Below are 72,089 nucleotides of genomic sequence, written 5' to 3' on the forward strand. Positions count from 1 at the left end.
TTAATATAAAAAATATTATTTTCCAATGTCCAACAATAAATGAGACACGGTCACTTACTGATCCAAAATGTCAGATAATAATGATGACATATATTCTGGCCAGAAAAATAAATAAATAAATAAAGCAAACGAACAAACAAAAGTACCTGTTTAAATTTTGCTGCAGCAATAGTCAATTTAGTTTAGTTGTGCACAACCCAATACCTATTTTGAGCTCAGTAAAAAAAATGAAATCCGATATTATCCTCCAACACCACAAGAGGAAAACAAAAAAAATCCTCATTTGATGAGACAGTAAAGATGAAATTCCAAACTCAGGCCTGAAGTTCAGAGTCCAGCCCGCTGTCCATCACGCTCTCTCTCTCTCTCCTGCTATGAAATGGAAACACACCGCTCCTCCGTCGTACCCACTGTCTCGCTCACAGTCCGCCACTCAATCTCTCAGTAGCCATTAACTATGTTAACAGAAAAAGGTTTTCAGACGCCGCCATCAAAAGAAAGAACAAAATAATTTACTCTTAGGGATATTATTCTCTTCTAACAGAAAAAGGTATGTATGTAATACATACATGTAGAAACATTTTGCAGATACCTTATATAAAACATATTTTCTAAATCACCTTGTAATTATAGTAACCACTGTATTATACTTAGTTGTATACTTTATTTACAGATTGTAAATTGTAGGAATACCCCTTGGGAAGTCCAATTGATACATCCCAGTTCAGTCCAAATCTAATTCATTTTCATATCAAGAGAGCTTATCTAACATATGTCATTTCAAATTTAAAATCACTTAACAATCCAGTGGTACACAGAGAACAACATTACAATATAGAAGTTTACAAAAAGCTGTTGATGGTAAAAAAAAATGGCTTGTACAGAATCTTTTCTTCAGTTTATTTCCATATCCTGAGTTATCCATTTCCATATCCAAGTCAGTTCAGAGTCCAGCCCGCTGTCCATCACGCTCTCTCTCTCTCTCCTGCTATGGCCGCCGGAAATGGAAACACACCGCTCCTCCGTCGTACCCACTGTCTCGCTCACAGTCCGCCACTCAATCTCTCAGTAGCCATTAACTATGTTAACAGAAAAAGGTTTTCAGACGCCGCCATCAAAAGAAAGAACAAAATAATTTACTCTTAGGGATATTATTCTCTTCTTCTTTCAGAGCTACCCTGTCGCTGTTTCTCCCTCCACAACAGGTTCAGAAAAGAAAAAAAAAAAAAAACAAAAAAAAAAAACAGTGCTGCACAGTTTTTTTTTTTACGTTTAGATCAAACTACAACTCTAAAGTCAGCACAACAATGAAATTTAACATTTGGCCACATATGTCTTAACTAATAATTTGTATAAAATGAAACAGTTTTAGCAACTACATTGACATCAACACACGACCGACACTTCTAGAAGTAGTCAGTACAGCAGCCATTAAGATGGTGCCCCTCCTTTCAACTGTACGCGAACAGCAGTCTTTAAAACTTGTACAGGATAAAAGTTAGGAATAACCATGATATATGAGCTTACCTATGTTAACAGAAAAAGGTTTTCAGACGCCGCAATCAAAAGAAAGAACAAAATAATTTACTCTTAGGGATATTATTCTCTTCTTCTTTCAGAGCTAAGCTGTCGCTGTTTCTCCCTCCACAACAGGTTCAGAAAGAACACCAGCGCTGCACAGTGGCCACCTAGTGGGCATTACCGCAAAATGTTTACCACTGCTGAAAAGTGTTGAAAATTAGCATTAATTAACACAAAGTGGCGTAACCTCAACCACAGACATCATATACATAGACGCGTCATAGGGCGCAGGTTCGCACGTCAACGTCACCGCCATATTGTATGTGGCAGAAAAAAGTTCAGTTCTGTTATTGTGAACGTGAATCAGAGAAGATGCCTCATTCCTGTGCTGCAATAAATACAACACACACACACACACACACACACACACACACACACACACACATATATATATATATATATATATATATATATATATATATATATATATATATTTGTGTGTGTATATGTTATGAGGATCGATTTGTTAAATCTAAACATTGTTGTTTTCATTATTTCATAAAACCATGTCACATGTGAACCTTTAGGAACAGACTTTTTGGGTGAGTATTAAAGAGGTAAAATTAATAAAATGAGAGAAAAAAGTCCTAGGTCAATAAAGTAAAAATAAACAAACACAAAAGTGATAATGTTATGATAAAAACATCATATCATGAGAATTAAGGGGGAACATTTCCAGAATACACACAGTTTGCAGAATTATTTTACTCCTGGAGTAATAGGGCCAGGTTAGATTATTTTAAATATTTTATTCTTTAGGAGAATAAATTCAGGAGAATGAAGCTAAAGGGATACGAAAATAAACTTGTAATATTACAAAAAAAAATACTATGAATACAAAGTATATTCAGAGATTAAAGTCCCTCTGATACTGTTTAAGTGACTGAGTAACTGCAGATTTGCCACATTTAAGATGGCGGACGCTCTGACGCATCGCAGCGTAGGCAGAACCCGCCCAACGACGCGTCTACTCTTATATTATGTCTATGACCTCAACTATTGGTGTCTGATTTATAAGGTGAACATAGAAAACTCATACTTTGTGTTGTGACAGTTATTGATCACAATATCATACTATGCCTACTTAAGTTTTTTTTTTTTTCTTTCTTTCTCCAGATTTAGGGTGGGTTACAAGAGCATTATCAAAATAAGTATTTGTTTTAATGAGGAAATATTTATACTCGTGTGTATTTTTAAGTTTATACCCGTTTAATAAATTTTTATCTGAATATGTCATACATTCAATAATTGTGCAATATTCTGTTTTTTTTTTACTTTTAATTTTGCCAATCTGATAAATTCATTCTCTATTGCTTTAGAACTAACTTCAGTTCAAATTATCTTATTTTTTCCTAATTGATTTACTGTGTAACTCTGTGTTTTTGCCACTGCACATGCCTGAATGTCCTAATTGTGGGACAATAAAAGCTATTTCTCATCTTCATAATTATAGTTATTATAATAAATAATATACTATCATGAATAATTATACATTGTATACATTTTTCAACCTGCACCTGTGTGCATTAGCTTGCAGTTTGTCTGGGCAAAAACAAAAACAAAACGAGAAAAAATAAGAAAGCCCATTATATGCTGATAGATATGTGAAACCACATATGGAGAGCACTGGAGTCGGGAATGAGCCAGCAGCACAGCAGGGAGAGTCACAGGCAGGCAGGCAGAAATGGAGGGAGCTGGAGAACAGCAGGCAGGCACGAGGACGGGGATTGCAGCAGACTTGAGGCGGAGGAAGGCAGTGAGGAAGGGAGTGAGGAAGGCGACAAGGGACTAAGGCTGGTGCATGCAGAGAAGCAGCAGGAAGGAGTGTGATGAGAGATGCTCGAAAGCTGTTGAGAGCAGTTGACAGAAGACGAACCGGTGGGGAAGAGCAGACTGGCATTTGGCCAGTACAGTGGAAGCAGTGGTTCAAATTTGTGCAGGATCTGGCATAGTGCCTTTAAATATAAGCAACATCCCGCCTTCTCAGGAGGCTTCCTGGCTCTCAGCGTCTGCCTGGCTCAGCAGCGCAACACCCGCAGTGCTCCAGCTCCCTTCAGTCCGCTTGCTCCTGCCATCTCCATCATCCCTTCCCAGCCTGGTAAAGACTGTTGGTTTTCATCTTTCACTACCCTACGAAGCTCTGTGTGTGGCTGAGTTCGGGTTCATCAATCTCAATTCATGACACATTGCTTTTAGACAGAGTAAGGAAGAGATAGGGAAGCACAAGACATACTTAGCAAAGTGATGCCCTTTTAATGTTGGAGAGACTGACAGTGCTCTAATATGAAAATCAAGTGACATTTTTTCTGGCGAAATAATAGGAGCATCTACTGAACTTCACACTGTTGTACAATCTCTTTGGTATTACAAATAAAACTTTCTTTCACAGAAAAGGAATCTGTCATGTATGGGATCCAGCAGTCACAGCCTTTCACATATGGCAGCCATCGGTCCAGCCCATCAGTAGGCATGTGTGCACAGCCACAGAACATAGAGTTTTCTAAACGTGCCTATACCAAGCCTGCCAGTTCCCCCTTACAAACCTTGGATTTCCAAACAAATCCGCCGGTTAGTACAGACAAACTTATGGTCAAGTTTATTGTCAATTTTGCCTTAAGACTTTCAGTTTTCTCATTTATTCTTTTCTCCTTTTTTCCAAGATGAGGATCATCAGACCTCAAACCCGGTCATCGTGGGATGTCTAGTCACGACATTTACAACATGTGTTTTTGTCTACTTACAAAATTACCTAGATCTAACTTTATTGTATCTGTCTCTGGATATATGTTTAGATGCTAGATTATAGCTGTTAGTTCTGTAGCTTGTTTTGTTTAGGGATCTCTTGAGATAGTTGTTGAAAGCATTACACATTTAACAAACCATGATTGAAATCTAAAAATAATTTAACTTGTACATCACAAAGTTTGATTGAATTGCTTTCCCTTGCAATTAGGCAATTCATATCTTTCCATGAAATGTGAAAATGCAAATGTTATGGTTTGGCCAATATTCTCTCATCTCAGACCATTTCTTGCCTTCAAACAAGGCAAGAAGCAACAGCAACTGATTACACAAAACCAACAAATAAGGTACAATCTTGAAGATTGTTTCTAGTGTGCAAATCCATTCTAATATACATGGCTTGATCCTCCAGAATATTCATTAGCTTACACATTATATCACATAATACATACATGTAGAAACATTTTGCAGATACCTTATATAAAACATATTTTCTAAATCACCTTGTAATTATAGTAACCACTGTATTATACTTAGTTGTATACTTTATTTACAGATTGTAAATTGTAGGAATACCCCTTGGGAAGTCCAATTGATACATCCCAGTTCAGTCCAAATCTAATTCATTTTCATATCAAGAGAGCTTATCTAACATATGTCAATTCAAATTTAAAATCACTTAACAATCCAGTGGTACACAGAGAACAACATTACAATATAGAAGTTTACAAAAAGCTGTTGATGGTAAAAAAATGGCTTGTACAGAATCTTTTCTTCAGTTTATTTCCATATCCTGAGTTATCCATTTCCATATCCAAGTCAGATGATGGGGCACATTATTCAAATTTTAAAGAAAATCTATAAAACTACTCAGCACATAGAATATACTATTATCACTAAATATTCTGTGGTCAGAATAGTTGTAACAAAGGTCTTGCTTCTATTTGGTGTAGATCAGTGACTTGGATTTGGTGATTAGATGTTTTAAGATCAACAAAATAGGAAAAATGTGTTTGTGGACCTATCAAAAGTGTTTAATGCTATATAAAAAGTAAACACACAAAGATTGATGAGTAAATCAAGATTGTAATTTTCAGTTAATGATGATAGCAATGTGAGACAAAATATGGATGAAAGCACAACACGTACAAGTATTAATTTGTAGGATGCTAATGAATAAAGTTCTTGTGATGCACAAATGTATTGTCATCGCTTTAAAATGAGTTCCTGTTGATGTTTAGTTTTCACTGTATTTATAATCTAGGTGTCATATAGGATTTACATTTCACTGTATATGCTTTTGTTATTTAATAGCTATACATCTCCAAGTTGGCAGGGGTCTGTAACCTTTGGCTACAGATTCACAAGTTCATAATTGGTCCTTCCACAAGGGCTCTAAATAATCTTGGCTAAACATAAAAGACAGCCAACTCCTATTCAATCTTAACTTTTCTCTTATTCTGGCATCTCTTAATTGGCTTCCTGTTAAATCAAAAATAGAATTAAAAATTTCACTTGTCACATAATTATCAAGCTTCATCTTACATCAGAGATCTGATTGCTTGGATTTTCCCGCCTTTAACTTTTTTCTCCTTTTTATCTCTAAGCCAAAACTACAGAAATTTGGATTTATCTATTTATTCCCATGTGGACTATTTTAGTTTTCAGCTAAATCACGCAAGATGCCTCTTTAAACTAACCTGACCCTAGTCAGATGGATTTCGCTCCGCCTAGCTTCACTTACATCCATCTGGGACATCTTCCATATAGAGTGATTTCTTCAACCCATTTTATTGTCCAGTCAATCAGGACGCAGGGCTGGAGTTTCATAGATGTGACGTAGTGAAGAAGCGACCGTGAAACTGTTTTCTTTCAGACAACAATGGCGGCTCGCATCGAGAAAGCAAGCGCTAACATTGATGCTGCTATTTCTTTCGTGTTGTACAATCTACCTAATATTGTTTCATTAAAAGAACATCAGAGAACGGCTTTTGTTGGTGGAAACAATGTTTCGCCCTTCTCCTGACCAGATTTGGCAAGTTTTGTTTTCCGTGGCGTGCCCATAGCGGAGCGGTTAGCACGAACCATGTTAGGAGGCCTTTAGTCCTTGATGGGGTCGGCCCGGGATGGACTCCGACCCGTGGCGCTTTGCCGCCTGTTTTCCCCCCTCTCCCACCCTCTTCCCGTCAGCTCCCTGTCAATAAAACGCGTGCCACTAGAGCCGCAAACACATAAAAAAAAAATGTTTAGTTTTTTTTCCTGCGTAGCTCTCATCAGCATCACGGGTTGGCTTCGGTGTGAGTGGTTGAAATAGCACATCGATAAAGATGACAGACAAGTGGCTTATCCAATCATATGCAAGGATTTTTGATAAGGCCCAGCCTTCTGAAATGCCATTCCTATGGATCTGTCACATACGGATGAGTGGAGCAAGGCGGAGCGAAATCCATCTAGGACTGATTAGAAAGACTTATCCCTTCACCACAGAGGACTTTGACAACCTTCTACAGGAAAAAGATGTTATGGAACAGAAAATCTGCCGACTTGAAGTGAGCTTTGATTTAAACGTCATGTATGAAAATATAACAACCCTGCCTGTGATCCTAAACTGTGACCACCAGCGAACAAACTTTTCAATGATTGAAATGAGAATAAACCCACCTGCAGCCCCCTTGGAACACTTTGGGTGCAATGACAAAAGATTTAGGAACCCCACAACTAGACAAAGAAAGCTGGCCGATATTACAGAGAAGTTTGCCAAGAAATGTGAAACAACAATGGGCTGTTCTCACAACAAATGATACAAGTAAACCTGTTGGAAATGTTAAAGATTCACTCCACTTCAACATGAAACTAAGGAAGATTATAGCAACAATCAAAAAAGGTATGTAAATAATCCTTCCTCTAAACTACTGAGAAAAAACAAGCCACAGGGCCAAGAACCCTAATACTGTACAACGGATCTGTAAATAGGATTAAACCCTTAAGACCAGAGGGTTTCCAGAGCAATTTTCACCTGACATTACATATATGATTTAAATAAAGTACAGCCCCAAAGTCATAAAGTGGAAGTATAGATGTTAGCTTTTCTTTGACACAAAAGAATCAAAGAATATTTCTCAGGTGGAACCACTCTTGCAAATATCACCATTTCTGATTTATAGGTGATTAAACAAAGAAAATTTGTTTTTTGAGCCTCGCCTAAATTTCTTCCAAAATAAACAGTCCAAAACACCATGAAAACCCTTTTAAATATAAGACAAGCCTCAGACTTTATAGAGCCACAACTTGGCTATAACTGCAATGAATCTGGACTGAATCAGTTGAAGCATATTTGTTCCATAAAGGTTTTAGTGGGCAATGTGCCAGGTTGACGTGAATTTGGCACAGTTGTGCCAAAATGGGCCAGAACTGTGCCAAATGGGTATTTTCCCACATAAAAGGGAATATGGTCAGATAAAAGTGCAGATTTCCATTGTAGGACACCTTCTATATACAAAAAAATCTTCAGTCATAAGATTACCCTGTGTGGCATCAAAATGTATCGATGTGCACAGCATAATATCAATAAAATGAACAGAAAAGTAGATGAATTGTATAATTTTGTTTCCAAACACAGGTATTTTAATGAAAACAAGAATTATCAATCTCAAACATAAATGTAGGTAAAAGTGGCTCACCTGGATTATGCCATATGTCCTCGCTGTCAGGATGCTGTAGCCTGATTTACCTACTTTGATGCTTTTTTTTCTTTTTGTTGGTTGCTCCTTTTGTCATAATAGGGGAAGCGAGGACCTAGGCGGCAACGAGGCAGAGACAGGCCGAGCGTAGACGCCTAGAAGGTGGCTGATATGAGTCATCTTCTTCACCTTTCTTGCTGTGGAACCACTAAGATATATGTTGAAGAATACATTTTATGTAAAAACCACACTAAATATGAAGTTGTGTCTGACACTGACTTATAATAATTATAGGAACATAATTCTAACACATTTATGACATATACGGTTCATGACTGCAGTTCTTTGCAGAATAGACATCTCACCTTGAATAAGATAAAAGCTCAGATGAAGTGGTGAGGGGCATGGTTTGCTGCGTTGATCCTGCGACATCCTCCTAGCTGTGAATATATAAAAAAGTAGTTTATTTCAAAGTTTTCTGATTATTACAAAATAAATAACAATAAAATGTTGTAATGCTGTGGATAATGTAAAAGCTCTATAAAAATCTTTGAACGAGTGCCACATAAGTATATGTGGTTCTGGAGGTGGGGGTTGGTGGAGGGATTCATTTTTATTACAAGATACTGTTAAGTAGGGCTCGTTCCTATTCCAATTACCACGGCCCGTCTCACCCGGTTCGAAGATTTGGTAGCAAAGGAAGAAACAATTATCTGACACCAAAGACTTATAACATACATGCATTTATTACATTTCAAATTCTAAAAGGAGACAACACTTATAACGTTACCCCGCACAGTCTCCATGAGCCCATCTTCCCCAAACAAAGGAAGTCTGTCCTCTCCTGATAGCTACAAGAACCAGTGTTGATGGATAGCCCAGGTGGTCTCTTAGGGGGCCCCCAAGATGATATTAGGAACCATAAACCATTATGTGTCTTCGTGCCTGGATCATGTTTGAACAGATCTACTGTTTTTCAATTAATCTGCAAAAAAAACCATTCCAAGTCCAAGTCACTATTTAATGATTAGAATTAAGGTAACCTTTATTACTTGAAAAAATACACACATCCTATACCACCTGATCTCCCTCCCATTCTACTTTTAGAAACTCTAGGAACCACCAGCAGACCTGCAGTCTGAGAGCGAAGTGCTCTGTTAGGAACATACGGGGTAATCAGAGCTCTGATATATGATGGAGCTTGATTATTAAGGGCTTTATACGTGAGAAGAAGAATTTTAAATTCTATTCTTGAAGACAATGATGGGAAGACAGGAAGACAATGATGGGAAGCTAAAATTGGAGAAATATGATCTCTCTTGTTGATTTTCATCAGAACTCTTGCTGCAGCATTTTGGATCAGCTGAAGACTTTGAACTGCATTTTGTGGACTTCCTGATAGTAAAGAATTACAATAGTCCAACCTTCAAGTAACAAATGCATGGAGTATTTTTTCAACATCACCCCTGGACAGAATATTTCTAATTTTGGCAATATTCCAGAGGTGAAAAAAGGAAACTCTGGAAACCTGTTAAATTTGGGATTTAATTGGTCAAAAATAACACCAAGAGTTTTTACTTTATTACCAGAGGCCAAGTTAATGCCATCCAGATGTAATGATTTATTAAGAAGTTTATTTTTCGAGGACTCTGGTCCAAAGAATACAACTTCTGTCTTGTCAGAATTTAAATGCAGGAAATTTAAAGTCATCCAGCTTTTAATGTCATCAAGACATGCCTGTAGTCAAAGTAATTGATTGGATTCATCAGGATTTATGGATAACTATAGCTGAGTGTCATCAGCATACATTTTTCATATTCTTGTTTTATCGATAATTTTGTTTGGGTCATGTTATTCATTAGAGTTTTTTATTGGAAAGCCTTTTTTCAACAAAATAGTTGTTTGAGACAATAGGAAATAATTCTGATTATTTTCTCTTCATTTCATTGATATGTTGCTGTGAACAATGGTACATTTTGAAGAAATAGGCGGCGAGTCTCATAAATAAACAACTCACTCTATCGAGTTCTACTGTTCTTCAATTATGCATTACTTGTCATCATTTCTGCTTATAACTTTTTGTTCTCTCTCTTTTTTTTTCTTCATAGTAGGTACATCTGGTCTGGCGTTCTGTTATCTGAGATAATCATCCAGAGAAGACAGCTCACCCGCTATTACCATCTAATATAGAACAGATTACTGGATCAATGTGTGCTTCTGTGCTTGTTTGTCTCTCTTGTTGTGTCTCTGCTCTGTCTTCTCTAAGCCCCAGTTGGTCGAGGCAGATGACCGTTCATACTGAGCCTGGTTCTGCTGGAGGTTTTTCCTTCCCGTTAATGGGGAGTTTTTCTTCCCACTGTCGCTTCATGCTTGCTCAGTATGAGGGATTGCTGCAAAGCCGTGGACAATGCAGACGGCTCTCCCTGTGGCTCTACGCTTCTTCAGGAGTAATGCTGCTTGTCAAGACTTTGATGCAATCAACTGACCCAATCTGTATAATCTGATTGATTTTGACTTTGTAAAGTGCCTTGAGATGACATGTTTCATAAACTGGCACTATATAAATAAAATATTATTGAATTGAAAGTAATGCCTGAAGTGGTTGTGCTCATGTTAACTGCTAGACTGTTTTGCAATGTGAACATTAAAGCTGCGTCGGGTGAGTCTGCTGACTGTGAATTACTGATTAATACAGGATGATCAGTTTCTATCATACCAGAGACTCTGTACAACAGACATTTTGCCAAGAGTGAGTGTCATCTCACTGCACCTCAGCTGAAACTAGTCACTTACTTGAAGGTAGTGATGGGTTGATAAGGCGTCACGAAACGTTTCGACACATTACCAAACTGTATTGATACTGTGCCAATACTGTGTCACTGAATACTGACACCTGCTGGACCTTAAAAATACCTACAGGCAACCTGGTTGACAGACACTGATTTGATGACCAGGCTGGCTGGGTGACAGTTCGTAGGAAGCATAGCTCTAGATTACAGACCCCAGATCACCACCAACCCATCTGCGTTTCTAATAAATTTTCCCCTCTGAGCGACAGTCTCGCCGAGGAGCCGACCTTAATTATTGGCAGCTCCATAATGAGAAATGTGGCACTAAAGAAACCAGGGACCATAGTTAAATGCTTACCAGGGGCCAGAACAGGCGACATAGAATCCTACCTAAAACTACTGGCTAAGGATAAGCGTAAATACCGCAAAATTGTTATTCACGCTGGCGGTAATGACACCCGGTCACGCCGATCAGAGGTCACCAAAGTTGGTGTTGCTTCGGTTTGTGAGTTTGCTAAAACTATGTCGGACTCTGTAATTTTCTCTGGTCCCCTGCCTGATCTGACCAGTGATGGCATGTTTAGCCGCATGTCATCATTCAACCGCTGGTTGTCTAGGTGGTGTCCAGAAAACGACGTGGGCTACATTGATAACTGGAGAACTTTCTGGGGAAAACCTGGTCTGATCCGGAGAGACGGCATCCATCCTACTTTGGAGGGTGCAGCTCTTCTTTCTAGGAATCTGGCCGGATTTATTAGTTCTCCTAAATGCTGACAACCCAGGGTCCAGACCAGGAAGCAGAGCCGTAGTTTAACACACCTCTCTGCAGCTTCTGTACTGTTACCCACCCATTATCCTATTGAGACGGTGTCTTTCCCACGGCCAAAACTTAACAGATCAAAAACTGATCTAAAAGGAACAAATCATAAAAATCTAATACAAATCCATACGGATCACTTTGAGCCAAAAAATAAAATAATTAAATGTGGTCTATTAAATATAAGGTCTCTCCCTCCGAAGACTTTGTTAGTTAATGAATTGATTTCTGATAATCAGATTGATTTGTTTTGTCTCACAGAAACCTGGCTACAAGAGGACTACGTTAGTATAAATGAGTCAACCCCCTCCAGTTATTCAAATTTCCACATTCCCAGATCTGTGGGAAGAGGAGGAGGAGTGGCAACTATCTTTCAGTCTGATTTATTAATTAGTCCCAGGCCAACTAATAATTACAGTTCTTTTGAACATTTAACCCTCAGTTTCCCTCATCCAAACTGCAAAGCAATAAAACCTCTTCTGTTTGTTGTTTTGTATCGTCCACCAGGCCCTTACACTCAGTTTTTGGATGAGTTGTCAGATTTCTTATCTGATTTGGTGTTAAATACTGATAAGGTTATTATAGTGGGTGATTTTAACATCCATGTTGACACTGAATGTGATAACCTTAGTGTAGCCTTTAAACTATCCTACATTCAATTGGTTTTGCTCAAAATGTGCATAAACCGACGCACTCTCGGCTCCATACTTTAGACCTTGTTCTGACATATGGCATTGATTGTGAAGAATTAACAGTATTCTCTCACAACCCTGTCCTGTCTGATCATTTTTTAATAACATTTGAGTTTAATCTAACTGAGTTCTCCACCCCCAAAAGAGGGTTCCATTATAGTAGATTTTTATCGGATAATGCTGTATCAAAACTTAAAGAGTCTGTCCCCTTTTTAATATCCTCAGTATTGCAGAAATGCCCTGTAGATGGCAGCATTTGCTGTTTCTTCCCATTCACAAATCGATACCTTTGCTAACAATCTGACTTCCTCATTGCGTTCTGCATTAGACAATGTAGCTCCCTTGAAAAAGAAGGTGATTATTCACAGGAAGCTGGCTCCTTGGTTTAATTCAGAGCTGCATTCCTTGAAGCACAATGTTAGGAAATTGGAGAGAAAATGGCGCTCTACACACCAAGAGGAATCCTACTTAATCTGGAGGGACAGACTATTGTTGTATAACAAGACCCTCCGCAGAGTTAGAGCAGCATATTTTTCATCATTAATTGAAGAGAATAAAAACAATCCTAGATTTCTCTTTAGTACAGTTGCCAAACTTACCCAGAGCCACAGCTCTGTTGATCCATCCATTCCCTTAGCTCTTAGTAGTAATGATTTTATGGGATTCTGCATAAATAAAATTGATGCCATTAAAAATAAAATAATTGGCATCCCCCCAAACATGATTACCTCGTCCTCAGTAAGTGAGGCAGCATTGGAGGAATCTTTAGAATCTGCGCAGTGTTTGAACTGTTTAGAAGCAGTAGAGCTTTCTGAGCTATCTAAAATTTTAGCTTCATCTAAACCTTCTACCTGTATGTTAGACCCAATCCCAACCAAGTTGTTTAAGGACATATTCCCTTTGATCAGTGGCACTATTTTAGACATGATTAATCTATCCTTAGTAAATGGATATGTACCACAGGTTTTGAAAGTAGCTGGTATTAAACCTTTACTTAAGAAACCTTCTCTTGATCAAGATGAGTTAGTAAATTACAGACCTATATCTAATCTTCTTTTCTTATCTAAAATTCTCGAGAAAGTAGTTGCTAATCAACTTTGTGAACATTTACAAAGTAATGACCTACTTGAGGAGTTTCAGTCAGGCTTCAGAGCTCATCATAGCACTGAAACAGCTCTGGTGAAGGTCACTAATGATATTCTCATGGCCTCAGATAATGGACTTGTGTCTGTACTTGTCCTGTTAGATCTCAGTGCTGCGTTTGATACAGTTGATCACAATATTCTCCTACAAAGACTTGAACATACTGTAGGGATTAAGGGGAAAGCATTAGGCTGGTTTAAATCTTATCTGTCAGACAGATTCCAATTTGTTCATGTTAATAATAAATCTTCCTCAAACTCTAGGGTCACCTGTGGAGTACCACAGGGTTCAGTCCTTGGACCAATTCTCTTTACTATATATATGCTTCCGATAGGCAAAATTATCAGACAGCATGGGATTAATTTCCACTGTTATGCTGATGATACTCAGCTATATTTATCCATAAATCCTGATGAATCCAATCAATTACTTCGACTGCAGTCATGTGTTGATGACATCAAAAGCTGGATGACTTTAAATTTCCTGCATCTAAATTCTGACAAGACCGAAGTTTTAATCTTTGGGCCAGAGTCCTCAAAAAATAAACTTCTTAACCAATCACTTAATCTGGGTGGCATTAACCTGGCATCTGGTAATAAAGTAAAAAATCTTGGTGTTATTTTTGACTAAGACATGTCATTTAAATCCCATATTAAACAGGTTTCCAGAGTTTCCTTTTTTCACCTCCGGAATTGTTGGATTTATTATAGTTATTCTACTTTTAATCTATATTCTAGTTATATTATGTTTCACTTATAACAACTAAATGACTATGCAATCTTGATACATCTATGTGGGATGGCTTTGGAGAAGTGTTTGGAAAATACAAACAGCTAGTGGTATCAATTTTAATGTCTATTGCTGTGTTTGCAGCTATTCTGACCTTATGTGGATGTTGCTGTATTCCGTTTATAAGAGCATTGTGCACTAGAGTGATAACAACAGCCATACAGCCCGTAAAAGAGGAAATGTATGCGCTGCTTGCAACTGAAAAATCACCAGCTGATTCTGAAAATGAAGACGAAGAGACATCTCTTAATTTTCCAGACCTGTATCCTGATCCCGACGACTGTGACGACCTCTGGGTGTAACCTTTAAGTTGTGAATGAATTTATGGTTGAAAATCTGACAAGAAGAGACCAATAAAGGATGAAACATAGCTTAAAGTGAATAAACAGGAGGGTAATGTTGGATTTATTATAGTTATTCTACTTTTAATCTATATTCTAGTTATATTATGTTGCACTTATAACAACTAAATGACTATGCAATCTTATATTTTACTAATAACATTCTTGACCATTTACAATATTATATTATACTTATTACTGAAGTGTTATTTCTCCTTATATCAGAACACAAGCATGCGAGCAGTTGCAGGTTGCACCCAATTGTATCTTGCAGTTGCCTGTGGAAGATAAAGAAGTTACTCCCATAACAATGAATGCTGTTGTTGTGTATTGGTTCCCTGCCTAATAGATTTCAACTGGTTTGTTCCCCTTCCCTCAGCAGTTGAAATCCTGTGTAACTAGGGCGTTCCAATTTTCAATAAAAAGCCTGGCGAGCGGAGACTGCTTCAGAGTGGTTTGGAGGATTGTAAACTGAGCAATCTCCGAGCCCTCTCCTTGCAAGATAAACATAACTGATTCTCTGTGTCTTCTTTGTGCAGGTTGCTGAATAAGATGTTTGGTGTTTAAACCTAACATTAAAATCGCCAAAATTAGAAACATTCTGTCCAGGAGTGATGCTGAAAAACTGGTCCATGCATTTGTTACTTCAAGGCTGGACTATTGTAATTCTTTACTATCAGGAAGTCCACAAAATGCAGTTCAAAGCCTTCAGCTGATCCAAAATGCTGCAGCAAGAGTTCTGATGAAAATCAACAAGAGGGATCATATTTCTCCAATTTTAGCTTCCCTTCATTGGCTTCCTGTTAAATCAAGAATAGAATTTAAAATTCTTCTTCTAACGTATAAAGCCCTTAATAATCAAACTCCATCATATATCAGAGCTCTGATTACCCCGTATGCTCCTAACAGAGCACTTCGCTCTCAGACTGCAGGTCTGCTGGTGGTTCCTAGAGTCTCTAAAAGTAGAATGGGAGGCAGATCCTTTAGCTATCAGGCTCCTCTCCTGTGGAACCAACTCCCAGTTTTGGTCCGTGAGGCAGACACCCTGTCTACTTTTAAGACTAGGCTTAAAACTTTTCTTTTTGACAAAAATTATAACTAGTGGCTCATGTTACTCTCAGCTACCTTTATAGTTTTACTGCTATAGGCTTAGGCTACTGGAGTATATCAGGATCTAATTTTCTCACTCTATTGAGTTCTACTGTTCTTCAATTATGCATTATGTGTTGTCATTTCTGCTTTAACTTTCTGTTCTCTCTCTTTTCTCTTCATAGTAGGTACACCTGGTCTGGCGTTCTGTTAACTGTGACATCATCCAGAGAAGACGGCTCACCCGCTACTACCATCTAATGTAGAACAGATTACTAGATCAATGTGTGCTTCTGTGCTTTTTTGTTTGTCTTGTTGTGTCTCTGTTCTGTCTTCTGTAACCCCAGTCGGTCGAGGCAGATGACCGTTCATACTGAGCCCGGTTCTGCCGGAGGTTTTTCCTTCCCGTTAATGGGTGGTTTTTCTTCCCACTGTCGCTTCATGCTTGCTCAGTATGAGGGATTGCAGCAAAGCCATGTACAATGCAGATGACTCTTCCTGTGGCTCTACGCTTCCCCAGGAGTGAATGCTGCTTGTCGGGACTTTGATGTAATCAACTGGTTTCCTTATATAGGACATTTCTGACCAATCTGTATAATCTGACCCAATCTGTATAATATGATTGAACTTGACTTTGTAAAGTGCCTTGAGATGACATGTTTCATGATTTGGCGCTATATAAATAAAATTTAATTGAATTGAATTGAATGACCAAGTATACACAATACAATTTAAATCATTGTATGTTACATTGTATTATTTTATATTTTCAATTGAATTAAACATATATTTGTTTTGTTTTTTAGATATAGTCAATAAGTAATGTGAACTTGTATCATAATATAATAACCTGTAAGTGAACATGTTAAGAACGAGGATGCTTGTGGACTGGCTTTTTTTATTTATTTATTTTTACAAATTCAACCCATCCATCAGTGGTGCACTCCGATCAGCACCTGGCGCTCACAGAGCGAGACTGTGGTACACCATCTCACCAGAGTTGCAAAATGGTTAAAAATTAACCATTATTAACCGTTATTTTGTTTACAGTTCAGCTTGGATTGTATTTACTGCGCAGCATAGCTTTGCTGTGCGCGCTGCTGTGCGCGAATGCACACGCGTGCACCTTAGAGGGAACAGAAACAGTTTGGCGCGTCAGTCAGTTCGAAATAGTTCCTGTATCGGTCACGTGACTTTCCTGTGTCGATACGCGCATCGACACGGGTTTTGCTCTATGAGCTCGACACATGCGCCGACGCATCGGTGTTGCCGGACCCATCACTACTTGAAGGAGGATATTCCTGTAATAGGATGTTTGGAAGCAACAGTTACCCTTCACAACAACGCTGCTTCTGCTTCTTTGTATGTAGTTAAAGGGGGATCTGCATTACTCGGCATGGATCTGATAAAAGCACTGAAAAGGACATTTCAGTGCTTCACACTACAGTTCAGTTATTCACCCATTCACACCCTGATGGTGGTGAGCTATGTTAGTAGCTACAGCTGCCCTGTGGCAGACTGACGTGAGGTGAGGCTGCCATGCACCAGCGCCACGGGGCCCTCTGACCACCACCAGCAGGCAATGCGGGTGAAGTGTCTTGCCCAAGGACACAAAAACAGAGACAGTCAGTGCGGGGGATCGAACCGGCAACCCACCAATTGCAAGACAAACTCCCTAACCTCTGTGCCACGTCGCCCCTACATATACATGATATTACTGGTCTGCTGAAGGAGTTATTTGCCTACGTGAGCTTCTACCTCGTCCTGGCTTCCAAACATAACAGCTACTTCTCTAAATAATTCACCCAAATTGGACTGATTTATTTTAGGATCCACACCTGTGTGTTTGATCCATTCTTCTCCTGCCTGATCTATGTATTTTTTCGGTTGCTATTGTGAATCCCAGTCAAACTTAGGAAGCTCTGCTGAAGTGGATAAGGGAAAATGCTGTATAACTGCATCTTATGGGGTAAGATAGCTTCCTAAATAGACTTGTACATAAAAGGATAGTTGTGTCCATATCAGTCAGAAGTTGTGCATAACAAACATTTGTAAACTCATAATAATTTAAATCGCATTCAAAAGCTACAACATACAGTTTAAATAGTTACAACTTCAATAACTAATAAATACAAATTTCAAGTTTAAATTTGTGCTTTACTCTTTATGAACACAAACAGCAGCGGCTGCTTGAGAATACGGATTTTTTCTTTGAGAATACAAATTCTCAACAGTGGTCTGACGTCACGGTTTCCAAGGCTGGTTAATGGAGCACAGAGTGCGAAGATAGGAGCCGCGCATGCGTTCTTCAGACTGACCGTCTCAGAATGCAACGCGGCCGCAGCTTGATTCCAGACAGCGCAAACAGAGCTCACAGTGGTAAGTTAAACACTCCCTTTTCTGCTGCTGTTCTTCAAAAGTACGTTTTTCAGATAGTTTGAGGCGAGAAGATTAAGACATATCAGCATATTACCTAAATTACAAGTTAATTTTATATTTGGTACAGTCCAGGTGGAGGCACGCTACAACAGGCACCACGCCAAGGCGAGAAACATCATTTCTTGCCTTTGCCTTTGGTGATCTTGCCTTTGGTGATCTGAAGACACGGTGGCGTTCCATCTTCTTAAGGGCGCTGGAGGTCTGCCTGACGTTTTCCCCAAAAGTAATCGCCCTCTGCTGCATCCTCCACAATATTAGTATAGAGGCAGGTAACCAGCTAGATGAGAAGGTCGACCCAGAAGAGGATGACCATCCGGCGGCTGAAGACAGGGAGTTGCTGCAGCTGGCTGCATGTTTAAGTGAACATGACTACATCTAACCTAATGTAGATCAGTTCTAGTCATGTCCACATGCTGCTTCATTTCATTTTTTTTTCACCACCTGTAAAAATACACAAAATAATTAGTGAATTAATTTCCATTCCAACTATTTTTAATTGTATGTTTGTAGGTGTTGTCTATTTGTATAAGATGTTAATAGAAGTTATTTCTTTGTTTTAAACCACGTTAGTAACTGTTAATTTGTTGAATATGTTACACCTTCATTCTGTTCCAAAGTTAAAACATTTGTCTAAAATAAATATGTTTTTTTTCATATATTGTTACTATTGTTTTCTTTCCCTCTTTCTCTTCTCAATTCTTTGTGTCCTCACTCAGAGGAAACTCACTTAGGAAAAACATTTATAGAATTTATTTATTTATAGATTTTATATTAGGGCTGGACAATATAGAAAAAAACATATTGATAAAAAAATGCATATTGATGGATAGATAATTATCAAAAAGATTTAAAACCTGGCTCTTATAATATTGCTAAATTACTTAATTTTAATATATCACACACAAACACTCAATCCCAAATAAATTCTTATTTACCCAACATTTTTAACCATAGTTGTTGAGTTTCTGTTTGCTTTGGGTTTAATTTCTTTCAGCTCAGTTCTATTGTTCTAGGTTTGCCTTTAGTCTTTGCGTTGTGCTTCTAAATTCTAGTTTTTTTCCCTTAGATTTTCTGTTGTTTGTGTTCTATTTGCTGGCTTAGGTTATCTAGTTTTTCGTTAGTTTAGCTGCACCTGCCCTCGTCTCCTTGTTTTGCTTTGTTTTATAGTTTAGCTCTAGGTTTCGGCTCCCCTCCTTGTTTTCTGGTTTTGTTTCGAATTCCCTGTCTAGCCCCTGTAGTTCCTCTCGAGTTCTGTCTTAGTCTAGTAGTCCCTGTCCTAGTCCTCTTAGTCTTGTCTTCCTCTGTGTTTAGGCGCTGCCAGAGCCCTCCGGTGCTCCTAGTCGCCGGCTGAGCCCTCTGGTGCGCCAGCCTGTCGTTGCCCAGCGCATGCAAGCCGCTGTCAGAGCCCTCCGGCGCTCCCATGTCGCCGGCTGAGCCCTCTGGCGCGCTCGGCCAGTTGCTGCTCGGTGCATTCCCTGTTCCTTGGCGTGTGAGGACGCCCTCCGTTTGTGTTCCCTGGCGTGTTAGGACGCCCTCCGTTCGTGTTCCCTGGCGTGTTAGGACGCCTTCTGTTCGTGTTCCCTGGCGTGTTAGGACGCCTTCTTTTCGTGTTCCCTGGCGTGTTAGGACGCTCTCCGTTCGTGCTCCCTGGCGTGTTAGGACGCCCCCCGTTCGTGCTCCCTGGCGTGTTAGGACGCCCCCCGTTCGTGTTCCGGCGTGTTAGGACGCCCTCCGTTCCCATACGCCAGTTCTTTCCCCAGGCGTTACCATACACCAGTTGTGCTCCAGCGTTTCTACACGCTGTTGAGCCCTAGCATATCAGTACGCCTGTCTTGTCTCTCTAGTGTTCCCGTACGTCTGTCTTCCTCCTTTAAGCGCTGTTGCGCGCCCGTTCCTTCCCCTGGCACTGTGAAGCACCCGTTCTTTCCCTCTTGGCGTTTTCGTACGCCTGTACTTACCCCTTGGCGCTGCCGTGCGCCCGTTCTGCCTCGGCGTTTCCCTCATGCCCCGGCAATCTCTCCCTTGCCTCTCGGCGTTTACCACACGCCCCGGCAATCTCCTCCCTTGCGCCCCGGCGTTTCCCTCACGCCCCGGCGACCCCTTCTCTTGCGTCTCGCCGTTTACCTCACGCCCCGGCAATCTTACCCTTGCACCCCGGCGTTTCCCTCACGCCCCGGCGATCTCTTCCCTGGCACCCTGGCGTTTCCCTCACGCCCCGGTGGATTCCTGGCGTCTCATTTCACTAGTTGTGCCCCAGCGTTTCCATACGCTGTCGAGCCCTAGCGAATCAGTCCGCCCGTCCTTCCTCTGGCGTTTCCATACGCCCGTTCCTTCCCTTTGGCGTTTCCATATGCCCGTTCCTTCCCTTTGGCGTTTCCATATGCCCGTTCCTTCCCTTTGGCGTTGTGTACGCCCGTTCCTTCCCTTTGGCGTTGTGTACGCCCGTTCCTTCCCTTTGGCGTTTCCATACGCCCGTTCCTTCCCTTTTGGCGTTGTCGTGCGCCCGTTCCTTCCCTTTGGCGCTGTGTTGCGCCCTTTCCTTCCCTTTGGTGCTGTCAAGCGATCGCTCTTTCCCCCGGCGCTGTCAAGCGCTCGTGCCTTTCACTGATGTGCTGCGCCCTGGTTGTGCTCTGGCACGTCAGTGTTCTCTAGTTCCTTGGTTCCCCAGTGTTCTCTAGCTCCTTGGTTACCTAGTGTTCTCTAGCTCCTTGGTTCCCCAGTATTCTCTGGCCCCTTTGGTTCCCCGTGTTCTCTGGCCCCTTTGGTTCTCCGTGTTCTCTGGCCCCTTTGGTTCCCCATGTTCTCTGGCCCCTTTGGTTCCCCGTGTTCTCTGGTCCCTTTGGTTCCCTGTGTTCTCTGGTCCCTTTGGTTCCCTGTGTTCTCTGGCTCTTTGGTCCCTCAATATTCAGTTTTGACTCAGCTCCACGCTCCCAAGTTCTGCAACTCAGCTCCACGCTCCCAAGTCCTGCAACTCAGCTCCACGCTCTCAAGTTCTGCAACAGTTCCACGCTCTCCGGTTCCGCAGCTGTTTCACGGTCTGAAGTCCTCCGCTCCAGAGTCTCCTCCCGGTCAGTCTCCTGTCAGCCAGCTTCCCCACCCTTCATCTCCGTCCATAAAGACTCTGGTTCTTCTCGTCATTAACCCTTCATTCTGTACAATAAAACTCACTTCAAGAACAAGCTCTGTGCGTGCGTGCTGTGTCCGGGTTCATCCAAAGACAAATCATGACATTTATTAGTTATTGAAGTTGTAACTATTTAAACTGTATGTCAGAGGTCTTCAACCCTGGTCCTCAGGACCCACTGGCCTGCATGTTTTATGCGTTTCCCTGCCTCCACTCACCTGACTTAAATAAATAGGTGATTAACTGGCCTCTGCAGCCCTTTATTGTTGCTGAGGAGGTCCTCCAATCATTTGATTCAGGTGTGCTGGAGCAGAGACACATGTAAAACCTGCAGGACAGTGGGTCCTGAGGACCAGGGTTGAAGACCTCTGCTGTATGTTGTATCTTTTGAATACGATTTAAATTATTATGAGTTTACAAATGTTTGTTATGCACAACTTCTGACTAATATGGACACAACTATCCTTTTATGTACAAGTCTATTTAGGAAGCTATCTTACCCCATAGAATCTGCCCAGGAAGAAATTATTAAAAACAATAAGGTTTCATCCTAAAATAGCTCTAAAAAAATTTTTTTTAACTCAGCCAGCCACAATCTACCACCAGCAGCAATGCTGGGAAGTTTATTCACCAGAAGTTGCATATCACAAATGAACAAGAAAAAAAATTCCTCGGCTCCTAAATTACTTCGTAACAAGGGCATCTGCAGTTTGGTGGGATGTTGAGAATGTGATTGCATATAATGAATACTTTGGGGTCCGTCCTGTGATTTTACCTTAACACATTCCGTTCCTGCTAATTTCTGCCGCTCTGCATTATCAGTATCTATAATAAAACGATACAAGCCATTAACATTTCTCAAAGATTCCTCAACATAAGCTGCTTCATTTGAGGATGACTCCAAAACTGACTCATGATTAGATGCAGGGTTAACAAAATCTATCAAATCAGCAGCATTGTCCTTTTGCCAAACACAATTAAGCTCCATTTTACCGTTTAACCTTTAACTTTTAACTTTAGTTCTGCTCACTTGTATTTTCCCAGACCTGCAATGAGCAGAAGCTGTTAGTGTGCTGTTTCCTGCTCTCTGTTAATCAGCTAGATTTAAGTCTGGTGTATTATATCTATCTTTATATATATCTATTATAAGTAGAGCTATCAAACAATGAAAATTTTTAATCACCATTAAATCACAAATTATGTATTATTTCTGAACGTGTAAAAGCTCATTTAGGCATTTTTAATATGCTATTTTGTAATAGATGACACTAATTAAAATTATGCTCCTACAAAAGGTATCTTCCTTTTTTCTTTTTCAGTTGTCACACAGATGTTTAATTCTTTCCCAAATTTCCAACAACTTTTTCGTAACTTCTAACCTCTTTCTGACTTTTAGGCTATGGTTTAAAATAAAATTTGCTCCAAAACTCACCGTCAGGCCAGCCATGTTTTCTCCAATAAAACTCTCCCATCAGCTGCTGTTAGCACTTCAAATCACCTTTCTCCGTTCAAACTTTTCCTGCGCTTCAACAAACATCACTAATGAATCGACCTTTTTTCCAAATGATTTCCAAATTCTCCTTCACTTTCACCCATCTCTTAGCCAGATTCTTGCTCCATAATGAACACTTTTTACTTACTCAAATGTAATCTGCTCCACAATACTTCTCCACTGTAAAGCCCACACCCGTGGGGAAATTCTCACTATCTTGGAGACACACACACCCACACAGACAGAAATACACACAGAGACACCCACACTTTTAAGAGCCGCGTGCTCAGTCAGTCTCTCCTTCTCTCTAACACAATGGATCCCATTTTAACTGAGACAAAATGTTGGACAAGACATGACATATAAGACAGACAGCTTGCGTGACAAAGAGAGTCCACTGACCCTTCCTTTCGACGGAACCTTGTCTCATTTATTGTAATATCTCCTGGTCTAACCGTCGTGCTTCCGAAAACCCCCGTTTTTGGAAGCTAAGGGACAATTCAAAATATCTCTCTGGGATCCCTTATTTTAATCTCTTCTCGTCTCTTCGATTCTCTTGTATTCATCAATTCAACTCAGCTTTTTAAAATATTAACGTATCTTAACCGTTTCCTATCGCTAAACTACTTTGGGGAGTTTCATTTCCCAAGGACAGCTTTCCATCCCAGCCTTAAAATCATCAGAACTCGTCAGCCTGAAGTTAAGGTGGCCAAATCTCAGAACTCTTTTTATTCTTTGTATTTTATCTTTTTTATTTTCTTTTATTTATATTTTATCGTTTCTATCTTATTTTACGTTTTTGACGTAGACTTAAACATAAATCCCATTCAGTCCTTTCTCGGTTTCAACATAAATTCCATTCAATCCTCTCATACTAGTTGCTCTGTTCAACCCCTGATATTTTGAAAAGAAAGCTTCTTATCCACAGCACCACATAAATTTAGCCAAAATGTCTAACATTTTGCCAAAGGAGAATCAAAAATCTCCTTACCTTTTCGGGTCGACCCTGTGGTGCTGTAAAAGATTACTTCTTCATGCCCAAATTTAAAAGGTTCCTCCACTTACTGTCAAATCCGGGTCACGGCTGACCAAATTATTAATTTAAAGTATTGGCCTAATCCTGTTTAGCTTTGAAGGCCCATTATTACCCCGGTTTAAGATTTGACAGTAAATGAGAACTCATTGAACATTGCAATATGCATATTTAATTCATTAGGAATTCCCAACGGAGACAGAATTTTACATTACCATTTTTGTTGTATTCTTTACAAGCTGACCTCCTAGCTCATGGCGATGCAAAGGATCTCTGTCTAACTTTCCCTAGTCTGAATACATCTTTTAAAGGCTGCGTCCCTCCCATGCTTGGGAGGGGGTGATCTGTTCTTAAAACAAAGAGACTGTTGTATTCTGTAAGGGGTTAAGCCAAATGACCTATCCCCGCCATAAAACCCATGCATGTTATCTTACCCTCAAAGAGAGAGACAGTGAACAACCCTGCATTCCTTTAGTTCTTCCATACTAATACAACTAAGATATTTATTTTCCTAAACACTGCCAAGAAAATCCCCTGGCTCCGAGTAAAGGGAGGGGAGAGGAGCAGCAAGAGCGTTGAGGCACCAAAACACAGCACATGTAGTTAAAAGCAGAATTAATAAAAAACTACACTTATAAACAGACTAAGTGGTGTTTTAGACTGCATTTGGTTAGCGGATCTGTTTTCTGATCCAGCGTGCAGCCATGACTGGTTCTGAATGAAGGCTTTATCTGGCAGCCGCTCGCCCCCTTGCTTTCTGCATACGCACCTCCTGCATACGTAGACCGTACCTCCTTACTTTTACCACTGGCTAATACCAAAATTATTTATAACTCTGATCGCTCTTTCTGCTGTTGTTTTAACATGAACTGAAGCAGGAATAATTACTGATGGCCACAAGCAATGAAAGAAGCCGAAAAAAGCTCTGCAGAAGGCAGTGTTGTATAGTAACGAAGTAAAAATACTTCACTACTGTACTTAAGTATATTTTGGAGTACTTTATACTTTTCTCAAGTATACATTTTTTATATTACTTTTACTTTTACTTCACTATATTTCCGTACTTAATTGCATACTTTTACTCCGATACATTTTCAATGTTTGGTTTAGTTACTCGTTACAAAAAAAGTGTCGGTTTGGTTCAGCCAGACATGCGTACATGCACAGGTACGCTCGGAGCGCCTCCGTTTGAAGCGCTCGGCGTGTCATTTCAAAGTTGCTGCGCGCCAGCGGGGGCGGGGCCTGGCGCTCCACGCAGCCAATCACTAACGCGCCTAGCCTTTGATTGACATGGTAGAGACCCCCCTTTCAACCCAATATGGTGATGCTTTGGTCCTGGCTAAGCGATGTTATGGCTTTCCTTTCCTGTGGTGTGAGATTGGAAGGAGGTGGTTTGGCGCTAGATAGGGTAGCTGTTATTTTCATCCTGAGTTTTTCTGCCTCTGTTTCAGCCAGATTGTTGTTCCTGATGGCCGATTCCGTGGCCGTTATCAGTTTCACAATGGGTATTTCTTGTGGAGAAATGGCAAAATTCAGGCCTTTACTCAGTACCTCCATCTCCGGCTTCGTCAGCGACCTGCTAGAGAAATAACAGCTCCCTATCTAGCGCCAAACCACCTCCTTCCAATCTCACACCACAGGAAAGGAAAGCCATAACATCGCTTAGCCAGGACCAAAGCATCACCATATTACCAGCAGACAAAGGAAGATGCACCGTGGTCCTCAACACTTCAGACTACCAGGACAAAATTCACACTCTACTGAGTGACACCAACACATATGAGTCTTTGAAAAGGGATCCTACCAACTCCTACAAAAAGAAAATCACTGACTACCTACAACAACTAGAAAAAGACAAGGTAATCAATCGCTCATCTTATTATAGATTATATCCAGGGGAAGACATTCCATGCTTATATGGACTCCCAAAAATTCACAAAGAAGGAACACCACTCAGACCCATTGTCAGCAGCATTAATTCAGTAACATATAACATTGCTAAACAGCTTGCTAGTATTTTAGCCCCCCTGGTGGGGAACACACCACACCACATAGAAAACTCCAAGGACTTTGCTAACAAAGTCAAACATTTAAAGATGGCACCAGGGGAAACTCTGGTGTCTTTCGATGTCACTTCACTTTTCACTTGCATACCTACATCAGAGGCAGTAGAAACAGTTAGGAAACGTCTTCAACAAGATAGTGACCTTAATAACAGAACTAATTTCACTCCGGACCAGATCTGTACCCTACTGGACCTTTGTCTTTCTACAACTTATTTCAAGTTCAGCGATCATTTTTACAGACAGAAGCATGGTTGTGCCATGGGATCTCCAGTGTCACCTATTGTAGCCAATCTTTACATGGAAGAAATGGAAAAGAGAGCTTTGGGAACCTTCAGATGAACACCACCAAGCCACTGGTTTAGATATGTGGATGACACTTTTGTCAAAATCCAGCTAAAAGAAGTGGAAGCGTTCACAAGACACATCAACTCGGTGGACAACAACATCAAGTTTACTCGAGAGGATGCCAATGACAACAAGCTACCTTTTCTCAACTGTTTGGTGAATTTGGAAGGAGATGGAAACCTCAACATTGAAGTGTATAGGAAACCCACCCACACAGACCAATATCTTCTTTTTGACTCACACCACCCACTGGAGCACAAACTTTCTGTCATCAGAACCTTACAACACCGGGCCGAGCATGTCCCGACTAAAACAGAAGGGAAGCACAAGGAACAGAAACACATCAAAGATGCCCTCCAAACCTGTGGGTACCCTAACTGGGCTTTTGTCAAATCAGCAAGAAAATCCAAAAGACCCACTGCAGAACATAATGGTGAGAAGAATAAACGCAAAAACATCGTCATCCCATATGTTGCTGGAGTCTCTGAAAAACTAGAGAGGATATTCTCCAAACACAAAATCCCAGTACATTTCAAACCAAACAGGACCCTCAGACAGAGGCTGGTGCATCCCAAGGACAAAACCCCCAAACCAAAGATGAGCGGAGTGGTGTATGCAGTTCAGTGCAGTGAGGAATGTTCTGATCTTTATATTGGAGAAACCAAACAACCTCTCCACAGACGCATGGCTCAACACAGGAGAGCTACCTCCTCAGGTCAAGACTCTGCTGTCCACTTACACCTAAAGGACAAAGGACACTCTTTTGAGGACCAAAATGTTCACATTTTGGACAAAGAAGACAGATGGTTTGAAAGGGGTGTGAAGGAAGCCATCTACGTCAAGAGAGAAAGACCAACCTTAAACAGAGGAGGAGGCCTTAGGTTCCAACTCTCAAAAACTTACAACACAGCTATAGGATTAATTCCAGCCAATCGTCAACTTAACTCTCACCCTCATTCAGGTGATCAAAACATTGTTCCTTTAAGCCAAGCCAATAACAACTCTAACGACTCCTCGTTACAGAGGAGTGGACCAGTTTCGGTCCATTCTGCTGGCTTAATGGCTTCAACGACCGCCCATTACTAAGGGGTGGACCTGTTTCGATTGAATTTGCATGTTATCTAAGCCATTACAGGCCTTTGTTTGGTAATGGTATAAAGCTTGTTACTCATCATTACTCCAGACTTTTTGAACTGAGAAAGCTTCTGGGAGAGGAAGCGAAACGTCTTCAGCTACGGAAAACAAGTCCAGTTGCTTTGTTTTTTACCTTTTTTTGGAATGACCATGACCTGGATGACTGAGAATCTTCACCAGCACAAATGCCTTTTTGCACCATTATTGTTGCACATAAACAATTATTGAACAATTCTCTGCACACTGCTCCTGCACACTGATTTTTCTCCTGCACTGTTACATCTGATCACTGCTGCACTTTATATTGTAATGTAATGCTGTGTTATTCCACCTGAAATCCCATTTCACTGTCGTAAGCTGTATGCAATGAAATTTCGTTCTGTATGCACTTTGTACATACAAAAATGACAATAAAGTAGTCTAAGTCTAATCTCAAACAGTGGTGCTCCAGGAACAACCTGATCCTTAACACCAGTAAGACCAAGGAGGTAATAATAGCCTACAGGAAGTCCAGGAGGACTGAACACTGAACACAGAGGGAGGTGGTGGAGCATGTGGACAGCATTAGGTTCCTGTGGTGAGAACAGCACAGGGGATTGTGGGATGCTGACTGCAGGATCTAGACTGAATTTATGCAGAACCAGTCAAAAGAAGTGCCAGACGCATCGCCACTGATCCCACCCACCCAGGCAATACGCTGTTTGCCCCTCTCCCATCAGGTAAATGCTTCAGAAGCCTCAAAGCCAAAACAAATAAACTGTAATTTGAACTGTAATGTGGACCGAAGTAGCCAAAGAGAAATATTGCCACGGTAGCATGCAGTGACAAATTCTTGATTCTTGATTAGTTCAGCATTATATAATAATATGACAATATTTTTATAAATTTAAATTGGAAGGATTGGGTCAGATTTATATCCTGATGATGGGGCCATTTGGACAAGAGGATGAGATCCCATAACTGTAAGGAATACAATCAAGGACGCAATAAGAAAATCTAACAATGGTCATATTACTGCGGGTTTAAGCTCTCTCCACGTAAATCTTGCCATAAGATATGTATAAAGAAGAAAAGGATAGATGAACAGAGTCTGAAATTATATGGTCATAGAATGGAGACAGTAAGTCAATTTAAATATCTGGGTATATTGCAAGACCAAAAAGGAACATGGAAAACACATATTGAAAAATGTGAATCAAAATATGAGAAAATAAGAAATCTGATAAAAGCAGTAGTAAGAAAAGATTGGGGAGCAAGTAAACAATCACTGATACATATTTATAAGGCCCTAATGAGATAAACAATAAATGATGGATGTTATGTAAAAGAGGCAAAAGCTAAAATATATTTAATGAAAATAGAAAGAGTCATCAATAAAGCTCTAAGGATTTGTACTGGTGCAATAAGATCATGACCACCAAAGCAATGCAGGTAGAAGTTGGAGAAGTGCCTTTAGATTTAAGATTAGATCAACTCAAGCTCACACACTGTTGCCATTTACGTGGTTGTGGAAATAAAAAAACCTGAACAATCCCTGAACCCCATCCTAGTGCTGCTGCGGGTTCAGCTTTAACTGCAAGAGAACAAAGACATTCCAAATGTCACCTTATAACGTTAACACATAAGCATCAGGCTAATATGAGAGTGCATCCATCTACATATCTACAATTTCAAAAATATTATACTTCAGGATCATCTTCATTTCTGATCTTGTGGAAGGCAGATTGGAAACAAGCAAAACCCTGACAGTTTGATTCTCGGAATTTGAAGCATCTGTCATGGGCATCACGAGTAGAGTAAATGTTGACATTGAACAAGAGAACTTATTCATCCTTACTGGTCCATCCTTACTGGTAAGGGAAACAGACTTTGGATTCAGAGGGAACCAGTGTCATGTTTTGTAGACTGAACCCGAACACACCACAACCAGAGAGTAGTAGATAGTGAGTTTATTGATTAGTGGAAGCAGGAGACCAGAGATGCAGAACATTGCCGGAGTCAGAGGATGCCGATGGCTGGACAGAGAAGCAGGACGGAGCCGGAGCACGGAGGTAGCAAGACCAACAGCACAGCAGAGTGGAGACTTGGGAACCAACAGCTAGACCAGCAACACGGCAGAGTGGAGACTTGGGAATCAGACACACAGCAGGATTAACGGCCTGCCTGGGTGAATAATTGCAGGACCGGAGAGAGAGCAGGACCAGAACCACAGCAGGCAGGCGGAAATGACGAGAACTTGGGCTGGACGAGAACAGGATGAGGTGAGCCGCAATGAGCAGAAGCACAGGAGTAAACAGTAGGAACCGACAGGGAAGGACTGAATGCAGGGAACTTAAATAGGGAGGCCAACAGGTGTGCTGAGTGCTGGCTGATCAGTGACTGACAGGTGTAGGTGATAGTGGAGCATGGGATCTGGAGCAGTATGGGAGGCAGAGAGTGCCCTGAAATGTCCATGGTGCAGCAGGCAAAGCTGCACCATGACAACCAGAGGTAAAGTTATAAAATAAAAATACAACGTTACTATAATGCAGAACCAGTAAAGAACCCAATAATTCAGCCAACATGTTGATGCGTTTTAAAAGTTTATTGTAAAAAAATTGAGTGAATTACAAACAACACCAGGTAGATGATGACTGGAGCAACTGGTGGTTGACAGAACAGGCTGGAAGTGGATGAACTCAATGTACAGATAGATGGCAGGAACAGTCCAAAGGCAAAATCCACTTAACAAGAAAACAGTTCAGGTTTTGACCAGAATAAGCAGGCCGATGGCTCACCAGAGCAGGCAGAGCGAGCAGCAGAACCACACCGGAACACAGAGTAAAACGACAAGCACACAGTCACTGGAATCACCCATTAGTGAGGGCAGGTCACACACAGGACCACAAAGTCTTGGCAGGCTGAGCACACGAGCAGCATGCAGGCAGTGTAAACAAGACAATCTGGCAGGGAATGGCTGTGGGAGGCAGGTAAAAATAAGTGCAGTCACAGGTGACAAGACTCATCAGAATATATTGATAAATATAGCAGAGTGTCATCAGCATAAGAGTGGGAATTAAGCTCATGCTATCTGATAATTGTATCATTTGGTAATATATATATATATATATATGTATATATATATATATATATATATATATATATATATATATATATATATATATATATATATATACACAGGACTGTCTCAGAAAATTAGAATATTGTTATAAAGTTCTTTATTTTCTGTAATGCAATTAAAAAACATGAAATGTCATACATTCTGGATTCATTACAAATCAACTGAAATATCGCAAGCCTTTTATTGTTTTAATATCACTGATTATGGCTTACAGCTTAAGAAACCCAAATATCCTATCTCAAAATATTAGAATATCGTGAAAAAGTATACTAGTAGGCTATTCAACTAATCACTTGAATCGTCTAATTAACTCGAAACACTGCAGGGTTTCCTGAGCCTTGAAAAACACTCAGCTTGGTTCAGTAAACTAAATCACAAATATGGTAGTGGTTTAGAGACGACATAGGATTCTCACAGTAACTGGTGTACTGACCATGGCATTACTGTCCTTGATTGGCCTGCCAATTCCCCTGACCTGAACCCAATAGAGAATTTGTGGGGTATTGTGAAGAAGAAGCTGAAAGACACCAGACCCAAAAATGCAAATGAGCTAAAGGCCGCTATTGAAGCATCCTGGGCATCCATAACACCTCAGCAATGCCACAGGCTGATTGCCTCCATGCCACGCCGCATTGATGCAGTAATCTGTGCAAAAGGATGCCCAACCAAGTACTGAGTGCATTAATGGACATTTTCAAATGTTTGATTTTGTTTTGCTGTTATAATTATTTTTTTTTACTTGGTCTGAGGAAATATTCTAATATTTTGAGATAGGATTTTTGAGTTTTCTTCAACTGTACGCCATCATCAGCGATATTAAAACAATAAAAGGCTTGCGATATTTCAGTTGATTTGTAATGAATCCAGAATGTATGACATTTCATGTTTTTTAATTGCATTACAGAAAATAAAGAACTTTTTCACAATTTTCTAATTTTCTGAGACAGTCCTGTATATATATATATATATATATATATATATATATATATATATATATATATATATATATACATATATATATATATATATATATATATATATATATATATATATATATATATATATATATATACATATATATATATATATATATATATATATATATATATAATATTCTGAGTTCTGTTTTGGTTTATGTTAGATTTTAGTCTTTCTTTCTCTCTCCTGTCTTTTATTATCTGGCTGTTTTGAGTTCTGTCTTGTCTGGTTTCTTGTTTAGATTAGTGTTTACTGTTGTAGTTTATTCTGTTATGTCTTCAGAAGTTTCTTAGTTTTTTTTTTTTGTTTTTTTTTTATCTGTTCTTGTTTTGTTTTTGGTTTATTTTGGTCTAATTACTTACTCTGCACACCTGCCTAACTCCACCCCTGCTGCAATCACCTCTCACCGGTTTCACCTGATTCGACCTCCATATAAACTGCTGAGACCAGACATCAGTGCCAGGTTGTCCTGTTGAGTATGGGTGAGTCTCCTCCTGCAAATTCTGTATGTTGGTTTGTTTTTGACAGCCTGTTTGGATTTGTCCCCTGTTCTTTTGATTTTGTGATTAAAAAGCTTCTTTTAAAAGAAACCTCTGTTGGTCTGGCTGAATTCTGGGTCCTTTCCCTCTGATCTTTAATATATATATATATATATATATATATATATATATATATATATATGCTGTCAATCACTTAAAAAAATAATGTAATTACATACTCTGTAATTAATCGCATATAATTTTTGCTGTGAAAGTATTTTAAATATTTAAATGATTCAATGAATAATCAGCATTAGATACATTAAAGTTCAAAAACTCTTTTATTCACATTTCAAGCCTTCAGACTAGTGATGGTGAGATGAAGCCTCATGAGGCATTGAACCACTTGAGCCAACTGGTTCGAGAAAGGGTTCATTTCTTGATGCTTCATGTGCACACGACACCACCTACTGGCCAGGTGTAAAATCACAGCCAGCTGTATCTTAACACGTGTGATGCATTGAATTTTTGTCTATTATGGCTCTTGGGAATGACTTCACTAAAGGTGTAGGACGAAATCATTTGTCTACATAAATTTTGTATACACATGTGTATAATAAAATATTGTTTGAATGTATTCTCTGTGTGTAATTGTTCCCAAAATAGTAGTGACATGTGATATGGCATGTTGTGTAATGTTTTTCTGTGACTCTAGAAAAATGGCATGGGCTTAATCAGGCAGAGGACAATGAAAGTGCTTGTGGAACAAGGGAAGGGGTAGTGAATAGGCTAATGCTTGTGTAACTTGGATGATTTCATGCATTTTTATTAAGAAACAATTTCTCCACAGTTTTTGGTTTCAAATGATTTCTTTTTTGATAATACTTCTCCAGCCTTTGAAAAGACACGCACAGATGATACCGGGGTGCATAAATAAATAAGTGCACGATCCAGCTGTTGATGTCTCCTCTCTTTTCAGCTCAATGCAATTCTAGACAGTAACAGTTTATAACCTATATAACCTTTCACAGCAACAGGTTTTTCATCTCAGTCGACCAGACAAATCTCTATTGCTCTCCTCAGTGCGCTCTGGGCGGTGAGGTGGGAGGATTTTACCCGATGGTGCGCTGCGTGCGAGGGATAAACAGGGGGGAAATGCATAAATAAAAACTGTAAAGGGCTCCTATACAGTGATCATAGGAGCTGACCGGTCTGAGATCAACCTCCTGATGTTACAAGTTCTTTAAAATGACTCTTAAAAGTGCGCACCCAAATTACAAGTAACGTAATTTTGCGCACCTGAATTAAAGCGCAAGGCAGCAGCGCACCGAAGCGCCACAGTTCTGTTTTGTTTAAAACAAAAGATTATGAAACACAGCCATAACTCTCCTAGTGACTTTAATTGGCACACTTTGCTACGGGTGTGAGAACATTAAACGTAGTGATTCACGTTTTGAATGGTGAACGGTGATAAAAGCCCCTGGGTTCGTGGGAAAGGAGGGGGGAGAGGAGCAAGCGCTGAGGCACAGAAATACGGTGCATGTAGTTAAAAAATGCAGAATTAATAAAAACAACTTATAAACAGAAGTAGCGTTTTAAACTGCATCTGGTGAGCAGAACTGTTTTATGATCCAGAGTGCAGCCATCACTGGTTCTGAATAAAGGCTTTATCTGGCAGCAGCTCTCTGCGTATGTAGTACAGGACCGTACCGGCTCACTTTCACCACTGGTTAAGACTAAAATTATTCATAACTCTGATCACTCTTCCTGCTGCTCTGTTAACATGAACTGCAGCAGGAATTACTGATGGCCACAAGCTGTGAAAGAAGCTGAAACATCTCAGCAGAAGGCGGAGTTTTTATCGTCCGCTGCCCAGATGGGCGTTGGGATTTTTATGCGTGAAAAATGCCATGTTTGCGTGTGAAATGCCATGTGTTGCGTGTGACCGTGTGAAGTCAGTGAAAGGCGTGTGTCACACGGTCAATGCGTGATAGATGAGAGCAATGATCTCCTATCTATCTCTCTCCTAAACTCTCCAAACACCAAACTAACTGTCTCAAACTAAATAACCATTACCCAAACTCTGCTATCCAAACTATCAAAACTCTATCCACTCTCTCAACTGACCGCAACTCGCCTACAACAACCCACATTTTGAATGGAGCCTGTGGGGTTTCTAAAGCTGTCAAACCCCGCACCAAAATCTAAACCACTTCCCGAAGCAGTCATGTGGTACAGCCCACAGACATATATACGTAGACGCGTCATAGGGCGAAGGTTCGCACGTCAACGTCACCGCCATATTGTATGTGGCAGAAAAAAGTTGAGTTCTGTTATTGTGAACGTGGATCAGAGAAGATGCCTCATTCCTGTGCTGCAATAAATACACACACACACACACACACACACACACACACATATATATATATATATATATATATATATATACATATATATATATATTTGTGTGTGTATGTGTTATGAATATAAGGATCAATTTGTTAAATCTAAACATTGTGGTCTTCATTATTTTATAAAACTGTGTCACATGTGAACCTTTAGGAACAGACTTTTTGGGGGAGTATTAAAGAGGTAAAATTATTAATATGAGAAAAAAAGTCCTAGGTCAATAAAGTAAAAATAAACAAACAAACACAAAAGTGATAATTTTATGATAAAAACATCATATTATGAGAATTAAGGGGGAACATTTCCAGAATAATCACAGTTTGCAGAATTATTTCACTTCTGGAGTAATAGGGCCAGGTTAGATTATTTTAAATATTTTTATTCTGTAGAAGAATGACTTCAGGAGAATGAAGCTAAAGGGATACAAAAATAAACTTGTAATATTACAAAAAAAATACTACGAATACAAAGTATATTCAGAGATTAAAGTCCCTCTGATACTGTTTAAGTGACTGAGTAACTGCAGATTTGCCACATTTAAGATGGCGGACGCTCTGACACATCGCAGCATAGGCAGAACCCGCCCAATGACGCGTCTACTCTTATATTATGTCTATGGTACAGCCGGGCAGCGAGGCTTCGGCCGTCATCGTTTTCGGCTCCTCCCCTAAATGAAGCAAGCCTCGATATGCGCATTGCGGAAACGCCCCCTCTATTACTCGACACACGCCTCGAAGCCTCGGCACATCACGTAACATCACTACTTCAGACGTTTTAACATGTGTCGTTGTGGCATATGTGGCACACAGTAACGTAGGGGACACAATGAAAATAAATGAACACTCCCCTCAATATCAACACAAGTGATGTCCGCGCTACTTCCAGGTTACGCCGGTAGGCAGAAGCAGGACTGTTTTTGCCAAACACCGTGACAAAACGGGTGAATTAGAGCGTGCTTTTAGTTAGTTTATTTTTGAAATGTAAACAATGCCTACGACTTGTTGTACTCCCGCTTGCACACAGAGGCATTCCAAATCGTTGGATGTACATTTCTTTTGTTTACCGTAGTACGAAGAAAGACGAAAGAAATGGATATTTTCAATGAAAATGGACCCAGGCAGACAATCCCAATCGACTGTGGGACCCATCATACCCCGACAGAATTTGCAGTCTACACTTCATCTCCGGTAAATACAACTCAATTTTGCACTGGTCATTGTTCTGCTTAAATAATTAAAGCCTCAAGCGGCGTCGATCGGCCCTGCAGACCAAAGCGGCATACTGGCCTATTGGCCACCGCGGCGGTTTGCGCACCGCCAGCTGCCAGCCACCGCAGAAGCTGTCATGTATTTTCCCCGCCCGTCCACCGGGCGATACACACGAACGCGTTGGGCAGCGCTCGCCCGCGACAAATAATCTAGTGCAGATCGGTCGATGCAGCGAGGAGATACAGCCGTTGAATAATGATAATGCATTTGGCCACTGGGCCGGACTAAATCGTTTGGCCAGCATTCACAGACTCGCTATCTGGACGGTATCTGGCAATCTGATACCATCGACCATCAACTTACTCTTAAAACAATCTTGTGATACGTTATCTAAAGAAGAAAAATACGTTGAGAACTCGTCGTTTGCTCTGTTTGCGTCTGCCACTGTGCTCGCCTTCTGCCTTCCAGTCCGGCGCGCGGGTGCGAAAAACCCGGATGAAAACAATAGCAGTGAACTACCCTATACCACACTGATCTATAGATTAATTAGTTATTTTTTTTAATCCGTTATTTTTTTTTATTAATTAATCGAAATTAACTTGTTATTTTGACAGCCCTAGTATATATACACCTACAAGAAAATCTGTGTCAATTTATTTTTAGAAAGATGGGTGAACAATGCAGGCAAAAAGATGTAAATATCAGTTATTTCAATAACTCACACCAACCCATCATTAATTGCATATGTTGAATATAGCTTATTAATGATTTAATTGAGTACAGTTAGACATAAGAAAACTTATAATCTTACCTGATTAAACTGTATTTTCATACTTCACTGTTTTTTGATGGCATATCCTTTCAATGGCTTTCGTGATCAATGGTTACCTGGCTGCTTGGGTGCTACTAGAGGACCACTATGTGAAGCTAATCTCTGTGGCTCCGCCCTAGCTAAGGAGCAGCCATCTGCTGTTTTTTCAACAGCATGGAGCCAGGTCTCCAATTGTGACACCCTTCCTTCCAAAGCTACAAAAACACTACATTTATTACATCACTAAAGGAGGCAGAGGAATAAGTAAACACCAGACAAAGAAAGCAGGAGAGAGGGGGAGACTTAGAGATGGAGAAGCTGATGAAAGGCTAGGGGAGGAAGCCACTGTGAGGCTAAAGCTAGGCTAACAACCTCTTAGCACGCCAAGAAAAGCAAACCATGTGAAACACGAGGAGTTCCCAAAGATGAATTGAAACAGAGAATGCATTTTAAATTTGCTTATGGGTTAGAAACGGAGAGATGTGACAGCAAATAGATTAAAGTTAAAAGCGAAAGATTCTGGAACACCAAACCACTATCCACACCACAGCAACAGAAAACTAGAATCGTTCAACTTCTGAAGAAGTTGAAGAAGGCGCCCGCCTGGTGGTGCGCGTAACCGTCAAAGGCAAAGCTTCCGGGTTCCTTGGTCATAGGCTTTTATCACTTGGGGATTTTAAATAAAATCTTCTGAGTGTGAAAAGGATTTGTCTTCGTCAAAACCAGCCGACAGGAGAAGGTCTGCATCCAAGCAGCATCTACTGTATGTATGTATATATACATACATACATACATACATACATACATACATACATACATCCATATCTATCTATATACCCATATATTTTTCAATCTTATAGTATAATCCTATACTCTTAAGATATTTAGTAACAGCTTTCTGTATTTCCTTTATCCCTTCTCCTGTTGTTCCCATTTATCTTTTCAAATTCCATTCCCTTCCTATTTGTCTTGTCTTTTGTTTTAATCTTATCCTTTCTTCATCATATTTCCTACAATATAATAAAATATGTTCTACATTTTCTATTACTTTACATACTTTACATCTATACATTCATCTGTTTCACTTTTCTTTAATAAAAATAATGTTTTTTTTAACCCAGTATTTAACCCATAGTCTCCTCTCTTCGATTTTTTCTAATCACACGCTTGGCATTAATAGATTTCTGTACCCTATAATAATTTCTTACACTTTTATCCATATTCCATCTATCTTGCCATTTTTCTTGATTTATTTTTTAATTATTGTCTTAGCTTCTCCTTTCCCATACGGGTATATTTTTAATATTATTTGTTGTAATTGATTTTTTAGCTATTTGGTCTGCTCTTTCATTTCCATTTAATCCTACATGGGCTGGAACCCAACAGAATGTTACATTTATATAAAGTTTTTGTATTCTGAATATAGTTTGACGAATTTCTAATAATAAATCTTCTCTTTCTGATTTCATATTTTGGATACTGTAAAGAGCTGCCAAAGAATCAACATAACAAACTACTCTATTTGGTTTTACTTCCTCTATGCATTGTAATCCTATAAATAGGCGCCTAATTATTGCCATCATTTCTGCTGTATATACTGACATCTGATCAGGTAATCTCCTCCCAATACTTATCTTCATCATTGGAATGTATATTCTTATACCTACTTTTCCTTTATCATCTTTAGATCCATCTGTATATAAATCTAAATAGCTATAATATTTGGTTTTAATATAATTATTTGCCATTTGACCTTTCCTACTGTCTACCCACTCTTTTTTTAATTCCCTTATATTAAAATCTATCTCAACATTTGGAAATAACCAAATAGGGATATTACTTATAGGTGTAGGTGAGTTAAACCATGTATTTCCAATTTTATATTCTTCTGTTTTATCTTTTATTATCCATACAAAACCCTTACCTTTAAAATAATTATATTCCCAACATTCCTTAATAACACTTTTTGCTATATTTTCATTTCCACATCCATATAAACGACACCAATATGTAACCATGAGCTGATCTTTCCTTAAAGTTCAAATAGAAAACCACATACTTATAGTTTCTCATTTGATAGTATGTACAAAATTAAATATATCACAAGTGATTAAAAAAACAAATTTGTTGTTTATAGCACAAAGTAACTCACTTAAATAGCAGACTATGCAAAATTTCTCATTCAGTCACGTGACCCGCTGTCTTAGTTACGGGGAGGCGCTGTAGGATGCCGTGGAAGTAAAGACCATTATTAAACAGAAGATGAAGGAAAGGTGTAACGAGACAGGCACCTGTGAGGCCCGTTAAGCTAACGGCCCCTCACCCCTTCTCGTCTCACCCGGTCGAAGATTTGGCACAGAGAGAAAAAAGGCAGTGAATTCAGAGGCAAAAACAAAAGTTAAACATATATTTATTACAATTTGGAATTCCAAAGTGGGAGACACTTACACGTTTATCACAGCATCGAATACCTTAAGTTCTCTGCCTGTGTCTGAAGCCTGTCTCAACACATACACGTTATCCCCCCCCCCTTTTAACACAGAAAGTCCAAGCGGGGCTGGACCTACATGAGACATTCAGTCTGCTGCACACATCTGTTTCTTAACCTTTGACTTTTGAATATAATCTATCTCCTAGCTTGGTTCCTGGGAGTTTGACTGCAACAACATACACCCTCATGCAAACATTTTAACAGTGTTATCACTTACAAGACTGTCATATGGCCTTGGTGCTTCCTGCTCCTGGTATCTATCTGAAGTTTGCATGCACCCTTTGTTTTCACACACATCCATTTCTTTAGGTTACTGGGTTAAAGTTAACACCTGTATTACTTTAAGCTACACTATTATATATATATATATATATATATGATTATATTTCCATAACAATCCCCCTTTTGGACTCTCACAAAGAGAGTCCACACAAAAATGCAGGTACTAAATATAAAAGCATAAACTAAAAATATGAGACACAGAAAAAACACCCCTGTGAATCTGATAAACATACTGGAGCAAACATCAGAAACAAAGCATGCAAAAATTAACCTTAGCAAGTCAAACACATCAAAATCAACACAGTGAAATAAATCAGAAGAAATTAAATGAGTAACTCATAATCAGCATAAAAATGTAAAAACCATACTGCAGTAACTAATAAGGCAGTATCACAAAATCAAACACATGCAAAACAATATATCTGCATAGAACAACAGAAAATCAAACAGGATAATACCGGAAAAATCTCATTATATCACCCCATGATACTGAACCAACTCCAATCTCACATCCTGTAGAGAAGGTTCTGTCCCCACCTGTAACATCTGATTATTGGGAGAAGACGAGGAAACTGTGCCCTTTTCAAGAGTAGTGACAATAAAGCGAACAGCGAGAGTTCTCAAACAGGGGACACAGCAGCAGCCGCACGTAACCAAAATTGCCAAAAACACTGACAGAGAAAGCATCATAGAAATAATTAAGTTCTTCCATTTACCCAGAGCCTGTGTCAGCCATTTATCCAAAGGATTATCTATTCCTGATTGTTCATGCATTGTTTTACTCAGAGTCCTCAAACCTTCTAAAGCTTTAGTCACCAACCCATCCGGTGCTGTATTATTAGGAATAAACGTACAACACATATCTCCAAACATGGCGCAAACACCCCCTTTTTCCGCCAAAAGCATATCCAGTGCCATCCTATTCTGAACAGCCATAAGAGAGGTAGGAGCTAATTGTTCAGCTAGCCCCTCAACTGCATCTCTAGTCAGATTAGACAAACGTAACACATTGTAATGTATGTAATTAATTCTATCAACATTCTTATTAGGAGTAATCCAAAGGAATATGGATTCAAAACCTGCTGCAACCTGGTCTACCAACTTATACCTGTCGGGAACCCCCCTGGGGACCCCGATCGAATCTATGTATGTAGGAGAATTACGTGCCAAATCAAAATCAGAACTACGCTTAATTCTATGTAACAAGTGTTCCTGATTTAAACCCGGTCCCATTAACAACAGTGGTGCCACCAACCTTACCATGGCACACACACCCACAGAGTCAAAAGGGATCCGGACAAACAACTGTTTTCCGCCACAATAATAATACAAACCAGCTCTCGCCCATGAACCTATGCCTTGAAAATGAAAATAAAATTGACACCACTCCGATGGAATCACAACTAACGTTGATAAAGCCTCTGTCCCTTCCCCTGTGAAATTAAAGCACACATACTGCTTAATGTGATTACCCGGAGTAAACGGCCCAGGGATAGTGTCGTTGTTTATAGGTGGGAAAAGATCATGATAGAACTCACACCCCACCGAGCGGCCTTTTGTCAACTCTAAAATGCAATCATATCCTGTAGGATCGTCAAAAGGAAACAAAGGTGCTGGTTCTGTTGTTAAAATTGGCCTAGCTGCGGCACATGCTACACAGCTCTCATCCGTATATTGTCTGGCAGTCTGAGCCATCCAAGAAACCCACAAATTACGTCTCCTATCCCCTGTAGAACTCTTAAGAATGTTACCAGTGGTCAATTTATTATAATCTACATGAAGTCCCCCTGAAGAGGACAAGGCTTTCCCCACTTGTGGTGAAAGAATCTGTACTCCAGAAGTAGTCGCATTATGTAGAGAAAGTTTAATCAAACCAACAGGACCGTTATCCCATGCCCCTGTTCCAAGGACAAGATAAAAGCCTGACGGACTAATACTACAAGGTTTGGGCTTAGTAACTCCACTACTATATGCAGAATAAACCCCAGTGTATGCCCCAAAATAAGGATTAATGTTCAACCCTGAAATGGTCAGGATAATGGGATTAACACCTTGTACTACCTGATGATGGCCTTTGGTAAGGGACAATGCCATGGCGCACTGGAACAGCCTCATTTCCGGTGTGCCACCTCATATAAATCCAGCGGTAGCACCAAGGTATGGGGGAGTCAGGAACCCCCTTCGGCAATACACAAGCATAAACATCAGATTCCTGCCAGATTGATGGGTCACTACCACAATCTACCACTGAGCATAAATCGAATTCAAATACAACCCTTGTACCCAAAGTGTAATGCAGTTCAATACCACGATGTTGAGTCAGACAATCATCTGTATCCTGAATGGCCCGCTCCTGACGCCTAATAGGATCAGCAGCACCTGCTCCTCGAATAACAATGCTGAAAACAACATAAGGCCGTTTATGTTGTTTTGCACAACATAAGAAGTAAAACCCATAAACCCAACGTCAGCTGCCGCTGAACCAATCCAGTACCCAATTTCTGCCCCATGTTTAACTTCATACAAAAACCGGAATATCCTAAAAAATATATAAAAATAGAATCTATAGACCAAGGGTACACTGGCCCCCACACCTGAAAACGAAGGTTATGACAAAAAATGAAACAAAAACAACCCTCTTGTAAGATCAAACAAATCCTAAAACTATTACCAGCTTACCACAAAGGTCCTTCACCGGCAAATGTAACCTAATGACTGTGTACCAGTCCAAACAAGTCAAATATTATAGAAATATAAAATCAAAAAATATTGTAAAAAGTAGATCAAAACATCTGTTATATTTAAAGCTAGAAAGATAAAAAGCATATAAAACCACATAAATGATTACAAGGTTTACGTTTTTTTTTTGTTATTTTTTGTTTCACAATGACATCAACTTCTTTCTTTCAGACGTTCGTAGAAGAAGGGTGGCGTCCCACAGCCACTCAATACAACGTGATGAATCTGCAGGCAGGATCTTCAACACACAGGTAGACTGCCTGTGGTGTTAAGAACCAGAGGGTGTTATTGTGACCCTGAGTCTGGTTCTATTCACAGCTGACTGAGCCCAATCAGCTGATCTGCTCCTTTAAACCTCCTGAACCTCCGTCAACGACCTCTGAGGTTCTGCTGCTGGTGCACACTGGCTCCAATGAAACCACGTATTACCTTTTCCTCCCAACCTCACTGCATGTGAGGTTCTCTCGATCACCTTGAAGGGTCCCGTGAACCTCGGCTCTGACCACTTTCTTTTGATGACCTTGAGCCAAACCCAGTCGACGTCCGGAGGTGGTGTTCCACTTTCTCCTTCCTCGGGATGACCACGGATCTTGGTGTACGCCTCCAGCACAGCCTGCAACTGTGAGAAGTACTCCTTACTTGTCAGACTCTGCAGGTCGTCTGCAGTTCCCGGTGGTCGACGTTGGGGCCTAGGAAAGCTTCTTCCCGTCTCCAGCTCGTAAGGAGTAAATCCTGTGGTTGAATTAACCGAAGACCTGATTGACATCAGAGCGAGAGGCAAGGCATCAACCCATGATAGTTTTGTTTGCGCACAGATTTTAGCCAACTTATTTTTCAAGTTCAGGTTCATTCTCTCCACTTTGCCCTGCGACTGGGGGTGATACACAGTGCCAAACCTGTGTGTGAGCCTTAAACTGGACTCCACTCGTTGCAGGTCCTGGTTCTTGAAGTGGGTTCCATTGTCAGTCCTGATCTTTTCAGGGAACCCGTGCCTGGGAATGTAATGGTTAATGAGGCATTTTATCACAGTTTTGCTGTCCTCTCTTCTAGCAGGCCAGGCCTCTGGCCATCCTGTAAAAGCGTCCACACACACCAACAAATACTTAAAGCCTCCAGCAGGGGTCACCATGTCCGTATAATCAAGAATCACTTCCTTCCCAGGAACTGTGATCAAAGGAAATCTGCCCTGCAAAGGTTTCAAAGTCTTCTTTGAGTTAAATTGCCCACACAGTGAACAACTTTTTACAAAATGTTTGACCATATCTGACATAAATGGATGCCACCAATGGTTCAGGTTGTCCATCATCTGTCTGACACCCACATGTCCAACACCATGTGCCTCAGAAAAAAGCTTCTGTTTCAAACCTGGAGGAAAAACCAGTCTGCCATCTGGCCCTCTCCAGCAACCTTCCTGCTCTGAGGCTCCTCTGAGCCTCCACATATTCTTCTCCTCCGGAGCTGCTCTGCTCTGCAACAGTTTAATGTTACCCATGCACAACTCTTCTCTCAGCTCATCTTCCACCGTCACCATCATCATCTGAGGTGCATATCCAGCGGCTGCTTTGGCAGCCTGATCTGCAGCCTGATTCCCTAATGCAATGTCTGAATTACTGTTATCATGACCTTTGCACTTTATCACGGCAATTCTGGCCGGTAATAACAAAGCATCGGCCAGCTCTCTCATTTCTATCTCGTGTTCTATAGGTTTACCCCCCGCTGTCAAAAATCCTGCTCTCAACCACTGACATAACTCCACATGAACTGCACCTGTGGCATATGCTGAATCTGAATATACATTTACCTCCTGATGTTCTGCCAACTTTAATGCCTCAATCACTGCTGTTAGCTCTGCTCTCTGCGCTGACTGAGGTCCTTGTAACCTTTCTGCCTTCCTTGTTACAAATCCTGAGCCTATTCGTTCAACAACAGAATAGGCTGCCCTGAGTCCTTCACTTTCATGTCTGAAACAACAGCCATCTGTGAACAACTGTCTCACCTGTGGGCCTTCAATAGGACTAGCCTCTAGATCCGGTCTCACCTTCTCCATCCTGGAAACCAATTCTTCACATTGATGAGGTTCGCCATCCGTCATGCCATCTGCCATGTTCACACCTTCATGTGTAAATGTGATGTTGGGTGCTTCCAAAATTTTGGACAGCCTGTGTTGTCTGAGTGCAGTCATAGTGAAGCTTTGTGAATTCACATAAGCCACAACACTGTGAGTTGTCAAAATGGTTAGACTGTGTCCCATGACTAAATGTGCAGTCTTTTGAATCATTCTGGCTATTGCTGCTGCATATTGTGTACATTGGGGGTGACGTTTTTCCACGTTATCCAACATGACCGATATATACATCAAAATTTTTCTCTCACCTGTTGTTCTCTGAAACAAGATGCCATTTAAAGCAAATCTGAAACATCAAGAAAAAATGGGATAGAGTAGTCTGGAAGAGTCAATTCAGCAGCAGATGCAAGTCGTTGTTTAAGCAGAACAAATGCTTCTTCCGCTTCCTGAGTCCAAATCAAAACATTATTTAGTTTTCTCATACCTTGCGCCTTCACGAGGTCCCTCAAAGGCTGCGTCAGGTCTGCATAGCCGGGAATATAGTTACGGCTGTAACCAGTCAATCCCAGAAAAGACAGCATGTCTTTCACGCGCAGCGGTTTAGGATGTGACAAAATGCTCTGTTTATGACTGGAGGACATGCTGGTTGTTCCTGCTGAGATGACACGGCCCAGGAAAGAAACCTGTTTTCTGGCAATTTGCAGTTTATTCTTACTGACCTTAAACCCATGTTCATGGAGGTGTCTCAGAACCAGTTCTGTAGCCTGAAGGCAGATCTCAGCAGTTGGTGAAGCCAATAGCAGATCGTCCACGTACTGAATAAGGGTGGTGTTTCTCGGCAGAGGACATGTCTGCAAAACATCTTTTAAAACCTGATTAAAGATACCTGGTGATAGGGCAAATCCCTGTGGCAGTCTGGTGTAACGCAGCTGGCGACCTTTATAAGTGAATGAAAAAACGTCTCTGCATTCTTCAGCCAAAGGAAGACAGAAAAATGCGTTCGCCAAGTCGATACATGTGTACCACTGCTGAGAGGGCTCCAAACTGGAAATGGCCACATATGGGTTAGGTACAGGGATTGTAGGTGTCTTCAAAACAGAATTTACAGCTCTAAGATCATGTGCCATGCAATATTTACCAGTTTGTTTCTTTTCCACCGGCAAAATGGGTGTGTTCCAGGCTGATACAGAGGGTTCTAAAACTCCAGCTGTCAAAAGGCCCGCGATGGTATCAGCAATGCCTTCCTCCGCTTGAGGTTTATGTGGATACTGATTCACCCAAATAGGAGAGTCAGTTGCAACCTGAAATGAAACTGGAGCACATGAAACTAATCCCACATCCGTGGGACTGGTTGCCCAGAGTTGTGATGGGAGAGCATCCAACATCTCTGCTGCTTTATGATGGTCGGTACGTTCCCTGCCATGGTGTCGAGTCAAAAGCTCATGTTTCAAAAGAACTTTGTCAGTTACATCACAAACAATCTGATATGAGTTAGTGGAATTTGAAAACAGCAAACCTGGGACGCTGGTCGGTGCCCAATCAGTGGTCTGGAGGGAACGCTTAACCATCCCTCCTAATTCACTGGCCTGTTGCTCAGAATGGAGAGAAAGAGAAATATAAGGAAATGCTTCATCTGACATCATATACCATTGCTGCTGTTCAGGAGTTAACATCACTGCGGCTGCCACCCCCTCAGGGGCCACATATATGTTCTTAGATGTGACTGTCCATGTGTTACCTTCAAGGTCTGCAGCAAATGATTCCTCATACCAATCTGCGTGATTTCTGTAGTAGAACAGAGTGACGTGTGGCGGATCAGGTGGAGTCAGGTAGGAACTTAGGCTTTGAATCCAAGGCTTCCACAGCTGGAACACCGAGAGAACACCAGCTTCAGCAGGTTCTGTTAAGAGTCCCCAGTAGATGTCAGCAAACTCTTCCCCCACGGGCCGAACCAGATATTGTCCATCCTGGAAAGTGTGACCACATGCTAGAGAAGAACCGTCTGGAAAGGTAACAGTCAAACCTTGAGGTCCATAAAGCACTGCGGCTCCCAGTTTAACCAACAAGTCTCTTCCCATCAAATTGACAGGTGTAGATGGAGACCATACGAATGAATGATGCAGTTTCTGGTTTCCAACTTTCACCGGAAGTGGTAAAGTCATCGGCAGACACTGTTCCTTCCCTGAGAAACCCATTAGTGACACAGTCTTAGTCGACAGCACAGAGGCAGATGGCTGATTGATTATAGTGGAATACGTAGCTCCAGTGTCGACTAAAAAGTTCATGTGTTCTTCTCCAACCTTCGCTGGCAGCATGGGGTCTGCGGAACTCACGCTGCTGGAATTATTCTCAGGGATGTGTCAAAATTGTCCATAAAAGTTTTCTCCGACCTGGGGGTACTGACCTTGCGGAGGCGGGGCCATATTAGGGTTTGGTGGCACAATCTCACCTCCCGGTGGGGATTGACAATCCCTTGCCCAGTGTCCAATTTGTCCACAGTTAAAGCAAATGTCGACAGGTGCTCTCCCAGGTCCGCCATATCCACCTCGTCCTCTCAGACCACGGTTCCAACCTGACCGTCCATGCCGTCCACCAAATCGCCATCCGAATCCACGCGCAGAACCCGCAGATCTGTAATTACATGGAGGATAGAAAACAGGAGGGGGGATCCCTCCCCCTTGCATTGGATTAAACTGAGGTGTCACCATCGGGGATGTAGCCCCAGGTGATGCAACTGCTGAAACCATAAAATGTTCAGTTTTTTCATGTTTACGTTGATTCACCTGCCGTTTAGCATCTAATAATTGCAATTTGATTAATTGATCATGAATATCCTCTTTCTCTTGTTTTTTCTTCTTCTCTACATCCTGAGCAACATGCAAATGGTGTACAAGATGTTTTTCCCAGCGGGCATACTCACAACCAGGCATCTCAGGATTCTGTTTCATCAGCTGTGACACCAAAGGAGGCACACCTTTCAGGACTGCTTCCCTGAATAATTCACCCAAGTTAGAACTATCCCCTTTTGGATTTACACCTGTGTGTTTAATCCAACTCTCTTCAGCTTGAGTAATGAAATCCTTTGGATGCTGTAAGGGATCCCAGTCAAACTTGGGAACCGCTGCAGGAGTTGATAATGGGAAATGTTCTCTAATTGCGTTCCCCAAACGAGTGATAACTGAAGAGAATAAAGTTTCATCTCCAATATTGGATGTTCGAGCTTCATATTCAATGTCATCTGCAGTTGAAGCAGGAACACAACAGCCTAGAACAGCTCTAAAATCACCCAAAGCCAGTTTAGTTCCTTTAGTTAGATTATCAAGTTCGGCAAGCCACAATCTGCCACCAGCTGCAATACTAGGCAATTTGTCCACCAGGGCTTGTACATCTCCAAATGAATAAGGGACATAGTTTTCTGTGCCCACATTATTTTGTAATATAGGCATCTGCACTCTAGTGGGACCTTGAGAACGAGTTGTCATTGAATGCATGCTGTGAAAGCTATCCTTTAAATTTCTTCCCACACCACGAGTGCGTGGTGTTCTCTGTCTCCTGGCAAATTCTGCTTCTTCAGTAGAATGATATAACCCATTATTATCAACCATGTCTTCTTCAGCATGTGTTTCTCCCTGTAAGGAGAAATCCAACAGTGGCACATTTAACAAATCAGTGGCGTTGTCCTCCTGCCAAATCCCTTTTAGTGACATTTTTACATTAACCTCAGGCTCCAATGAACATGGGTTATTAAACTTGACATTAGTCGATACTGCTGGTGATCTAGTTCCTGTTTGATTAAGATCAACATGAATTAAACCTGTTGCTGGTTGTGTGTCTTCTGAAGATACAGAAGAACAGCCCCTAGAGGGCGGTCTTACTCCAGGGTCCTGGGCGTGCAACGCATGCTCCTCAGGGCCTGCTTTCGTCATCTGACAAGCTGTAGGCGGGGAAGAAGGCCTGTTAACAGACTGAGATGAGTTCTTGCGAGCAGCTCGAGCGAGAAAAGGCTCACAAGACTTAAAAGGAGTGAGGGATATGGGTGGTGCATTAAATGACGTATGCGGGTGTTGAGCATTATCTGAACATATATCGCCCCTTGGAGTATATGCCGGGAGCGTTTCTATTACTAATTCTCCGCCTCTAACATCCAGAACTGGATACAATCCGGAAGAAGTAGTGTTTATATTGTATGGCTTTCTGTCTCCACGCCGACTTGGTCTTTTTATCTAACTTTTCATGCGTTTCAACAAAACCCATCAGCGCCTCTACTTGTTCACCCAAGGACTTCCAAGGGGCCGAACCCCATGCGTCGTCCTGAAATTCCTGATCAAAAGCTCCCGCCATTATCCAGGCTATTGTAACCGGCTATACACAGCTTCCTGACTCAGTACTTTTCCACCGCAAAAAGAACACGTGCAAAGCTATTCACAGCCACACATACGCATGCGTAACCACCCGTTCACACACACACACACACACAAGAGACTTCGAAGCTGCGCACACACAGAGACAGACTCAGACCGGAGCTTCTAATCATTCGAACCATGGATCCCATTTAAACCAAAATAAAATTGTTAAACCGACCAGGACAGACAATGTTTAAGACAGACAGCCTTGCGCGCGCAGAGGGTCTCCTTTAAATACCCTTCCACTCGACGAAACCAACTATTAATTTTAATACCACCTCGGTCTAATCGTCGTGCAATCAGAATCCCCGTTCTGATGCTAGAGAACAATGTAAATGTTCCCTTGGGGCCCCTTTTTTAATCGTTTATCTTCTTTTACAGCTCACTTTAAAGGTCTTGCTATCTTAGCCTCAACTTTTAGATGGTTTTGTATTCTTGGCCGTTCCTATCGCTACGTTTCTGTGGAGAGTCCCCTTTCTCCGAGGTAACGTTCCACCTCAGTCTTAAAATTCACCAGACTCGTCAGTCCTGGAGAGGGAGCGACCAACTTCCGAGACTTTGTTTTATCTTTGTATTTTATATTTTTTATTGTCTTTTCTTGTACAGCTTCAACATTTAAGTTTTAACTGTATATTTTTATTTCTCTTATTTTACGGTTTTTCCGTCGTGGACATACAGATAACTCTCATTCTCTCATTTCTCGGTTTCAACATAAATTCTATTTAAACCTATTTGTACTGTTCAGCCTCTGATATTTTGAGAAGAGATTCCCTAAAACCAAAAGCATCACTCAGTTTTGCCTACACAACTAAGGTTTGCCAATGGAGAGAAAATCTCCTTACCTGTTTTGGGTCGACCCGTGATGCTTATGGCAAGGTCCTCCTTCGTGTCCAATATTCAAACAGACTTTTTACTCACAGCCAAACCCGGGTCACGGCTCCAGTTAACGAGACAGGCACCTGTGAGGCCCGTTAAACTAACGGCCCCTCACCCCTTCTCGTCTAACCCGGTCGAAGATGTGGCACAGAGAGAAAAAAGGCAGTGAATTCAGAGGCAAAAACAAAAGTTAAACATATATTTATTACAATTTGGAATTCCAAAGTGGGAGACACTTACACGTTTATCACAGCATCGAATGTGAAATTCAAACTAACGCTAAGCTACGTCTTTTGTGTTTTTGATTTTAAATTTTAAGCAACCTCGTACTGTAGTAGACAAACTAAAATTAGCCATTTCACCATTACTAATTCCGATTTTTTGGTGAGCTATAATGAATTGGGATTGTTTATATTTTACAGGTGCAAATGTGGCAACTGTGTGATCATGAATGCAAGTGCTGCACAAAAATGCGTGTGTGTGTGTGTGTGTGTGTGTGTGTGTGTGTGTGTGTGTGTGTGTGTGTGTGTGTGTGTGTGTACACACACACACACACACACGCTGGCTGTTAACTATTTAATTTTTTATCAATTCAGTCAGTTTTTATTTAAAAAAAATTGAGTCAAAGGCTTGATATTTGTAAAGAATATAAAACTATTTTTGTACAAAAATAAGGACAAATACATGGGGGCAGCTCTATAAGCAGATATTGAAATAAAAATGTCTTTGTCTGATTATAAATGTCCTCACTTCTAACATGTGAATTAAATCGGTTTACTTTGGAAAGGATTTGATTTTTAAGTCTGTCTTTATTTAACAGTGCAAACATGAATTGTCATCTTAACCCTCTGTTTCTGTAGAAACTGTCTGTGGACCTGGAGCCTCTGAAGACCCTACAGTCCTTGACCAGCTATGTTACGTTCAAGAAAACTGGAGAACTAGAGGATAAAAATAATAAATATATAAATAAATCATATACTCCTGACTCTTCCCATATGTCCAAATAAACGGGTTACTCTAAATTGTGTTTGTGTGCATTTGTCCCTGTGATGAACTAGCAACCTTTCTAGGATGTACCCCTCTTTCTCTTTAGCATGGAAAAGCAGGTGTAGAGACTTGATGGAAAAAAAAGATTCAACAAATAAATTTTTGGTAACTATATTAATGTTAATATATTTTATTTAATTTTGATTTTTATATATTTTTAATTTTAAAAGTTATATATTTCAATTTTTACCTGAACACGTTGACATTTGTCATAGGCCAACGTTCAACCTTTTTTTTCAACATGCCCGTGGGCTCGGTTTTCCCCATGTTCAGGGTAGGTATGGCATCTGGCTTAAGCTGTAACTTTGGTATATTGAATCCAACTGATGCTGCGAGAGCAGGATTGATGACAGAAGAATCTGCCGTGAAGTGATCAGAACATAGTTTGCTGTATCGGCTTGGACGGCACAGATTGTCCGGTTGATGTTTGTCTAATCTATTTACTTTCCGGATCCATATTTGACACAAAACCGGGTCCTTCGGATAACTAAACATTCCTTTTCCTGATCCAAAGCCGTTTCGACACTTGGCAGCAGTACAATAGATTATTTTAATGACTTTTTAACAATCCTTTCAGAGTACTTAGCAGTGTGTGAAATAGTGGTTCTTGACAGCCGATCAAAGACGTTTGACCACTGTGACGTCACAGCTGTTTTCGTCACGTGACTGGACTCCCGGATCCTGGAGGCGCCCACCATACTGTAAAACTGTCGATTTTTATTACTTGGAACATTTTTAGCGTGATTTTGACCGGCCACATATATTAAAAAAATGATAAACTACCATCATACACGATAAAACTGCTCTAGACGCACTCCTTTCTATTTGAACTTTAAATCTAAAGACACTTCTCCTAACTCTACCTGCATTGCTTTAGTTGGTGTTGATCTTATTGCACCAGTACAAAGTCTCATTGCTTTATTAATTACTCTTTCTATTTTCAATAATATTGTTTTAGCTGCTGCTCCATATACTAAGGTGACCAGATTTCTAAAATCAAATCTGGGGACATTTCTTGCTCATGGATAAAAATCAATACATCTCATCAAGATGAAATTAGGAAATGGGGACAGTAATGGTTTCATTTATTTTTACATATTTATTAATATTTAAACAACAAAAATAAGTGTAAAAGCAGGAACGTGCCTCTCCACACTTTTAGAATATCAGCAACGCGGTGCAGTTTTGGAAGAAAAAGTTTGGTGAAAAATAAATAAAAAAAAAAACTAAATAACAAGTGCTGGGGAGACGTTGCACCGATCAGCCAGATACGAGGGTCAGCAGCTGTTTATGTGCGTGATGTGTATAGGATTTGTTTTCATCAAAACCTACCGTTCAAGAAAACTTTGTCGTTTTTTGATGTGAGACATTGCAGAGCTGAAAAGTCCATATTGGGCCTGCTAATGGTGTGTAGTGCCATTTCCCACAGGTGAGTGGTGCTGTATTCGCCGGGGGGTAGTTCTTGCTGTTGCAATTTTTTCATCATTCATTCATTTATATCAGTTGTTCAAATAATTTATCTGTTACTTGTAAAAAAGAAAAAAAATATTCGGTACCCCCAGCGGGTTGCGAACCTGCGACCTTTGGTGCACCAGCCCAACACCTAAACCCCTGTACCAAAAAAAAGTGCCATGCTGAGCTCTGCATTTTTGAGAGGTCAACTGTGACGAGGAAGTGGTTTTGAGAAGTGGTTTTTGGTTAATTTTGTCACCACGGTAACATTAAATGGCGTCAAGTACAAATAGCACACTTTGCGGCGTCGAGACGCACGTTTTGATATATAGTTTGTGGGGGTACAGCCTACGGTTCGGGCTGTATTAACGGTGACGGAAGAATAAAAAGCAACTAGAAAAATTTCTGGAGAAATTTAGCAAGGCGCCTGCCACTTGGTGCGTACCGTATCGTCAGAAATAGCAACAGGCAGCAACACTGCGAATATCAGCTTCCTACGGTCTTCACAGCCCCCGCAGTGGCCGTCAAAAGGTGCCATGTTAAGTCAATGGACCTCCTAGGAGCCTCTTGCTAGCAGCGTTGTCATGGAGACTCACTGACAGCTGCAGCCCTCTCTCTCTGTCTGTAAAGGCAGAAGAACCCTGGCTAAGCAGAAGTTGATAGGACCTTCCCAAAGCTACTTCTGGTTAGCAACATGCTAACGGTTAGCCGCTAGCATGGTTGTGTTCAGTATCACCGGGTGATGTTACTCTGTTAGTTTGGTTGAAATCCTGTACTGAGAAGTGCCTAAAAAGGGAGAAAATGCTAAAATTCACCAAATCTGTCCAGCAGAAGTTTGTACAGGCTTCCTAGAGCTACTTGCGGTTAGCAACATGCTAACCGTTAGCCGCTAGCATGGTTGTGTTCAGTATCACCGGATGATTGTACTCTGTCAGTTTGGTCAAAGTCCTGTACTGGGATGTGCCTCAAATAGGGAGAAAAAATGTTGTTTATAACGTTGCCATGGTAACTCAAAATGGCGGGTGGTACAAGAAAATACTTCATGTGATCAGCACACATGTTTTGATATACACAATGTGGGGATTATAATACAAAACTCCAAGTCTTCCACACCGGGAATCGATCCCACAACCTCTTGCATGCAAAGCCTGCACTTTCCATCTGAGCTACACTGCAGCACCATATATGGACATGCATTATTGGGACCATAAGGGGTTTGGTCCCCCATTGAAAAGCATTGGATGTTTGATACCTCATAACTTTGAGATGCTTTATGCGATGTAGCCCAAATTTCTTGTGAAGCTTTCTCTCTAAAGTAAGAACAGACTCTGTGAAGCAGAAGTTGGTGAGACCTTCCTAGAGCTACTTCCGGTTAGCAACATGCTAACAGTTAGCCGCTAACATGGTTGTGTTCAGTATCACCGGGTGATTGTACTCTGTCAGTTTGGTCCAAATCCTGTACTGGGAAGTGCCTCAAATAGGGGTGCCAATACTTAATGTCACCAAACGTGACCAATCTTCATGGGTCATATTGGCCTCCTTTAGCAACTCAGCCTCACCACATCTGGGCCCAGAACTCAACATTTGACCAAAATGATGTGTAGCACCATTTCCCACAGGTGGGTGGTGCTGTATTGGCCAATTGAGTCGTGTCTGGTTATCATGCCAGGTCCTGTTGGAAGCAAAGGCCCAATAGGAAAGCATGTGAAATCCAAAATGGGACAGAAAGTTGACACATGACTGAAAGTCACTGAATGTTAAGAGGAAGTGACTGTGGGAATTTCAGATTCCTACATTAATCACAGCCACTGCAGTCAGCGTTGAAAGTTGCCATTTTATCTTAATGGAGCGTCTCCCTCTTTTTTCTGTGTTTAGTTCGTAACGGATAGGGGAAGAAGAAAAGCTATCGTTTTTTGCTATAAAAAGTTTAATAAAGGCGTAAAAAATTATGATCTAAATGGGATTTTTATGGATTTTTAGAAATCCTCTAAAAAGGGTCCCGAATAAATCGCTGTAACTCAAAAAGTATAAGAGATATCAAAAATAATTCTTTCACCATGAGTATCAGCAAGCTTTTGAGGACCATGAACCTCACTTTTATGTTTGTACAAAAATCGGTGTAGACACAGCGACGATGTAAAAAAGTGGTTGATGTGGGAAAATGCAGCTCCAAAGCGTTTTTAGGATTTTGCACATTCGCTACTCCCGAACAAATTGTTCCTGCGGAAAAACCGTAACAGCTATCCACAAAATTCCTTTTTTGTGAGTGCCAGAAGGGTTGGGACATTCATGCGTGAAAGTCTCATGTCTGTACATAAAACGGTTTAGGAGTAGCGACGATGCAAAAACATGTGATGTTTTGGATTTTTAGACGTCATTTTTCAAAAGCTCTCCATAGGAAATGAATGGGGGAGGTTTCGGGTTTGTGTCGGTCTGAGGTGATTTGCGAAAAACCTATAAATGCCACACCAATGAGGGTTACATTTCCCGAATCCTGACAAAAATACCTACGTTTTGATGTATAATTTGTCTACGTAGAGTGAAAATTGAGCGAGTAAGGTCAAGTTGTTCGGAGTTTTGAAATCTTTAAAAAAGCTAGAGTGGGCCACTCTAGCGGTTGAAGAATTCCGTCATTGACTTTCATTGTAAAGGATGATTTCGCTGATTTTTGGACATGAGCTTTGAAGAGTACTTGTGAGGAGACGATAACAGATATCCACATCCCGTTTTCACTTTTGAGTAGTTCACAGATATATCTACAAACTGGAAGTCAAACGGTGTTCGTAGGTGAAAGCATGACGACACAGTACAGCTTTGAAAATGGTCATTTTGGGGCTTTTTCGAGGCTTTCTTTCGACCCGACTCCATTCATTCCTATGGGTTTTTTGGGGGTGGTTTTTCGCTAATTTTGTTGCCATGGTAACTCGAAACCCCAATAAAAGTAGTAGCACACTATTCCCGACTGAGCCGCACGTTTTGGTACCTATATCGTGGGGGTGCACGCTACGGTTCGGGCCGCAATAATCGTTGAATAATAAAGACTAATAAAGAGTCCGTTTAGAGGTGCATAGTAATAGGTGCCTCCATGCATTTGCATTTCCTCATTGCAAACGCTATGGCAGGCGCCTAAATATAGAGTCCGTTTAGAGGTGCATAGTAATAGGTGCGTCCATGCATTTGCATGGGAGGCAGTGCTGTGCTTCGCACAGCACTGCCTCCTCATTGCAAATGCTATGGCAGGCGTGATGTGTCAAAACTTTCTTCAATTGAATAAAAACAAAACTGAAGTAATAATATTTGGACCAATAGAGGAGAGATCAAAAGTTAGCACACAGCTTCAGTCGCTTCAGCTAAAAACCACTGATCAAGCCCGAAATCTGGGTGTAGTGATGGACTCAGACCTGAACCTCCAAAAGCATTTGCAGACAGTTACAAGGTCGGCTTTCTATCACCTGAGGAACTTTTCCAGGATTAAAGGACTAATGTCTCAAAAGGATCTGGAAAAACTAAGCCATGTGTTTATATTTAGTAGAATAGATTACTGCAACAGTGTTTTCACAGGTCTGCCTAAAAAGTGGATCAGACAGCTGCAGCTGATCCAGAACGCTGCTGCCCGCGTCCTCACTAAGAGTAAGAAAGTAGAGCACATCCCCCCAGTTCTAAAGTCCTTACACTGGCTCCCTGTATCTCACAGAATAGACTTTAGAATACCTCTGTTAGTTTATAAATCCCTAAATGGCTTAGCACCCAAATACATCATAGACTTGTTATCAGTGTATCAACTTTCCAGACCACTCAGGTCTTCTGGCTCCAGCCTACTCTGCATACCTAGAACCAGAACTAAACACGGAGAAGCAGCATTTAGTTCCTATGCTCCACTTATCTGGAACAAACTTCCAGAAAACTGTAAAAGTGCGGAAAGCCTGAGTTCCTTTAAATCAAGATTAAAAACACATTTGTTTAAAATTGCCTTTGACTGTTCTAGTTAAACTGTTTTACTGTTTTTAATGTTCTTATTTTGCTATATTTTAATCATGTAAATCACTTTGCATTGTCTCTGTACTGAATTGTGCTATATAAATAAATTTCCCTTGCCTTGCATCTGTGACCAAGACAGCAAGTCTTTGTGATGTATTAAGAGCCACGGGGTCCAGGGTAATGTGGACGAACCACATCCAACAGGATTAACTGTGGACGCACGAGTAAGCAGTCTGAAAGGGATGTTCGGGTGCTAACCCAGATTGTATCCAAAAAACATAAAACCACATAACTCTACTTATAACTAACTTTCTGAAATATAAACTAAAGGTCACCAATCAGTTCTAAAACATCTTTAGATGAACTCTTGTTGAGCCCTGGAGTATGGAGGACCAAGTCTTCCATATTTAAAAATAAATACAGAAATAAATAAATGCTCAATAAATAAATATGCATACAATTATGTGCCACCAAAAATACATTGCACAAATAAATGTAGATAGAAAATGAATTATACAGTGAGACAAAATGTATATATTTCCTTTAATTAGCCACTTTATTTATTAATTACCCTCCAAAAAGGGTGGGTAATCTGAACTGCTGTTTGGCGCATAAGCGCAAACAACAGTCAGAACCCGTCCCCCCACACGAATGCGGAGGGAGGCCACCCTCTCGTTCACCGGGGAAAACCCCAACGTGCAGGCACCGAGATGGGGGGCAACAAGTATGCCAACCCCAGCTCGGCGCCTCTCACCATGGGCAACTCCAGAGTGGAAGAATGTCCAGCCCCTCTCAAGGAGACTGGTTCCGGAGCCAGAGCGGTGCGTCGAGGTGAGTCCGACTATCTCTAGTCGGAACCTCTCAACCTCGCGCACAAGCTCAGCCTCCTTCCCCACCAGAGAGGTGACATTCCACGTCCCAAGAGCCAGCTTCTGCAGCCGAGGATCGGAACGCCAAGGTCCCCGCCCTCCACTGCTACCCGTTACACATTGCACCCGACCCCTTTGGCCCCTCCGACAGGTGGTGAGCCCATCGGAAGGGGGACCCATGTCGCCTCTTCGGGCTGAGCCCGGCCGGGCTCCATGGGCAAAAGCCCGGCCACCAGACGCTCGCCAACGTGCCCCACCTCCAGGCCTGGCTCCAGAGTGGGGCCCCAGTGACCCGCGTCCGGGCGAGGGAACACGAGGTCCAATAATTGATGAAAATGATGATGAAAATCAACAAGAGGGATCATATTTCTCCAATTTTAGCTTCCCTTCATTGGCTTCCTGTTAAATCAAGAATAGAATTTAAAATTCTCCTTCTAACGTATAAAGCCCTTAATAATCAAGCTCCACCATATATCAGAGCTCTGATTACCCCGTATGTTCCTAACAGAGCACTTCGCTCTCAGACTGCAGGTCTGCTGCTGGTTCCTAGAGTCTCTAAAAGTAGAATGGGAGGCAGATCCTTTAGCTATCAGGCTCCTCTCCTGTGGAACCAACTCCCAGTTTTGGTCCGTGAGGCAGACACCCTATCTATTTTTAAGACTAATGTTAAAACTTTCCTTTTTGACAAAGCTTATAGTTAGAGTGGCTCATACCCTGAGCTATCTCTATAGTTGTGCTGTGATAGGCCTAGGCTGCTGGAGGACATCAGGGTCTAATTTTCTCACTCTACTGATTTCTACTGTTCTTCAGTCTACTGTTCTCCAGTTTTGCATTGTATTACATTGAAATGACTGTCGTCATTTCAGCTTTTAACTTTTTGCTCTCTCTCTTTTTCTTCATAGTAGGTACACCTGGTCTGGCGTTCTGTTAACTGTGACATCATCCAGAGAAGACGGCTCACCCGCTACTACCATCTAATGTAGAACAGATTACTAGATCAATGTGTGCTTCTGTGCTTGTTTGTCTGTCTTGTTGTGTCTCTGTTCTGTCTTCTGTAACCCCAGTCGGTCGAGGCAGATGACCGTTCATACTGAGCCCGGTTCTGCCGGAGGTTTTTCCTTCCCGTTAATGGGTGGTTTTTCTTCCCACTGTCGCTTCATGCTTGCTCAGTATAAGGGATTGCAGCAAAGCCATGTACAATGCAGATGACTCTCCCTGTGGCTCTACGGTTCCCCAGGAGTGACTGCTGCTTGTCGGGACTTTGATGCAATCAACTGGTTTCCTTATATAGGACATTTTTGACCAATCTGTATAATCTGACCCAATCTGTATAATATGATTGAACTTGACTTTGTAAAGTGCCTTGAGATGACATGTTTCATGATTTGGCGCTATATAAATAAAATTGAATTGAATTGAATTGAATAATTGTATTCATCATAAGGGGCATTTTGGGCTGCACTTTGTCTGGTCCCTCACCTAGGACCTGTCTGCCTTGGGTGACCCTACTAGGGGCTTAAAGCCCCTGACAGCATAGCTCCTAGGATCATTGGGACACTCAAACCCCTCCACCACGGTAAGGTGGCAGCCCAGGGAGGGGTAAAAAAAAAAAAAAAAAAAAAAAAAAAACCTTTTTGGAGTCCTTGGAAGGGGTACTGGAGAGTGCCCCTCCTGGGGACTCCCTCGTTTTGCTGGGGGACTTCAACGCTCACGTGGGCAATGACAGTGGGACCTGGAGGGGCGTGGTTGGGAGGAATGGCCCACCTGATCTGAACTCGAGTGGTGTTTTGTTGTTGGACTTCTGTGCTCGTCATGGATTGTCCATCACAAACACCATGTTCAAGCATAAGGGTGTCCATATGCGCTCTTGGCACCAGGACACCCTAGGTCGCAGTTCAATGATCGACTTTGTTGTCGTTTCATCTGACCTGCGGCCGCATGTCTTGGACACTCGGGTGAAGAGAGGGGCGGAGCTCTCCACCGACCACTACCTGGTGGTGAGTTGGCTCCAATGGCGGGGGAGGAAGCCGGTCCGACCGGGCAGGCCCAAACGCACTGTGAGGGTTTGCTGGGAACGTCTGGCGGAGTCCCCTGTGAGGCGGAGCTTTAACTCCCACCTCCGGGAGAACTTTAAACACGTCCCGAGGGAGGCGGGGGACATTGAGTCTGAATGGACCATGTTCCACGCCTCTATTGCTGAGGCGGCTAGTCGGAGCTGTGGCCGCAAGGTTGTCGGTGCATGTCGTGGCGGCAACCCTCGAACCCGCTGGTGGACACCAGCGGTGAGGGAAGCCGTCAAGCTGAAGAAGGAGTCCTATCGGGCTTTTTTGGCCTGTGGGACTCCGGAAGCAGCTGATGTGTACCGGCAGTCGAAGCGGCAGGCGGCTCGGCTGGTCGCCGAGGCAAAAACTCGGGCGTGGGAAGAGTTCGGAGAGGCCATGGAGAAAGACTTCCGTACGGCTTCGAAGCGATTCTGGTCCACCATCCGGCGTCTCAGGAGGGGGAAGCAGTGCAGTACCAACACTGTTTACAGTGGGGGTGGTGTGCTGCTGACCTCGACTCGGGACGTCGTGCGTCGGTGGGCGGAATACTTCGAAGACCTCCTTAATCCCACCAACACGTCTTCCATTGAGGAAGCAGAGCCTGAGGACTCTGGGTCGGGTTCTCCCATCTCTGGTGCTGAGGTTGCCGAGGTTGTTAAAAAGCTCCTCGGTGGCAAGGCTCCGGGGGTGGATGAGATTCGCCCTGAGTACCTTAAGGCTCTGGATGTTGTGGGGCTGTGTTGGTTAACGCGGCTCTGCAACATTGCGTGGACATCGGGGGCAGTTCCCCTGGATTGGCAGACTGGGGTGGTGGTCCCCCTATTTAAAAAGGGGGACCGGAGGGTGTGTTCCAACTACAGAGGAATCACACTCTTAAGCCTCCCTGGTAAGGTCTATTCAGGGGTTCTGGAAAGGAGGGTCCGTCGGATAGTCGAATCTCGGATTCAGGAAGAGCAGTGTGGTTTTCGTCCTGGCCGTGGAACACTGGACCAGCTCTATACCCTCAGCAGGATTCTTGAGGGGGCATGGGAGTTTGCCCAACCAGTCTACATGTGCTTTGTGGATCTGGAGAAGGCATTCGACCGTGTCCCCCGGGGGATCCTGTGGGGGGTACTCCGGGAGTATGGAGTACCGGACCCTTTAATAAGGGCTGTCAGGTCTCTGTACGACCGGTGTCAGAGTCTGGTCCGCATTGCCGGCAGTAAGTCGGACTCGTTTCCGGTGAGAGTTGGACTCCGCCAAGGCTGCCCTTTGTCACCGATTCTGTTCATAACTTTTATGGACAGAATTTCTAGGCGCAGCCAAGGTGTTGAGGGGATCCGCTTTGGTGGCCTTAGGATTGCGTCTCTGCTATTCGCGGATGACGTGGTCCTGTTGGCTTCATCAGGGCGTGATCTACAGCTCTCACTGGAGCGGTTCGCAGCCGAGTGCGAAGCGGCCGGGATGAAAATCGGTGCCTCCAAATCCGAGACCATGGTCTTGAACCGGAAAAGGGTAGAGTGCCTTCTCCGGGTTGGGGAGGATGTCCTGCCCCTAGTGGAGGAGTTCAAGTATCTTGGGGTCTTGTTCACAAATGAGGGGAAGATGGAGCGGGAGATCGACAGGCGGATTGGTGCAGCGTCTCCTGTGAAGCGGGCGCTGTACCGATCCGTTGTGGTGAAGAGAGAGCTGAGCCAAAAGGCGAAGCTCTCGATTTACCGGTCGATCTACGTTCCTACCCTCATCTATGGTCACGAGCTTTGGGTCGTGACCGAATAAACGAGATCCCGGATACAAGCGGCTGAAATTAGTTTTCTCCGTAGTGTGTCTGGGCTCTCCCTTAGAGATAGGGTGAGGAGCTCAGTCATCCGGGGAGGACTCAGAGTAGAGCCGCTGCTCCTCCACGTCGAGAGGAGCCAGTTGAGGTGGCTCGGGCATCTGGTCAGGATGCCTCCTGGACGCCTCCCTGGAGAGGTGTTCCGGGCACGTCCCACCGGGAGGAGGCCCAGGGGAAGACCCAGGACACGCTGGAGGGACTATGTCTCCCGGCTGGCCTGGGAACGCCTTGGGATTCCTCCTGAGGAGCTGGCCCAAGTGGCTGGGGAGAGGGACGTCTGGGCCTCCCTACTGAAGCTGCTACCCCCGCGACCCGACCCCGGATAAGCGGAAGACAACGGACGGACGGACGGACTTATTTTTTAAGTATTTATTTTTGTGCCGTTAAAATTAGCGTTTGTGCTGTTTTGGTTTTGAAGATATTAAAGAATATTTGTCAAGTTCATCTAGAGTTCACCATCCCCCCATTTTGCTTTGCCCGCCATGCATTTTCAATGCATAGGCGGGCGCCTAATAACTCAAATAAATGACCAAATGTTCAAAAGATAAATTAAAAACATCAAACTCATCAATAGACAATCTTGTTCACTGTGTGTGCCTTTGATAATTGTTGTTTTGGTAAAAAATAGTTTTAAATGGTTTTGATCTCAGTAATGTAATAAAACTGATAAATTATTTTGTTAGGTTAATTTGTATATCCAAACAAGTTTATTTATGAAAAAATATTATGAATAAAAAAACATGATTATTGTCATGATATTTTTCTAGGATGAACCTGGACACAGCACGCACACAGAGTTGGATTTTAAGAGAGTTTATTGTACAAGAGGATGATGAATGACATGAGTAACCAGACTCTATTACCGGGTGGAGTTGTAGGGTGCAGAAGCTGGCCAGCAGGAGTAGTGCGGAGAGACTGACCAGGAAGTGATCTTTAGCTGATGACTGGAGACCAGGACGGAAAGCAGGAGTCGAGAACTTGAGACCAGAACGGAACACAGGAGCCGAGAACTTGAGACCAGGATGGAACCCAGGAGCCGAAAACTTAAGACCACGACAGAGCGCCGGAGCCGGCGAACCCTTGACTGTGGGCTGAGCTGGAACGGAGTTTCTGGCTGTGGCTGAGTTGGAGCAGAGTTTCTGGCTGTGGCTGAGCTGGAGCAGAGTTTCTGGCTGTGGCTGAGCTGGAGTTGAACCTTTACGGACCGGCGAGCAAGAGCAGACTAAGGTGAGTAGATATAGTAGTGAGAGCAGGTGGAAACAGTTCAAGGTTAATTGCAGCCTGACAGGTGAAACCAATCAGGCTGCGCTGGGAAGGGAGGGAGGCAGGAAAGCTCAGAATGCAGCCTACAAGCTGCATCCTGACAATTATGTTATTAAACTAATTAAGATTAGTACCCAAAATAGGTACTGTTGAGTACCAGTACCGATTCCCAAGTACCATATTGGTTCAAATGTGAAAGGTAGCCATCCCTAGCTACACCATATTGCCAAAATTATTCACTCATCTGCTTTGACTTGCATGTGAACTTAGGGGATATCCCATTCACAATCAGAGGTTTCAGTATGCCATTGGTCCACCCTTTGTGGCTATAACAGCTTGAACTCTTCCCGGAAAGCTGTTCACAAGGTTTTGAAGTTTGTTTATGGGATTTTTTGACCATTCTTCCAGTAGACCGTTTGTGAGGTCATACGCTGATGTTGGATGAGAACCCCTGGCTCTTAAATTCATCCCAAAGATGTTCTGTTGCGTTGAGGTCAGGACTCTGTGCAGGCAAGTTAAGGTCATCTACACAAAATTCTCTCACCTATGTCTTTTTCAACCTTTCCTTGTGCACTGATGCACAGTCATGTTGGAGGAGCAAAGGGCCATCTCCAAACTGTTTGTACAAAGTTGGGTGCATTGAACTGTCCACCACATTGATTTGGTAATTCTGCACAAATAACATATGAGTGCAATGGCTTGAACAATACATATCCAATGTAAAATACAACAAAAGTACAAGAACGGCAATGGAAGAAGTTGTTAATACTGAGAAATCCTACAGGATGTGTAGAGACTATTGATAAAAACAACAGGTCATCATCAAAAAAATATATATAAATTGAATACTGTTTGTTTTTGGCCGCTTGTATTCGGGGCTCTCGTTCTTTTCTTAGAGATAGGGTGAGGAGCTCAGTCATTCGGGGTGGAGCCGGAGTAGAGCTGCTGCTCCTCCACGTCGAGAGGAGCCAGTTGAGGTGGTTCAGGCATCTGGTTAGGATGCCTCCTGGACGCCTCCCTGGTGAGGTGTTCCAGGCACGTCCCACCAGGAGGAGGCCCAGGGGAAGACCCAGGACACGCTGGAGGGACTGTGTTTCTCGGCTCGCCTGGGAACGCCTTGGGATTCCCCCGAGGAGCTGGCTCAAGTGGCTGGGGAGAGGGACGTCTGGGCCTACCTACTGAAGCTGCTACCCCCGTGACCCAACCCTGGATAAGTGGAAGACGATGGATGGATGGATGGATGGATGGATGGATGGATGGATGGATGGATGGATGGATGGATGGAGTACCTACTTTACTACTAATATTGTTACTAACATACTAACAAAATACTCTACCACTGACCCAAATAGATTAATCATTTTAGTATTTATAGCATAAGCAAATATTTATTAAAGATATATTGTTTGGTTTCTGTACAAATGTAACACATGAAGTTAACTGCTTCTGTTGTTCCACATCCAGCAGGCAGTGAAACAGCTCTTTCAGCCTAATCACTAATGGCACTGAGAATGCTGTGTGCTGCTGATCCAGGACTATTATCTAAATGCAGCTGCAGCAACACTGTCTTGGCATAATACATCAATCCCTTTTTGTGCTTACCCTCCCTGTTGCCCCCTCACATCCACTTAAAAAAGCTGTAATTTGTATTTTCTACTCACTCTGTACTTACTGTCAACAACACAGCAACATGGTATGGCTGTTGTGAACTGTATAATGTCATTACAGGACCGTTTACAAAGTCAATTCAATCAAATCATACAGACAGATTTGTTAAAAGGTTTTCTAAGGAAGCCCAGCAGATTGCAATGATTCACTGACATGACTCCTCCTGAAAGATCTCAATACCACAGCGGACAGTCACCTGCATTGTGTCATGGACTTTGCAGAAATTTCTTATACCAAGCATGCATGTAAGTGGGCATGTAGTGACAGTTGACATGGATTGGACATTGTAAATTGTTCACAACTCTTTCCACATTGTGTTGACGTGGCCATGGTCAAATGCTGTATGTCACTAGGAGAGGAAACCAAAAAGAGAAACTCATAGCATATCCAAATTCACCTCCCCCAGTTCATCATCTCTCTGTAGAGAAATGTACTCTGTCACAACAAAACTTAGGTGGGGTGTTGACCATTGTCTGTAGACCAAAAGAAGTTGGGTGGGAAGTCCCGCCTCTCCCTACCTCCAAAATCTAAGCACCAGTTATCCATTTCAACTTCATATTTCTTTTGTAAGTATTGTGAAGAAAATCAAAATCCACCATCACGTCAACCCAACTTTAAGTTACTAAGCGTTCTGAACGAGTATTGCAGTTATAATTTTGTGCTGCGTAAACTGAGTGATCCTCATTTGTCGACAGATTACCTCACCCACGAAGCAACAGGGTTCATCGCGCTTTTATTTTGAAAAATGATAGACAAAATGAAGCAATGACGTGGCAGATGTAATGTGAGGCCCCGTTTGTTGTTGATCACGTGATTTTCCTCAATATGATACAAGCTCCTTTGGCAAGGAGGTGTTGCATGGAGTGAGTGCAATTGTCGTAATAACGAAAAATATTTTTATTGGACGATATTTTTATTCCGAATGTGGCAGTATGCCCTGCTGGCCCTGAACGCACCATACAAGTGCCTGAATCTAATTGGTTCTGGCGCCGTCTGTATATAAAGGGCACTCCCTCACATGGCAGACATGTCTTTCTTCTGGTTCAGACTTCGGCATTTGCTGGTGCTGCATGCCAGCTGCATACTAATACACGCATGAATGATTGACATTAATCTCAATCAATTCTTCCTGTGGTAAGAAGCTTCCCACACTCTTAATGTTTGTTTTAGCTTAGCTGTAGCTCAGCTTTACCTGTGTATCCAGGTGGCCAGTACACACAGTTTGATTCCCCTCCTTGCCTGAGGCTCTACACAGAGCTCAGGGGTAAGTGAAAAGAAAATTTTCTGTACATTTTCAGATCCTATTTTTGACATCTACTTTTGATAGACGCTGCTGTTTGTCCTTGGCTGGCTGTTTGCCAGACTGTCACTCCGAGCTGCTGCTCGCCTGCTACCTTGGGTATCCATCGTCTGCTGACTACCCGTCAACATGGTTGGCGTAAAGCTGGCTCCTGGCCCTCGTCCACTGTGGCTGATTTGGGCTGGTTTGCGACCAGCTCTATTGATTCTTCTGTTGCTTCTCTGGGCGGCGTGTGCTGTGGTGTGGCCGTGTGCCCCAAAACGGATTCTTAATTGTAACTGCTGCTTGAGTTGTTGTGGACTTAACTGTATCATGAAATGCATGTAATTTGAGTGTCTATTTTACTTTTGCCAGGAACAGCCAGCTCGTGGTGTTGGTGGTGGACTTTCCGGGTGGTGGTACTTTTTTGGTTTGCATGATTTTCGTTTATTTTTGTTTGCTGTGTTTCTTTTGTACGCCACTACCCTGATTGCACTGCCACCTAGACTGAGCCAAACTGTCATTTTACTGTGTGATTGGTTTTAATGTAGTATGTTTTATCAACCTGAACCCAAAACAATTGTGCAATAAGTAAAATTATTGAATTGGGTGAGATTGTCTCAAGCCTCATCTGTAGCGTGCCTGTGTGCCTTTGACTTAGAGAAAAATTAATTGCAACCGTATACTTGTTAAATTGGTTTTCATTAATTCAAGTTGCCCATTTGGAAAACACTGGTACCGCCACACTTATAAATGCGCTTCTATCAGTAAAGTCGACATTTGGTTTGAAATTAAACCGGTACGATATGGCAGAGCCATTCCCCCGCGCTGGAGGAAGATGGTGTCTGAGAAGGGAGGGAATTATGGCAATTTCCTTTTGCCTTGGAGGTCGGCACCCGCGAGTCGCTATATTGTCATCATAATAATTTCACTCGTTGTTGTATAATTTGAGTGTTAAACAGTTCAGTTTATTTCATCGCCCAAAACATATTTTTCAGATAATGCCTGGTGAACCAAATCAGTGGTTTCTTTCAGAAAACCAGACTTACTAATTGATGATTAATTTCCTTTCCTGTAGGCTGAACTTGGTACCCATACAAGGCGTCCTTGGCAAACAAGGTAATGATTAATATAAATCTTTCTTGTAAAATATATCCATTAAATGTATTTTTTGGGCAGGAATTTAGATGATGGCTTTTGACTGTTTTTGTTGAGCAGTTTTCAATCAGAATTGATGCATATTCATGTAATCAAGAACCATCTTAAAATGTAAGTTATCTCCTATCTCTATAGAGAATGGAAGAAAGTCAATGTCATGTTGCATTGTGGGGGATCTCTGGCATGCTGGTTGAATATTTGGTCAAATGTTTACCCGTTTAGGCTACCCGAGTTCGTCATTGAGACTGAGTTCTATAAACAAGTTAAATACATTTTTAAATATTCTTAAACCTGAAAAGGAACACAGATTTACTGTGAGACATAACATAGGGTGACCATATTTTAATTTGGGAAAACCAGGACACGGGGGTGGGGGGGGGGGGGGGGTTGGTTATCTCTTGGCCTACGTAATTCTACAATAACATATTTACAGTTGGTTTATTAAAAATGCTTTTCAGTAAAAGTAAACAGCAATAACTCCAATAACAAATGATAATTTTATTCAGAATGTATTTATTAAAAATTGCTTAACAATTCCTGTAATGAATGAATAGCACAATAAAAGAAATAATGTTTAGATGAGTAAACATCCCTCACCTAACAATAAAAGTTAACAATAACTTTCAACTCCCAATAACACATGATATTCAGCCTCAGTAATGAACGAAATAATGTCTGTTCTGTAGGCTATTGGAAAAAATAAATTAACAAATGAGCTAATTAACAAAAAAATACCTCTTGTGTAGCAAAAATGCACTTGAATCAACTTGCTCTGCACACCACCCTCCTTCCAATCAAAGTACTGAATAATTATGGGGAAGATTTTCACCGCACCGTGATTACTCCCATCAGTACTTACACCACAAAATGGGATGTCTTTGAGCGCTTCGTGCGCCACTTCAACAGAATGAGGTGTCAGAACACCATCAACAATAGCCTCGGTCTTAGTTCGGGCAAACTAAATTTTTTGGCAGTGTCTGAATCGGGGAGGGTCTTTTTCAACAATGAACTCGTGCAGTCCATAGATCGATAACTGTTGTGATGTTTCACTGTGTGGAATGACCATGCAGCCTCCGCTGCATTCACTGCATCCTTGTTCCCTGGTTTGGCAAAGTACTGTGTGATCGAGCTAACACTACTCTCACCTCGGACAGCTATTTTGTGTTTCTCGGTGTCCAGGTGGCTTTTTAGATCCCTTGCACCTCCATTGGACACCGAGACATATGTGCCTGCTTTGCACACTGTGCACAAGGCCTCCCATTTGTCTCGACCTGGTCTGAAAGCGGGGAAACTCTTTTATAAATCGTCGGTAAACATACATTTGTGCTTCGGCATGTTGTTAGCGTACTGACAGCCACGCTATCTATCTTCTTATGGCTCTGGGCTGCCCGCACTGACGCGGCTCAGGGATTACGTCACACGCAGCGCCGTGCGCAGTGCCCTAGTGCCTGTCAATTTAATGGTCCAATGAAGGTAATTTAAAAAACAGGACATTTCCTCACTTTCTAAAAAAAACCCGGGACAGGACATGAAATACGGACATGTCCCGGGAAATACGGATGTTTGGTCACCCTAACATAACATCTACAGAGGCAAGAAACTGTTTTATACAAAAATGGCAACAATTAACAACCAAGATCCAGATTAATCCAGATAAGCAGTCACAGCCAGGAAATGGACTCATTCTCACCCCTGTGTTGTTTTTTTTAAAGATATTTTTCCTATGTATTTTGTGAAAACTTGTTGCCTTTGTTGTTTCTCGAGCACCAGGTAACACAGAAGCACTAAAACTAACTAGCACAGATGTACAGACAAGAACGTAGATGCAATCACAGACGTAACTGTGTCCATTCACTGCTAAGCTTAGTCATGCAGCATGGCGACGTATACTGTAAATCCCAAGTGATGACTAATTTCCTCCTCTCTTTTAGTGAGCCTCCCATCCTTTTTCTCAAATCGTGTATTTGAAAATAAAGCCATATTCATGTTCTGTGTTTCTCACAGAGAAAAGGAGAGAGAGACAGCTTTATTGTCAATTACTGTAATATATACAGGACACTGTATCAAGGCGTTGGTTGTTTGTACCTGTATCCTCAGTTAACCTGCTGGACTTTGTGAACGGAAATTGTGGCTCAATCTTTCTAACTCCTCCTTGGCTGACGTCACTTCCTGTTTGCGGTAAGGCGTATTGTATCGCTTCCTGTTTTCACTGCGTGAGCAACGGTTTGTTGCTCCAGATTCTCTCGCTTTAATCTTTAATTTCTTTGCTGTAACATCTGTTTCTAACACATAAGCACTTTTAAAACATTTTCTGTTCCTGCACATCACGCTTGGGAACTCCTCGTGTTTCACGGTTTGCTCTCTTGGCGTGGTAGAAGGGCGCTAGCCTAGCTTTAGCCTAGCCTAGCTTTAGCTCCACAATGGCTTCCTCTCCTACTATTACTTCAGCTTCTCTGTCTCTGACTAAGTCTCCCCTTATCTCCTGCTCTCTGTGTCAGATGTTTAGCTATTCCTCTGCCTGCTTTAGTGATAATGGTACTTGTAATAAATGTAGTGTTTTTGTAGCTTTGGAGGCGAGGGTGTCAGAATTAGAGTCCCGGCTCCACATAGACCTATCGTTAGTTCACTTAGTGGTCCTCCAGAAGCAGCCGGGTAAGCAGGCCGGCTGGGTGACAGTTCGTAGGAAGCATAGCTCTAGATTTCAGCCCCCAGTTAACCACCAACCCGTCTGCGTTTCTAACAAATTTTCCCCACTCAGCGACACACCCGCTGAGAAGCCGACCCTGATTATTGGGAGCTCAATAGTCAGAAACGTGGCACTAGAGACACCAGGGACCATAGTTAAATGCCTGCCAGGGGCCAGAACGGGCGACATAGAATCTTACCTAAAACTACTGGCTAAGGATAAGCGTAAATACAGTAAGATTGTTATTCACGCTGGCGGTAATGACACCCGGTCACGCCGATCGGAGGTCACTAAAGTTGGTGTTGCTTCGGTGTGTGAGTTTGCTAAAGCAATGTTGGACTCCGTAATTTTCTCTGGTCCCCTGCCTGATCTGACCAGTGATGACATGTTTAGCCGCATGTCATCATTCAACCGCTGGTTGTCTAGGTGGTGTCCTGAAAACGACGTGGGCTACATTGATAACTGGAGAACGTTCTGGGGAAAACCTGGTCTGATCCAGAGAGACGGCATCCATCCTACTTTGGATGGTGCTGCTCTTCTTTCTAGAAATCTGGCCGGATTTATTAGTTCTCCTAAATGCTGACAACTCAGGGTCCAGACCAGGAAGCAGAGCCGTAGTTTAACACACCTCTCTGCAGCTTCTGTACTGTTACCCATCCATTATCCTATTGAGACAGTGTCTTTCCCACGGCCAAAACTTAACAGATCAAAAACTTATCTAAAAGGAACAAATCATAAAAACCTAATAAAAATCAATACGGTTCACCTTGAACCTAAAAATAAAACAATTAAATGTGGTCTATTAAATATAAGGTCTCTCCCTCCAAAGACTTTGTTAGTTAACGAATTGATTTCTGATAAACAGATTGATTTGTTTTGTCTCACAGAAACCTGGCTACAAGAGGACTACGTTAGTATAAATGAGTCAACTCCCTCCAATTATTAAAATTTTCACATTCCCAGATCTGTGGGAAGAGGAGGAGGAGTGGCAACCATCTTTCAGTCTGATTTATTAATTAGTCCCAGGCCAATTAATAACTACAGTTCTTTTGAACATTTAACCCTCAGTTTCCCTCATCCAAACTGCAAAGCAATAAAACCTCTTCTGTTTGTTGTTTTGTATCGTCCACCAGGCCCTTACACTCAGTTTTTGGATGAGTTGTCAGATTTCTTATCTGATTTGGTGTTAAATACTGATAAGGCTATTATAGTGGGTGATTTTAACATCCATGTTGACACAGAATGTGATAACCTTAGTGTAGCCTTTAAAACAATCCTAGATTCAATTGGTTTTGCTCAAAATGTGCATAAACCGATGCACTCTTGGCTCCATACTTTAGACCTTGTGCTGACATATGGCATTGATTGTGAAGAATTAACAGTATTTCCTCACAACCCTGTCCTATCTGATCATTTTTTAATAACATTTGAGTTTAATCTAACTGAGTTCTCCACCCCCAAAAGAGGGTTCCATTATAGTAGATCTTTATCGGATAATGCTGTATCAAAACTTAAAGAGTCTGTCCCCTTTTTAATATCCTCCGTATTGCAGAAATGCCCTGTAGATGGCAGCAATGTTGTTTCTTCCAATTCACAAATAGATGTCTTTGTAAACGGTATGACTTCGTCATTGCGTTCTGCATTAGACAATGTAGCTCCCTTGAAAAAGAAGGTGATTATTCACAGGAAGCTGGCTCCTTGGTTTAATTCAGAGCTGCATTCCTTGAAGCACAATGTTAGGAAATTGGAGAGAAAATGGCGCTCTACACACCAAGAGGAATCCTACTTAATCTGGAAGAACAGTCTATTGTTGTATAACAAGACCCTTCGCAGAGTTAGAGCAGCATATTTTTCATCATTAATTGAGGAGAATAAGAATAATCTTAGATTTCTCTTCAGTACAGTTGCCAAACTTACCCAGAGCCACAGCTCTGTTGATCCATCCATTCCCTTAGCTCTTAGCAGTAATGATTTTATGGGATTCTTCATAAATAAAATTGATTCCATTAAAAATAAAATAATTGCCATCCTCCCAAACATGATTACCTCATCCTCAGTAAGTGAGGCAGCATTGGAGGAATCCTTAGAACCTGCGCAGTGTCTGAACTGTTTAAAAGCAGTAGAGCTTTCTGAGCTATCTAAAAGTTTAGCTTCATCTAAACCTTCTAGCTGTATGTTAGACCCAATCCCAACCAAGTTGTTTAAGGAGGTATTCCGTCTGATCAGTGGTCCTATTTTAGACATGATTAATCTATCCTTGGTAAATGGATATGTACCACAGACTTTTAAAGTAGCTGTTATTAAACCTTTCCTTAAGAAACCATCTCTTGATCAAGATGAGTTAGTAAATTACAGACCTATATCTAATCTTCTTTTCTTATCTAAAATTCTTGAGAAAGTAGTTGCTAATCAACTATGTGAACATTTACAAAGTAATGACCTACTTGAGGAGTTTCAGTCAGGCTTCAGAGCTCATCATAGCACTGAAACAGCTCTGGTAAAGGTCACCAATGACATTCTCATGGCCTCAGATAATGGACTTGTGTCTATACTTGTCCTGTTAGATCTCAGTGCTGCATTTGATACAGTTGATCACAATATTCTCCTACAAAGACTTGAGCATACTGTAGGGATTAAGGGAAAAGCATTAGGCTGGTTTAAATCTTATCTGTCGGACAGATTCCAGTTTGTTCATGTTGATAATAAATCTTCCTCAAACTCTAGGGTCACCTGTGGAGTACCACAGGGTTCAGTCCTTGGACCAATTCTATTTACTATATATATGCTTCCGATTGGCAAAATTATCAGACAGCATGGGATTAATTTCCACTGTTATGCTGATGACACTCAGCTATATTTATCCATAAATCCTGATGAATCCAATCAGTTACTTCGACTGCAGTCATGTCTTGATGACATCAAAAGCTGGATGACTTTAAATTTCCTGCATTTAAATTCTGACAAGACAGAAGTTGTAATCTTTGGGCCAGAGTCTTCAAAAAATAAAGTTCTTAATCAATCCCTTAATCTGGATGGCATTAACTTGGCCTCTGGTAATAAAGTTAAAAATCTTGGTGTTGTTTTCGACCAAGACATGTCATTTAAATCCCATATTAAACAGGTTTCCAGAGTTTCCTTTTTTCACCTTCGGAATATCGCCAAAATTAGAAACATTCTGTCCAGGAGTGATGCTGAAAAACTAGTCCATGCATTTGTTACTTCAAGGCTGGACTATTGTAATTCTTTACTATCAGGAAGTCCACAAAATGCAGTTCGAAGTCTTCAGCTGATTCAAAATGCTGCGGCAAGAGTTCTGATGAAAATCAACAAGAGGGATCATATGTCTCCAATTTTAGCTTCCCTTCATTGGCTTCCTGTTAAATCAAGAATAGAATTTAAAATTCTCCTTCTAACGTATAAAGCCCTTAATAATCAAGCTCCATCATATATCAGAGCTCTGATTACCCCATATGTTCCTAACAGAGCACTTCGCTCTCAGACTGCAGGTCTGCTGGTGGTTCCTAGAGTCTCTAAAAGTAGAATGGGAGGCAGATCCTTTAGCTATCAGGCTCCTCTCCTGTGGAACCAACTCCCAGTTTTGGTCCGTGAGGCAGACACCCTATCTATTTTTAAGACTAATGTTAAAACTTTCCTTTTCGACAAAGCTTATAGT

General features: G+C 41.6%; 1 protein-coding gene and 1 long non-coding RNA gene across 2 annotated transcripts; both read right to left on the reverse strand.

The window, feature by feature from the left end:
- Window positions 1–8,009: 8,009 nt before the first annotated feature.
- Window positions 8,010–24,019, reverse strand: LOC118562248. Its single transcript, XR_004930540.1, has 3 exons — window positions 23,967–24,019; window positions 8,369–8,443; window positions 8,010–8,211 (listed from the first exon to the last, which is right to left on the reverse strand). It is a non-coding gene; the product is annotated as an uncharacterized LOC118562248 (long non-coding RNA).
- Window positions 24,020–38,698: 14,679 nt separating this feature from the next.
- LOC118562249 lies at window positions 38,699–46,418 on the reverse strand. Its single transcript, XM_036134508.1, has 3 exons — window positions 46,329–46,418; window positions 44,364–44,419; window positions 38,699–44,225 (listed from the first exon to the last, which is right to left on the reverse strand). The coding sequence occupies exons 1-3, from the start codon at window positions 46,416–46,418 to the stop codon at window positions 42,164–42,166; spliced, it is 2,208 nt and encodes a 735-aa protein (XP_035990401.1). The 3' UTR covers window positions 38,699–42,163.
- Window positions 46,419–72,089: the final 25,671 nt, after the last annotated feature.

The sequence above is a fragment of the Fundulus heteroclitus genome, unplaced genomic scaffold (assembly GCF_011125445.2).
Source record: "Fundulus heteroclitus isolate FHET01 unplaced genomic scaffold, MU-UCD_Fhet_4.1 scaffold_84, whole genome shotgun sequence".
Taxonomy (NCBI): domain Eukaryota; kingdom Metazoa; phylum Chordata; class Actinopteri; order Cyprinodontiformes; family Fundulidae; genus Fundulus; species Fundulus heteroclitus.

Excerpts from the sequence above, each read along its gene's own strand:
- LOC118562249 (XM_036134508.1), bottom strand. The coding sequence starts at position 46,418 with ATGGCGGACCTGGGAGAGCACCTGTCGACATTTGCTTTAACTGTGGAC. Across the intron at positions 44,420-46,328 it reads TTGTCAATCCCCACCGGGAG|TATTCCCGGCTATGCAGACC; the intron begins GTGAGATTGTGC and ends CAGCCGTAACTA. Across the intron at positions 44,226-44,363 it reads GGACCTCGTGAAGGCGCAAG|ATTTGCTTTAAATGGCATCT; the intron begins GTATGAGAAAAC and ends TTGATGTTTCAG.